Source organism: Impatiens glandulifera, chromosome 2 (genome assembly GCF_907164915.1).
Source record: "Impatiens glandulifera chromosome 2, dImpGla2.1, whole genome shotgun sequence".
Classification (NCBI taxonomy): Eukaryota; Viridiplantae; Streptophyta; class Magnoliopsida; order Ericales; family Balsaminaceae; genus Impatiens; species Impatiens glandulifera.
Genome location: NC_061863.1, coordinates 12,709,271 through 12,781,359, shown reverse-complemented (window position 1 = coordinate 12,781,359; position 72,089 = coordinate 12,709,271). Strand labels below are relative to the sequence as shown.

The 72,089-nt window shown below is 26.9% G+C and overlaps 4 protein-coding genes and 2 non-coding genes across 6 annotated transcripts in view; 4 read left to right on the top strand and 2 right to left on the bottom strand.

The window, feature by feature from the left end:
• Positions 1 to 175, top strand: part of LOC124924358 (F-box protein CPR1-like) — a 1,168-nt gene extending 993 nt beyond the window's left edge. The window contains exon 3 of the mRNA XM_047464410.1: positions 1 to 175. This exon is cut by the window's left edge and continues 212 nt beyond it. Within this exon, the coding sequence (XP_047320366.1) occupies positions 1 to 175 (175 nt within the window).
• A 20,320-nt stretch (positions 176 to 20,495) lies between these two features.
• Positions 20,496 to 22,664, bottom strand: LOC124923836 (proteoglycan 4). Its single transcript, XM_047463813.1, has 2 exons — positions 22,341 to 22,664; positions 20,496 to 22,272 (listed from the first exon to the last, which is right to left on the bottom strand). The coding sequence occupies exons 1-2, from the start codon at positions 22,599 to 22,601 to the stop codon at positions 20,617 to 20,619; spliced, it is 1,917 nt and encodes a 638-aa protein (XP_047319769.1). The 5' UTR covers positions 22,602 to 22,664; the 3' UTR covers positions 20,496 to 20,616.
• A 1,691-nt stretch (positions 22,665 to 24,355) lies between these two features.
• TRNAA-AGC lies at positions 24,356 to 24,428 on the bottom strand. Its single transcript has one exon. It is a non-coding gene; the product is annotated as a tRNA-Ala (tRNA).
• Positions 24,429 to 33,586: 9,158 nt separating this feature from the next.
• LOC124925373 (sugar transporter ERD6-like 4) lies at positions 33,587 to 37,516 on the top strand. The gene is made up of 18 exons (XM_047465356.1): positions 33,587 to 33,915; positions 34,034 to 34,096; positions 34,167 to 34,256; positions 34,335 to 34,394; positions 34,474 to 34,539; positions 34,623 to 34,688; positions 34,777 to 34,852; positions 34,943 to 35,007; positions 35,534 to 35,626; positions 35,708 to 35,788; positions 35,865 to 35,949; positions 36,103 to 36,149; positions 36,314 to 36,376; positions 36,489 to 36,548; positions 36,812 to 36,877; positions 36,956 to 37,015; positions 37,092 to 37,206; positions 37,309 to 37,516. The coding sequence occupies exons 1-18, from the start codon at positions 33,718 to 33,720 to the stop codon at positions 37,419 to 37,421; spliced, it is 1,467 nt and encodes a 488-aa protein (XP_047321312.1). The 5' UTR covers positions 33,587 to 33,717; the 3' UTR covers positions 37,422 to 37,516.
• A 3,285-nt stretch (positions 37,517 to 40,801) lies between these two features.
• TRNAA-UGC lies at positions 40,802 to 40,874 on the top strand. Its single transcript has one exon. It is a non-coding gene; the product is annotated as a tRNA-Ala (tRNA).
• A 4,692-nt stretch (positions 40,875 to 45,566) lies between these two features.
• On the top strand, positions 45,567 to 55,647 carry LOC124925862 (protein ESSENTIAL FOR POTEXVIRUS ACCUMULATION 1-like). The gene is made up of 10 exons (XM_047465980.1): positions 45,567 to 45,736; positions 46,851 to 46,939; positions 47,274 to 48,107; positions 48,211 to 48,331; positions 48,414 to 48,479; positions 48,839 to 49,564; positions 49,673 to 52,031; positions 53,583 to 53,764; positions 53,835 to 53,894; positions 54,988 to 55,647. The coding sequence occupies exons 1-10, from the start codon at positions 45,688 to 45,690 to the stop codon at positions 55,347 to 55,349; spliced, it is 4,848 nt and encodes a 1,615-aa protein (XP_047321936.1). The 5' UTR covers positions 45,567 to 45,687; the 3' UTR covers positions 55,350 to 55,647.
• Positions 55,648 to 72,089: the final 16,442 nt, after the last annotated feature.

The following is a 72,089-nucleotide window of genomic DNA, read 5'->3' as shown; positions in this document are numbered from 1 at the left end:
GAAACCAGTCTCTTACTCTAAGTGTGACAAAAAAGTCTTAATAAACATGGAAAACTGTTTAACTTGGTACAATTTACAATCCCAAATGTTGGAAAGGCCTATGAATGCTGCTATGAATGTTGAGCTTAAAGAAATGACTCTTTGTTTGGAAACTCTGGTCTCTGTGGATGGATAAAAAGAAGGTAGAATTCATGTAGTAGCTTACATTAATAAAAACATGTCATGCATAAGGAATTTTGTAATTGTAATTTTAGAAATATTTTTTTTTTTTTTTTTTCAATTTCAGCTCTCTTTTTTATTCAATTTATAATGTTGATTTATTGTAAAGTTTTAGAAATCCTTATAGACGTGCCTTGTTACCTAATAACAGTTTTGGTGAAAATAATCTCAATGTAATATTTTTTTAAATAAAATTGAGGAAAGAAATTAAAATATAAATGTTAATAAATCTACACTATTTACATTTTTTTTATAGTTTCAAATATGATATTTTACCTTGCACCACCTTCAAAAAAAAATAGTTATTTTTTAGAATAAGTTAAAAATAATAAAAAAAAATGTCAATTTATATTGTGAAAGTAATATCAAATTTGGAACAACATATATTTGAATGTTACTTTTGTTTATATGGTGTGAATATATAATTTCTTTTTCTTATTAAAATTAATTCAATTCTTATATAAATAAAAAAAAGGTTAATTTACCGTCACATACAAAAAAGAAAATATTAGAAATTTTTCAAAATCAAGTGAGGATAAAAAAATAATTCTTTAAAGAAATAAAAAAATAAAAATTATTTTCAATTCAAATATTTTAAAAAAATAAAAATAATTAATCTAAAATTAAAATAAAAATTAAAAAAAAAACAACAAAACTTTTTTTAATTGAAATTAAAAATTTATTCTTAGAGAAAATAAAAATAAAATATTAATTGATAAAACTGATTTTTTTTTAAGTTATAAAATACATTAAAAAAATTGAATTAGTGAGTCGATTTAACTTTAGAACTAATGCTAGGTTCAATTTGAACAAAGAAAAATAAGTTAGAAATTGAAATATATTGAAAATAAGTTACTAATAAACTTAATCATATATTTAAATTTTGAGAAATAATTAGACTAAGATTAATTTAAAGGAACTATATAAAATAATTAAATATTAAATATATATATATATATATATATATATAATAACTTTAATTTTTTTTAATTTTAGTAAATTAACATAGTGATAGAATACTTTCTGGTTCTTTCAAGATTGATTTGAATGCGTAAATTATTATATATTAATTAAACATAAATTTAAGTGAGGTATTTGTGAAGTGTCAAATTAGTTTTCTTTTATTTAAAAATATATGACTATAAAATATAATGCTAAATATATGACTAAAAAATATAATGTTAGTTTTCTTATATATTAATTAAACATGAAAGAATAAGTTGAAATTGAAGATGGTATAATAATTAATATATATCCAACTCGGTAAGGTAAATTAAATGGTAAATTTAAATAATAAATTACATATTTTAAGTTCGATATCTAAAAATAAATTAGGTACAGATACACAAGCACACAAAATGAGTATTTTATTGACATTGATATTATTTGTTAATTATGCAAGGAAGGAAATAATATTTAAAATATTGTTTAATTTGTATTATTGTAAGGAGTATAAATAGTTTTATTTTTTTTTCAAAATAATAATTCCTTCTAATTTACTAAAACAATTCATAATATTTTGAAAACATTATAGATACACTAAAAATAATTTGTTTTTGAAAATATAATGTTTCAAAAATAACATATTAATTAAAAAACATATTTTGGATTATTCGAAAACAAAATATTGGTTATTAATTAAATTAAAATGATAATAATAATTAACAACAATACCAATATTTTATAAATATAAATAATATTATAATATAAAAATTAATTTATTATAATAATATTAAAATTAAAATTATACATTTAATATATTATATATTTTAAAAGGTATGATTGTATATCTCATTAATATATAAAAACATCATTAGAATAATTTGTACAAGATAAATAAAACAAAATGATATGGTCAGCTTGTAACTTGGATGAATAGAACAAATTAAAATAAATCACAAATATAATAATAATAATAATAATAATAATAATAATGATCAAAATACATAGAACCACTCAAATGCTTGGTCACATCTTCATTCCTGCAAATTATAGACTAGTTTCTCCAACAAAATACCAAATGACTAGAGAAAGAAACCAAACAATCCTGTACCAAGAATATACATATCCACAATTTGCATGATTCAATTTCATCTCCATTCATTTTAGTCTTGATAGCTATACCAAAAAATGTACATATCCACAATTTGCATGATTCAATTTCATCTCCATTCAATTAGACTATTTTTTTATTATAATGATAAGTTATAGTGCAATTTTCGCAAGTGACTGAATTAATAAAATTGTTTTATCCTTAAAAATTACACAATATATATATATATATATATATATATATATATATATATATATATAACTGATTTTTATAGACAAATAAGTGATTTGTAATGATAAAATGTAATGACCAACCATAACAATGACAACTCTCTACAAATAAGAAATAGACTATTGAGACATGAGACAAAGTATTTTTCAAGAATTTATAATTTGATATGTTTATTGTGGACATGAGATTCTCTTCTCTTCTAGACAAGTTGCAAACCAATTTAAGTCAAGCAAGAACTAATGGTTCTTCGACCTGAATTTGAGTCCAACGACAGGCATATAGAGCCAATATGGTGAGGACGTCCATCGGAGGACCTATGTAGTGGCTTAGGTGGTTGAAGCCCACCTCGAAAAAACAAAAATTACGGTAAAAATGTGACATTACCCGCTAATTTATTATTTTTTTTAATTTAATTCACTATTTTTTATCTAACTATAAAAAAAATGACAAAATCTACTTTTATAAACTCGTTTTATCTATAATTTTCTCAATATTTTTTTATCCTAACCTAGATTTCTGGATTTGTCTTTGAGAATGACAAATTAATAATTGAACCAAATTTTGACATATTTTCCACAAAATAGGCTTGAAGGCGATGGGGATGATACACGCTCATGATGCACCCTATTGTGAAAATTGATTTATATGAGAATTTCTTTAAAACATGATTCAATTCAAAAGAAATGAATGATTTTAAAGATACTCAATGAACATAGGATTGACATAATAGACATTTCAGTTTATGGAGTGAGGTTATATAGTGTGCAATTTGGAGCAAATATTTTTGGATATTTGATCATTAGGCTCAAATTTTGGAATTCTCCAATTTGAGGATTCCTTCTCTAAATAATATATGACCCAAATGGGTCAAAAATATCATTAGAAGACTTGTTTTATACCAGTTATAATTTAATGTTAATTTTGGACTTATTTTCATCTTTTATGATTAAAATTATGAAACCCTAAATATAAACTGGCCTATAATTAATAGATTATTTTCTAATACTTAGTTGTCACATCCAACAAAAAGCCATTTGCTTTTTAAGATAAGTAAGACAAGTAAGACTTAAGCACATCGGATCTTGCGACACCAACACGAAAGGAGAATGATGTTGTTGGTTAATGATGACGTTATTCGGGTGAATGAGAATTTGTCTTCGTCATAACATTGTAAAGCCATTGTGTTACATTAAGTTAAATAAAGAAAAATAAGAAAATTAATTAAATTAAGATTAAACACTAAATATTTAATTAAGTTGAATTAAAAAAAAATATTTTAATTGATTAAAATGAACTAAGGATAATAAAAATCAATACGACTTAGTTTTTGATGATGCGTTGATAATTGAATAAAACAAAGTTCTACAAATGTTTAATGCGCAGATAAAATTAAAGAGGCGCGAGCAGCAGAGCTGACGCTGACGTCAGCAAAGCTGAATAGGCGCAAGCAGTAGAGATCTGAAGAGGCATTGGCAGCAAAGTTGAATTCAGCACGCTGACAGTCGTCTTGTTTCAGCAGCAGTCTAAAAAAGCGCTGACAGCAGCCTTGCTTCAGCAGCAGTGTGAAGAAGCGCTAACAACCGCCTTGCTTCAGCACTAATATGAAAAAGCGCTGGAAATAGTATTTTTTTAGAAGCAGTCTGAAAAAACGCTGACAGTAGTCTTGCTTCAGCAACAGTCTGAAGAAGCGCTAGCAGCAGTCTGAAGAAGCCAACATCAGTGTTACGTCAACAGTTCTGTTGCACTAACAGCAGACTACCACCTGGCATACAACCATCAAAAAGTTGACACGTATCTACGAATGAGATTCGGCCGTTGTTATGTTTCAATATAAAAGAACATCAGAGTACAACGGTGAATCCTCTCGGATGTGTGAAGGCACTCCTGTGAAAGTAAATCCTTCTTTGCAAAACCTTTTTAGTGGATTTGGTCAAGACTGATGGGGCGACTCTTATAAGCAATAGATTATACACAACAAAGACGGAACCATGACATTAAAAGATGCGGTTGATATATTAAGCATATGAGGGCGACTCTTATAAGCAATAGATTATACACAACAAAGACGGAACCATGACATTAAGAGATGCGGTTGATATATTGAGCATATGAAATCCGACAACTACTAAGTCCATAATCCTTCCATATGAACCTATTCAAATTGCAAGACAATTTGACGAACAAAAGACATATTGTTTTTCTTACGATATTCAGAAAGATGATTACAAGGTAGTGAGGGTTGTCGTTAATCGAGATGATTATGAGGTCAAAATTTATAGTCTCAAATCAAAATCGTGGCATAATAAAGAGAAATTTGAAAACAATTATCCATATTTGCAGGGTTTGGGAATAACGGTAGCTGAAGGAGTAATGCATTTTATCTCGTTAGGGAAAGATAATAAACGGTCAATTCTTGCGTTTAATATTGGGACTGAGACATACGAAATTATTCAACCGCCTCAGTACCGTGATCTCAATTTTTGTTCTTGATTGGCTATAGTTTAGGAGGATGTTTATCATTAACTTGTCACCACTATTCCGGGAATGTAGATGTATGGTTGATGAAGGAATATGGTGGGGTTAAAGAATCTTGGTCGAGAATTATTACAATTTCTACTGCACCTAGAAGTTTCGTGAAACCAGTCTCTTACTCTAAGTGTGATAAAAAAAAATTACTGATCAAGATGGAAAACTCTTTAATTTGGTACAATTTACAATCCCAAATGCTGGAAAGGATTGCTGCTTGGAAAGCCCGGTATCTGTTCGATGGATAAAAAACAGATGGATGTTGAAAGAGGAAGAAGAGGGAAGGGGATGATCACGATACGAATAAAGTAGAATTCATGTAGTAGCTCACATAAATAAAAACATGTCATGCATAATGAATTTTGTAATTACAATTTTAGTAATATGTTATTTTTTTTCAATTTCATCTCTCTTTTTATTCAATTTATAATGTTGATTTATCAAAAATCATCAGAAATCCTTATAGACTTGCCTTATTACTTAATAACAGTTTTGGAAAATAATCTCAATGTAAATATTTTTTAAATAAAATTGAGCATAGAAAGTAAAATAGAAATGGTAATAAATCTACACTATTTACATTTTTTTGGATAGTCTTACTTTTGTTTATATGGTGTGAATATAATTTCTTTTTCTTATTAAAATAAATTCAATTCTTATACAAATAAAAAAGAATTTACTGTCACCTACAAAGAAAATATTAGATATTTTTCAAAATCAAGTTTTTTTTTTTGTATTTGTATCCAAATCAGAAATAACCTCTCAATGATATACATAATATCCTCATTAAAAAAATATTTTTTTTTTTAAAAAAAATAATAATTAATATCAATTCAAAACCTAAAAAAAATGAAAATAATAAAAAATTAATTAATCTAAAATTAAAAACAAACAACAAAACCTTTTTTTAATTGAAATTAAAAAATAATTCTTAGAAAAAAATAAACAAAAATATTGAATGATAAAACTGATTTTATTTATGTAAGTTATAAAATGCATTAAAAATTGAATTGTTTGGCCAATTTAACTTTAGAACGAAGGCTAGGTTCAATTTGAACAAAGAAAAATAAGTTAGAAATTGAAATATATTGAAAATAAATTATTAATAAATTTAATCATATATTTAAATTTTGAGTAAAACTTAGACTAAGATTAATCTAGAGAACTATATAAAATAATAAAAAAGTTAAAAAAATATATTAAAACAGAAATTATTATTATGTGTTAACTGAGTAACAAATACGAACAAATACGACAACGTTTTAAATAAGAATTTTAAATATAAAATAATTTTAACAGAGTGTTAAATTTGAAAAAAAAAAGTTTATAAATCAGTATATTTGATATTTATATATATTCCTTTTCAATTTTAGTAAATTAACAGTCATAGTCATAGAATACTATTTGGTTCTTTCATTATTGATTTTTGTAAACCATTAAACTTGAAAGAATAAGTTGAGAAGTTGAACATGGTATAATAATTAAAATATATCCAACTCATTAAGGTAAATTAAATACTAAATATAAATAATAAATTACAAATTTTAATCTTGGTTTCTAATAAAAAAAAATATTTGATTTAAAAATAGTATAACTATGTATGATCATGTTAACAAACTGGGAGAATAAATTCGAAAAAATAGTATAGATATTGACATTATATTATTTGTTAATTATTGAGGAATGAAATAATATTTAAAATGTTGTTTAATATTGTGAGAAGTATAAATAGTTTTAATTTTTTTTTTCAAAATAATATATTTTTTATTTTAATAAAACAATTCGTAATATTTTGAAAAGCATTATAGATACACTAACAATAATTTGTTTTTCAAAAGATAATGTTTCAAAAATAACATATTAATTAAAAAACATATTTTGGATTATTCAAAAACAAAATATTGATTATTAATTAAATTAAATGATAATAATAATTAACAACAATACCAATATTTTTATAAATATAAATAATATTATAATATAAAAACTAATTTATTATAATAATTATAAAAAATATATATTTAATATAATATATATTATATTACTAAACGGTATAATTGTGTATCTCATTAATATATAAAAATATTATTAGAATAGTTTGTACTACATAAATAAAACAAAATGGTATATATGGTCCCTTATAACTTGGTTGTATTCATTCACAATTTAGTTCATTGTTTTGGGAATAGAACAAATTAAAATAAATCACAACAATATATGTCACCACAATAATAATAATAAATTATCAAAATATATAGAACCACTCAAATGCTTGGTCACATCTTCATTCCTGCAAATTATAGACCAGCAGTTTCTCCAACAAAATACCAAATGACTAGAGAAGAAACCAAACAATCCTGATAGATATACCAAGAATGTACATATCCACAATTTGCATGATTCAATTTCATCTCCATTCATTTTAGTCCTGGTAGCTATACCAAGAATGTACATATCCACAATTTGCATGATTCAACTTCATCTCCATGCATATAGCCCTGATAGCTATACCAAGAAGGTACATATCCACAATTTGCATGATTCAATTTCATCTCCATTCATTTAGACTATTTTTTTTTATTATAATGATAGGTTATAGTGCAATTTTCGCAAGTGGCTAAATTAATAAAATTGTTTTATCTTTAAAAAATTACACAATATATATATAACTGGTTTTTATAGAGAAATAAGTAACTCGTAACATAAAATGTATAGACCAAACGTAACAATATAAAAATAGACTTATTAAGACATGAGACAATTAAGTGTTTTCCAAGAATTTATAATTTGATATGGTTATTGTGGACTTGAGATTCTCTTCTAGACAAGTTGCAAACCAATTGAATGTAACCAAGAGGAGGGTTAAGCCGAGGAGGGTTCGGCTCAAGGAGAATCAATATGGTGAGTACGTCCATGGGAGAATCTATGTAGTGGCTTAAGTGGGCTGAAGCCCAATCCAAAAAAATAATTACGGTAGAAATGTGAAATTACCCACTATTTTATTTAAAAAATTAATTTAATTCATTATTTTTTAACTAACTATTAAAAATATTACAAAACTTACCTTTAAAAACTTAATTTATCTATCATTTCTCATTATTTTTTTACCATATCTCATATTTTTGAATTCGTCTTTGAGAACGTCAAAGAAGATGACAAATTGATAGTGTGAACCAAATTTTGATATGTTTTCCACAAAAATGGTCTTCAAGGCGTCAATAGCGATGATATACGTTCATGATGCACTCGAGTGTGGAAATTGATTTATACGAAAATTTCTTACAAACATGATTCAATTCAAAAGAAAATAGTGATTTTAAGGACAATCTATGAAGATAGGATTGACATAATAGACAATTGAGTTAATGGAACGAGGCTATAGTTTGCAAGTTGGAGCAAATGGAGCAAATGTTGTTGGATATTTGATCATTATGTTCAAATTTAAAATGGATTCGAATTTTGGGATTGTCCAATTTGAGGTTTCCTTCTCTAAATAATATATGACACAAATGGGCCTAAACATCATTAGAAGACTTGTTTTATAGTTATAAGTTAATATTAATTTTGAACTTATTTTTATCTTTTAGGATTAAAATTGAAACCCTAAATATAAACTAGCTTATAAATAGATTATTTTCTAATACTTAGTTGTCACATCCAACAATTTGTGAGTAAGGAAAAAAAGATAAAGTCGAGTGTATTTTAGGATAGTGAGACTTAGGCACATCGGATCTTGCGAGTTGCGACACCAACACAAGAAGAGAATGATGTTGTTGGTTGAGGACGAAGTTGTTCGGGTGGATGAGAATAGTCATCGTAATAACATTGTAAATCCATTGAAATCTTGTCCGAAAATTTATGAGGTAACTTGAAAAATAATATTAAATTCCTCCATATGTAACTTGTGTATATTGAGGATTTATATGATAATTTTTCTCTAAACTTTTACACTTAAGATTTATATGTTAATATTTATTAAAAAAAAAACTTGTAACTTCATCATTAATGTCTCTGAATCCATCTTTTTGAGAATAAATCAACCACCACTTGGGTGGTTTCTAAAGGTCGTTACACTATGAATAGATCTAAATTGTTTGGGAAAAAACTCCAACACAAACTCAAAGAAAAATAATATTTCAAAAAAAAGAAAGTAAGTATTGTTAGCTTTTTTATATTATTATATCTATAAGTAAGTTGATATAATAAACAAACTTTTTTCAATTTTATTTTACAGAAAGTTGTCTTTTTATTGAAGACTCGTTATTTAAGTTTTATAATTTATATTTGATAAAAAAAAATAAGAATTTTAAAAAGCATTAATAAAAAGATTATTTTTCAATATTTTAAAATATTTGTAGTTATTCCATTTAAGGGTCTAAGTAAAATCGAACTTATAAGTATGTTAAGTGAGATATCATCTTAACTTCATCCCAGTGTGTGAAGTTTTTGATAAAGAACATTGAATACAAAATATTTGTATGTTAATTTGACTTAAATGTGACAAGTAAAATTGAAAAGAATTGACTAATGGAATTCAATATTTTAACATTTTAATCATATCTGATAAAAATATATATATATTACCATAAAGTACAATCTTCTCAAATATTAAGAACCAAATAAAATCAAATAAAAATTATATTATTGTAGAATATAATGTATCAAAGAAAGATGATACTTTATTTTATTAATGGACGGATATAGAATTTAAAGTTTGGGTGAACTAGAATTTAATATATATATATATATATATATATATATATATATATATATATATATATATATATTAACAATATTATAATATTTAAATAAGTTAAGTTTTACACGATTTTACAACATAAAATTCATATATAATCTATATCTTTAGCTAAATCTCGTTCAATATATAGTTTCAAACCGTTGACAAAAAAATCATCTCTCATTTTATTGTGAAGTTCCCCGTCTCCACCTCCTTCATTGTTGAAAATAGTTATTCAGCAGTAACGGTTGAAACGGGAAATGTTAAAACAAAAAAAATTAATTTAGTCAACTTAACATAAATTTTTGATCGCTCACTCGGTTCATTGTTGACACAACTTAACAAGTATATAAATCTTCAAATTTGGCATCACATCAAGTTTATATTGTACCAAGTAGAGTTGGATAATGGGTTGGATAAATACGAATCGACACGATCCAACACGATATTTGTACGGAACGACACAATACAATATTATCTCACTCGGGTCTTAGGTTGATACGATACAAGCACGAGACAACACGATCACGACACGATTATGAGTTTATACGATCGTAACACGGTTACGAGTCGACACGGACACAACACGAATTTAGACACGACACAAGTATAAACACGACACAAACACGAGTATGCACACGAAACGAAATAAACACAATTAGTCACATGACTTAAACTACTCACATTAACATTCTCTAAACCTATTACAATTTTATTCAATTAATAAATTATTTAATTTCATAAATGTAATAATTATAATTAAAATTAAACATACTAAAATATAATATTAAAAATATTAACTTAAATAATATAAATTAAAATAAAATAAATAAATTATATGAATAGAAATGTGAGTCTATTAATAATTCTTTGAGATATTACTTTTATTAATTACTTATTAATTTTTTAATTATTTATAATTTCAATTATTGTTAATATATTAAATAATAAATATATGATAATAATTTTAATTTTAATAATATAATAATATATATTTATAATTGAATTAGTTGTTACCCACATTTCCCACTTTCTTTCTCATTTTCTTACTCAAACTACCCACATTTACATTAACATTATCAAATTATCACATCTCTCCCAAATCGATCATATATTTAATTTTACAAATTGATAAGAAACTTTACCTAACAAAAAAAAATTATAAAATTAAAAATTAAATTAATATTAGTAATTAAATAAAAATCTAATTTATAAAATTAATATTAATTAAAAAAAATGCAATATTGAATAGGTGTAAAAATTTGTTTTAACATAAAAAATCACAAACTACTTTTAATTATATTAAATAAATAATTAATAATATATTAAATATAATATTTGTTTCTTAAAAAGTATGTGCAATCATAATTGATTAATATTTGTATATCACTGAATCATTATTAAAAATAAAATTTAAATCACTTTAAAATTTTAAAAGTTAATAAAATATTTTAAGAAAAAAACTTTATTTTATCATAAAAAAATATCCACTACTTTTAATTATATATAATAATAAATATCATATACCTAATTAAATAATTAGGTAAAAAATTTATATAATATTTAAAAATTATAAAATTTCACATTTATCCTATTTAACCAACTTAATATATATATATATATATATATATTAAATAAATTAATAACTTTATAAAATAAATTTAACTAATTTTATTTGAATAATTAATTTATATTTTAAAACACGTTTTAAATAATTGACATTCAAATTATTATTTATAAAACTATATGTTAATATTTATATTTACACATTTTACATATTAAATAACTTTTTTAATAAATTTAATACATTTAAATTATTAAATTAATTTAAATTTTCTAAATTAAAATAAACTAATAAATTAATAATCATATTCTATCATTTTTACTAACAATATAATTTAATATATATAAATAAATAAATAATTAAATGAGTGTGTCAAGACACGATTGTTTTGACACGATGACAAAATCTAGTCGGAATAACACAAAAGACAAATTTAAACACGAGTTAGCACGACACGAATAAACTCGTAGACACGAATAACACGACACGATAGAGTCCGTGAATTCTAATATTTTGAGTGTGTCAAGACACGATACGACACAGATAAGATTGAGACAGGACACAATACGACACGATTAAGAGTCTAACACGATTTGTCCGAGTCGTTTACGAACGTTTATGCACGATGCCCAACTCTAGTACCAAGTCATATTTCTAAACAATATAATGTCTTTGTAAAATCTCCTAGGTGAAATTTTATTGCAAGCTTGCATATATCATCACTATTAAATGTGTCGAAAGATGGTCTAAAGATGTACTAATGGTCTAAAGATGTACTAAGAGATGTATTTTCGATTATAGATACCATGTTCCATATTTTTATATACATATATATAATTTTCAATATTAACTATTTTATCAACGAATATAAAGATTGAAAAAACATAAAACAATCTAAGTAAACATTTAATTGAAAAGTTATAATACAAAATATAAAAGAAAAAGAAAAATGAAGTGATTCTAACACGATAAATTCTCACAGAATTAAAAAATATATATATAAATGGATTCTACCTTTCTTGGAATTAAAAAATTATGAGAATTTTTATAAAATAATTTGATAATAGAGAATGAATGAAATAAAATCTATGTTATGTATTTGTTTGTAAGCAGCTTGAGGAATATTTTGAAGAAAAAAAATCAACAGTGAAACTAGGAAATTACAAATTAGGGTATAGGAAAAGATTAGGGTATACATAATATATTTAGAAAGGTTATATATTTTTAATTTAATTATATATATATTATTATATATATTTTAAAAAATATATATATTATAGATTATGGAAGATTTTTATTTATTTAATATTTTTTCAGTGTGTCCTTCAGCGCATCTTAGCCTTTCCTAATTCTTCCCTGTTTTGAGACCTTTAGGAAATGTGAATTAGACTCTCGGTCCCTTTTCGACAAGGAACGATCGAAGACATGGTTTGTACTAGAATTGGATATCGTACATAAACGTTTGTATTCTATTCAGGTAAGTCGTGTTAGACTATTAATCGTGTCGTGTCGTGTTGTGTTGTGTTGTGTCGTGTCTCAATCTTATCTGTGTCGTATCGTGTTTTGACCCACTCAAAATATTATGATTTATGAACTCTTTCGTGTAATGTTATTTGTGTCTACGGGTTTATCTGTGTCGTGTTAACTCGTATTTAAATTCGTGTTTCATATTATTCTAATTATATTTTGTTATCGTGTCAACAAAATCGTGTCTTGACAAAGTCATGTTAATTATTTATTTATATATATATATTAAATTATATTGTTAGTAAAATTATAAAATATTATTATTAATTTTTTAATTTATTTTAATTTAAAAATCTTAAATTAATTTAATAAGTTAAATGTATTAAATTTATTTAAAAAATTATTTAATGTGTAAAATGTATAAATATATATTTTAACATATAGTTCATAAATAATAATTTAATTTTAATTATTTAAAATATATTTTAAAACCTACAAATAATTATCCAAATAAAATTAGTTAAATTTGTTATTATAAAGCTATTAATTTATTTAAAAATATATATTGATTTAGTTAAATATGATAAATGTGAAATTTTATAATTTTTAAAATATTATATAAGAATTTATACCTAGTTATTTAATTAGGTATATGATATTTATTATTTGTGATAAAATAAAGTTTCTTTTTTAAAATATTTTATCAGTTTTAAAATTTTTAAAGTGATTTAAGAATTTTTTTAAATGATTTAGTGATATACAAATATTAATAAATTATTAATGCAAGTGGTGAATACTTTATTAGAAAAACATTATTAGAATTGATATATTATTAACTTTTTATTTAATATAAGTAAAAGTATTTTGAGATTTTTTAGGTTGAAATATATTTTTATAACTATTTACAATTTTTTTGAATTCATATTAATTTTATAAATTAAATTTTTATTTAATTAATAAAATTTATTTAATCTATTTATTTTATAAAAAAAAAATTGTTAACTAAAGTTTCTTATTATCTTGTAAAAAGTTTTGGAATGATTTAAGATTTTCTAAAATGATCTGATAATAAACAGTTAAATATTTGATCTAGGAGAGACGTAGAAGTTTGATAATGTTAATGTAAATGTGGATAGTTTGAGTAAGAAAGTGGGAAAGGTGGGCAAAACTATAAATATATATTATTATATTATTAAAATTAAAATTATTATCATATATTTATTATTTAATGTATTAACAATAAATGAAATTATAAATAATTAATAAATGAATAAATTATCTATAAGTAATATCGAAGAGAATTATTAATAGTCTCACATTTTTATTCATATAATTTATTTTTGTTTTTATTTTTATATATATTATTTAAGTTAATATTTTTAATATTGTATTTTAGTTTGTTTAATTTTAATTATAAATATTATATTTATAAAATTAAATAATTTATTCATTGAATATGTAATAAGTTTAGAGAAGGTTAAATGTGAGTAGCTTAGGTCATGAGTCGTGCATATACTTGTGTCGTGTCTATACTCGTGTTGTGTTCGTGTCGAATCGTAACCGTGTTACGATCTTATAAACTTATAATTGTGTCGTGATCGTATCGTCTCGTGCTTGTATCGTGCCAACACAAGACACGAGCGAGATAATATTGTATCGTGTCGTTCTGTACAAATATCGTGTTGGATCGTATATATCCAACCCATTGCCCAGCTCTAGTTTGGACATTACTATTCATTAAAGTTCTCATAATTGGCCCTTCAACTTCATGATCATCTCTTCTTTTGTCATTGTCCCTTTCACATGTTTTACTTTGGATTCGTTTACGGTATGATTCTCTTATCTTTGTTTGATCTCGTAACCCCTATGAATATGGATGGCTTCTTCGCAGAACAGGAACCATGTAGCATTGTTTTTCCGGCTAAGGTTACAACAGTTACTTGTTTTCCTTCTATTGGATACTTTGGATTGTTAAGACCAGATTTCTTTACGAGGCTAGAATTGTTAAACTCTTTTACTTCGTTTTTCATGGGAATTATTCGATTTTCATCACTGTTGGAACTTCGATGAATTTATCTTATGAACTGATTCCCCCGAGATCTTGATTATATCATATGTTGCAGCTACTCATGTTTTCTCAGATTCTTGTGGCAACTTTTCCGTTATTGTTATTGTCTTTGGCTCGGGTTAGAGGCTGGACAATGGGTTGAATAAATACGAATCGACACGATCCAACACGATATTTGTACAGAACGACACGGTACGATATTATCTCACTCGTGTCTTGTGTTGACACGAGACGACACGATCACGACACGATTATGAGTTTATACGATCGTAACACGGTTACGATTCGACACGAACACAACACGAGTATAGACACGGCACAAGTATATGCACGACACGAGCATGAGTATACACACGAAACGACATAAACACAATTAATCACATGACCTAAGCTACTCACATTTAACATTCTCTAAACTTATTAGATATTCAATGAATAAATTATTTAATTTCATAAATATAATATTTATAATTAAAATTAAACAAACTAAAATACGATATTAAAAATATTAACTTAAATAATATTAATAAAAATAAAAACCAAAATAAATTATATGAATAAAAATATGAGTATGTTAATAATTCTCTTCGATATTAGTTATATTAATAATTTATTAATTATTTATAATTTCAGTTATTGTTAATACATTAAATAGTAAATATATGATAATAATTTTAATTTTAATAATATAATAATATATATTTATAGTTTTATCCACTTTACACACTTTCTTTCCCATTTTCTTACTCAAACTATTCACATTTACATTCACATTATCAAACTTCCACGTCTGTCACTCTCCTACTAATTGATCACATATTTAAATGTTTATTATCAAAGTTAACAAATTTTTTTATGTAATAAATAAATTAAATTAATTTTATTAATTAAATAAAAATATAATTTATAAAATTAATATTAATTCAAGAAAATTGTAAATAGCTATAAAAATATATTTTAACCTAAAAAATCTCAAAAGTACTTTTACTTATATTAAATAAAAAATTAATAATATATCAATTCTAATTATTTGTAGGTTTTAAAACACATTTTAAATAATTGAGATTCATATTATTATTTATGAAACTATATGTTAAAATATATATTTACACATTTTACACCTTAAATAATGTTTTAAATAAATTTAATACATTTAACTTATTAAATTAATTTAAAATTTTTAAATTAAAATAAATTAAAAAATTAATAATCATATTTTATAATTTTTACTAACAATATAATTTAATATATATATATATATATAATTAACATGACTGTGTCAAGACACTATAATAAAATTTAGTCGGAATAATATGAAACATGAATTTAAATACGAGTTAGCACGAAATGGATAAACTCATAGACACGAATAACATGACACGAAAGAATTGGTAAATTACTATTTGTTTATTTCATTGTTTATTTCATTATTGATTTGAATGTGTAAACCATTAGACATGAAAGAATAAGTTGAGAAATTGAAGATGGTATAATAACTAACATATATCCTTATTTGTTTGGTTCTTTCTTTTTTTTTAACTTATTTATCTTATAATATTATTTATGGAATCATTATTTCTTTCTTGATACATCAACATTTTAGTTTTGGTACACACAAATAATAAATATACAACTCATTAAGGTAAATTAAATGTTAAATACAAATAAGAAATCATAATTTTAAGTTCGGTTTCTAATAAAAAAAACTTAATTTAAAAATTAACAAAATTGCAAGAATAAATTTGGAAAACTTTTTTTTTAGAATTAGCCTGACCCCTAATGCCATGACCCTACTTAAATTCAAAACGCTTCCGAATAATAAATTTGAAAAACTATTATAGATATTCAAGCACACCAAAATAAGCTAGTATTCCATAAATGTGACATTGATATTATTGGTTAATTATCTGAGGAAGAAAATAATATTTAAAATATTGCTTAATTTTGTATTAATGTGAGAAGTATAAATAGTTTTTTTTTAAATAATAATTTTTTATTTTAAAACAATTCATAATATTTTGAAAACATTAAAGATACACTAAAAATAATTTGTTTTTCAAAATATAATATTTCAAAAATAACATATTAATTAAGAAAAAACATATTTTGGATTATTCAAAAACAAAAATGTTTAATATTAATTAAATTAAAATGATAATAATAATTAACAACAATACCAATATTTTTATAAATATAAATAATATTATAATTTAAAATTTAATTTATTATAATATTATTAAAAATATACATTTGATATTATATATATTACTAAACGGAATGTCATTAATATATAAAATCATTATTAGAGTAATTTGTACTAGAAAAATAAAACAAAATGTTATACCCCTTGTAACTTGATATATTCATTCACAATTTAGTTCATTTTTTTTTGGTAATAGAACAAATTAAAATAAATCACAACAATATATATATGTCACTAACATCACAATAATAATAATAATGAAATATCAAAATACATAGAACCACCTTGGTCACATCTTCATTCCTGCAATTTTCAGACTAGTTTCTCCAACAAAATACCAAATGACTTAATTTAGAGAAAAAACCAAACAATCCTATATCATATCTATCTATATACCAATTACCAAGAATGTGCATATCCACAATTTGCATGATTCAATTTATCTCCATTCATTTAGACAATTTTTTTTATTATTATGATAGGTTATAGTGCAATTTTTGCAAGTGTCTGAATTAATGAAATTTTTTATCCTTAAAAAGTTGCATAATATATATAACCGATTTTATAGAAAAGTAAGTAACTCGTAACGATAAAATGTAAGGACCAAACGTAACAATAACAATTCTCCATAAATGAGAAATAGACGTATTGAGACAATGTGTTTTCCAATTATTTATAATTTGATATGTTTATTGTGGACATGAATTCTCTTCTAGACAAGTTGCAAACCAATTGAATGTAACCTAGAAGAGGGTTCGGCTCAAGGAGGAGGAGAAGCAATATGGGGTTTATGGTCAATATGGTGAGGATTTGGGAGGATCTATGTAAAATTAGAGTAAAAATATGACACAATCCTATAATTTCTTTAAAAAATTCAATTTAATTTATTATTTTTTATTTATTTATTAAAATGAAATGACAAACTTACATTTATACGCTCTTTTTATTCATTATTTTCTCATTATTTTTTTAAGTCCACCCCAACTAAGATTTTTAGATTGTTTCTGAGAACATAAAAAAATATGACAAATTGACAGTGTGAACCAAATTTTGATATGTTTTCCACAAAAATGGGCTTGAAGTCAGGCAGTGGCCGCGTCGAGAGATTCTTTAACCATTCAAGCATCAACCTAAAGGAAGCTAACTGGGTTGGTTTGGCCGAACCTAGCCGCACCGCAAGACAGACAAGACTGAGATAGAAGTGGTATCTTAAACCGACCGACGGGGAAGGAGATATTAGGAGAAAGCTACTTACTAGCCACTTGCCTTAAGACGCTTTAATTCCTCCTTTGTTTCATAAATATATCTTTCATTCTTATCGATTATACACATACATGATGCACCCGACTGTTGTTGAAATTGATTTATATGGGAATTTCTTAAAAACATGATTCAATTCAAAAGAAAAGAGACAATCAACTAACATAGGTCTGTTCTGTTATTCTCTCATTGTGATTTCTGAATTAACCGGGATTGACATTATATTGAGTTTATAGAATGAGGCTATAGTGTGCAATTTGAAGCAAATGTTTTTGGATATTTTATCATTAGGCTCAAATTTGAAATGGATTCAAATTTTGGGAATGTCCAATTTGACGTTTCCTTCTCTAAATAATATATGACCCAAATGGGCCCAAAATATCATTTGAAGACCTGTTTTATACCAATTATAAGTTAATATTAATTTTGGACTTATTTTTATCTTTTTATGATTAAAATAATGAAACCCTAACTATAAACTAGTTTATAAATATATTATTTTGTAATACTTAGTCATCACATCTAACAATTTGTGAGTAAGGGATAGAGATAAAGTTAGATGGATTTTATGATAAGTAAGACTTAGGCACATCAGATCTTGCGACACCAACACAAGAAGAAAATGATGTTGGTTGATGATGAAGTTGTTCGAGTGAATAAGAATATTGTATAGCCATTGAAATCTTGTCCGAAAATATATGATGTAACTTAGAATAATAATATTAAATTCCTCCATAGATTGAATCAATTGAAAGCTAACTGAATACCTATGAATCACAAACATTAAAAAAATGAAGGTCGGACCAAACTGAAAATAAATTCAAATGAGAAATATCGATTCAAACCCTAAATGAGATTTACCCACATTTTTGTGTTCCTTGTTTGAAAATGTAAAACTTTTTGTTAACCACTCAATTGCAAAGATCACAACTTTATGGGTAAAAGAAAACCAAGTGCAAGGCCAAGAAAAACAAATGATGCAATAAGAACAACATCAATAAGAAAATAAACTTCAAATAAAAATCAAAGCTAGTAGACCAAATAACTCGACAAGTTTATATTCCTCTGATTTTTTTAAATGCTGAGTATATTCCACAAATTAGTCTGCTTGTCCCTGTTTGAAAACACCAAGAGGTTGAGCTGCATTTTGCGAAAAAAACATTAATAAATTTACTTGAAATCATTTCTTTTGTTAAGAATCTCTTTGATTTTGATTTAAATCTTATAGTTTTGGATTATAAGTAACTAGAAGGATTCTGCATGAGCTGGGGACTGATTTCAATTATGATCACATTTTCTCAACCAACTTCTAATGAACAAAAAAATTGTATGCAAGAAACAAAATTATTCATTCCAATCAATAAGGCATCATTCCAAAATCATCATCCCTAGAAACAATTCTTCGTGTTAGCATTCATCCATATCATTCAAACCATGAGCTTCATTCCAGTTCAATTTTAATGTTATATTTTCAAATTCAAACCATCATTTGAAACCTTATTTTCTCTTTATTTAAATCGTTGCTCAACTTTGAAACCGGTACTGTTTATTCCCCGGGGAGGCTATCCTTAGACCTTTGAGCTACTCTAGTGTGTTGGCATCATTTCATATAAAAAAAATCAAGTTCCTGCAAGAAAATATGTCTTTTGTCCAACTTTGCAATTCATTTTGTTTAATTTGGCGTTAACAAATGACCCTTGTTTTTTACACAACCTTTCATTGATGTTTTAACTAAACATGAAAGATTTTCAGCTTCAAATGGGAAAAGCTTACAAGAATGGAATTTCAGCAGGGACAGCTTACTGGTTTTTACAAATTTGAATTTGATTTTCATTCCAAATACAAACCAAACCTTCACCATTTGAATCTAGATATATAAAATCAGTTTATCAATTTCGAATTACAAACAATGAACCATTTGCTTGTCCAGTTTATGTTTCAGCCTTGCAGCAGTTCAGAAAACAGGGGATTTGAGCTTCCAAATGATGTCAAATGCAAAAACATAAAATCATGAAGCATGTTCATAACATTTTTTCCTTAAAAACTCTTTAATACTATCTCAAATTTTCAGCTCATTTGAGAGAAAATCTTATATATATTTTTTAATTTGTATGTTTCGGTTAAATCAAACAAAACATAATCACTTGCAATAAAAGAACATTCAGATGGGAAAACAAATTAAATTATTTTATTGAAATGTATCAAATATCAATCATTTGTCAATTTATTCATATCATAGTACTTGCATTCATCTTATTTTTATTATAGTTATATTTATGTAATGCCATTAGTTTATTTGAATGTTCATGTCACTCTTCTCTCCACGAACATATCGACAGCCATGCCGACTATTCTTTTCAGGATTATCTGAATCCGAATCGCTCGATTCCATGAGAAGCCCTTTCAAACACCTTCTTCTTACTCGAGGCTCATAAGCAACCTGTTTGGAAGGTGTAACTTCAAACTGCATCTTCTTTGCATCAAAAGTTTCTTTTTTTTCGCGCAATTTTGACGATTCTTCTTCTTTGAGACCTTTAGGAAACGTGAATTGGACGCCCGGGTCCCTTTTCGACACGGAACTGTTGAAGACAATCGAGTTGTTGATGCTTTGTACATTACTATTGATTAAAGTTCTCATAATTGGCCCTTCATGATCATCTTCTTTTGCCTTTGTCTCTTTCACATGTTGTGCTTTGGATTTGTTTTCGGTATGATTCTCTTCTCTTTGGTAACCCCTATGAATGTGCATGGCTTCTTTCGCAGAATCCGAACCGAGTTGCATTGATGCACCTCTGTTTTCCCCGGCTAAGGTTATGACGGTTACTTGTTTTCCTTCTATTGGATACTTTGGATTGTCTAGACCAGATTTCTTGACGAGGCTAGAATTGTTATCCTCTTTTATTTCGTTTTTCATGGGATGTATTCGATCTCCACCGCCGTTGGTTGAAGTTATCTTATGATTTGATTCCCGCACGATCTTGATTATATCATGTGTTGCAGCTACTAATGTTTTGTCGGCTTCTTGTGGCAACTTTTCCGTTTTTGTTATTGTCTCTGGCTCGGGTTTTGGTTGTGTTGTTTTTGTCTCCGACTTTGGTGAAGAAGTTTTCGGGTTTGTAGTTTCTTGTGGGACAAGTAACATGGGTTCTTTGGTTGTAGAAGATGTGGAGATTGAAGACTTAGGGTTTATGGTATCCGGTGAAGAAGTTGGTGGGTTTCTGGTTTCTTGTGGAACAAGTAACGCAGGTTCTTTGGTTGTAGAAGATTCCGATTTTTGTGCAACGTCCGATGTGGAGATTGAAGACTTAGGGTTTAGGGTATCCGGTGAAGAATTAGTTGACGGGTTTGTGGTTTCTTGTGGAACAAGTAAGGCAGGTTCTTTGGTTGTAGAAGATTCCGGTTTTTGTGCAATGTTGGATGTGGAGATTGAAGACTTAGGGTTTAGTGTCTCCTGTGAAGAATTTGTCGGGTTTTTGGTTTCTTGTGGAACAAGTAATGCGGGTTCTTTGGTTGTAAAAGATTTTGTTTTTTGTGCGAGATCGGATACGGAGATCGAAGACTCATCCGACGTCGGGGTAGGGTTTAGGATATCCGGTGAAGAAATTGCTGGCTTTGTAGTTTCTTGTGGGACAAGTAACGTGGATTCTTTGGCTGCGGAAGATTCAGAGTCTTGGGTTGTTTGTTTGGATGTCTTTTCTTCCTCTAGCGGATGCTTTGGCGATGTCTTTATCTCAAACGTCGCTGATTTAGGTCCCGAAAGATCAGGTTTCATCGATGAAGGCTCGGGCTGAGAAGTTGACGTAGGCTTTGAACTTTCTTGTGAGGCAAGTTTCGAGGTTTCTTTGGAATTGTTTGTTGTTTTTGAGCCTTTTTCATCGTTGGTTGTAGAAGGTTCGGGTTTTTTGATTGAATCCAATTCTTGTGGGAGCTTTTTCGGTTCCACCTATGATGTCATTGTTAAAGAACAAAGTGTATAAAAAACAATAATAATATTGAATTTCAATGTATTACCTCGTTCTTGGTTTCCTTGGGAATATTCAAACCAGAAGCTGATCTAACGGGAGTTCGAGTGGTTGGGGGTTGAACCGATGGGCGAGACTGTGAAGGCGGTGGCGGTTGAGTTTGTCGGGTGGATTGACGCCTTATAGGAGGATTTGTTGTTTGATCCAAACCGGAAGTTGATCTAATGGGAGTTCGGGTGGTTGGGGGAGTCGAACCGGCTCCTCCCCATATGAACTTAAACCGTGATGGTTGTTGTCTTTGGTCTGCCATGAATGTGACTTGTGAGTAATAAATTGATGAATTTAGATGATTCGGTTATGGATCATAATATAACAAACATGTTGTACTATATGATGAATTAAGAAAGATAGATGGAGTAAAAGTAGGGTTTTTCTTGATACCTTTTGGAGAATATGTATTTACCTTCTTCTCTAAACCAATCGATTGACTAGATTAGATAGCTTAAGAAAAGAATATCTCTAACTTATTCAAGCAAACAAATTAAAGAGTAAGGGTGATCTCATATTATTTGAAATCAAATACTAATAGATAACAAATAATTTAAATTAAATCTATATATATATATAATGATGCTTAATTTTTAAAGTGTCCGGATTACCGGGTCGAAAGCTGTGGTTAATTTGGATATTTATGTTAGAGTAAATGGATACTTGGGTCGGATTGTGGGTTAACCCGCCCATTAACTTAAAACGGTTAAAAATAATTTTAAAAATGTTATTTGTAGGTTTTAAACTTGCAACCTAACAAAACAAGTACAACCCTTTAACCAACTATACTAACAACACTTTATATTTAAGATTCAACACCAAATTTGATAAACGCGAGACATTTTATCAATAAAAGTTCAAATTTTTAACTAACTAATCTATATATATATAATGATGCTTAATTTTTAAAGTGTCCAGATTGCCGAGTCGAGAGTTGTGATTAATTTGGATATTTATGTGAGAGTAAATGGATATTTGGGTCGAATTGTGAGTTGACCCGCCCATAAATTTAAAACGGTTAAAAATAAATTTAAAAATGTTATTTGTAGGTTTCAAATTTGCAATCTAACAAAACAAATACAACTCTTAACCAACTAGGCTAACAACACTTTATATTTAAGATTTAACACTAAATTTGATGAACGCGAGACATTTTAACAATAAAAGTTCAAATTTTTAACTAACTAATCTATATATATATATAATGATGCTTAATTTTTAAAGTGTTCGGATTGCCGGGTCGAGAGCTGTGGTTAATTTGGATATTTATGTTAGAGTAAATGGATACTTGGGTCGGATTGTGGGTTGACCCGCCCATAAACTTAAAATGGTTAAAAATAAATTTAAAAATGTTATTTGTAGGTTTCAAACTTACAACCTAACAAAACAAGTACAACCTTTAACCAACTAGGCTAACAACACTTTATAATTAAGATTCAACACCAAATTTGATGAACGCGAGACATTTTAACAATAAAAGTTCAAATTTTTAACTAACTCATCTATATATATATAATAATGCTTAATTTTTAAAGTTTTCGGATTGCTGGGTCGAGAACAGTGGTTAATTTGAATATTTATGTGAGAGTAAATGGATACTTTGGTCGAATTGTAAGTTGACCCGCCTATAAACTTAAAACGGTTAAAAATAAATTTAAAAATGTTTTTTTTTTTGTAGGTTTCGAACTTGCAATCTAACAAAACAAGTACAACTTTTAACCAAATTTGATTGAGACGTGGTTTGTCCAAGGATAATAGACCGGTATCATTTGAAAGTGGTTAAAGAAATATGAATCAAATATTTAATTGACCAAAGTGTGAGGTCACAATACTAATTATTAAAAAATATGAATCAAATATTTGATTAACAAAGTGAAGGTGTAAAGTCACGAAATGAGATTCATTCGGAAAAAATATGTGATGAAACATGTGAGAAAATAAGTTGTGTTTATCGAAGTGAATAAAATATGGAATAAGAGCATTATATTTTTTATTTTAATAATTTTAAAATATTAATGGAGATGCGGGGTATCGATCCCCGTACCTCTCGCATGCTAAGCGAGCGCTCTACCATCTGAGCTACATCCCCAATTTGTAATCTAAACAATTCCTTATATATATATTTTTCTAGTTTATAAAATAATATGATTTTCTTTTTAAATAATAATAAAATGTCAATGTATTAACCTTTCAATTCTTATTATTTATGAGTTAATAGCGATGTTTGAACTTAAGCAAGTTATTTGAGAAGAATAATTCTAAAATAATTATGTATTTTTAAAAGAAACATTTTTTTATTTAAATTATTGCAAAACATTATAAAGAAAAAAATAGATAGCTCTTCTCGCTAAACATTCTCAATTATATGTTTTAAGAAACAATATCATTTTAGTTCGAACAAATTCTTTCAAATTTGAAATTATTGATGAATGGATGAATTATATTACTTATTTAGCATTGGAGATTAAGTTTATTAAGATATGGTATTACAAACAAATTAATAAGTTGTCATCGAATATTTTCTAAGTACATCGATTTTCAATTTTCTAAATCCTAACTTGTCATGTGTGTTTTGTAATCTCAAAGTTGTAAGTGTTTTGATTCTGGTGATCATATGTATTAATGATCTTTATTAATATTTGGATAAGATTAGGATAAATTATTACATCTAATTATGTCTAAACTGAACTTTAAAAAAGATTATGAAATTTTTTTCATTTTGTTCGAATTTTACAATTAATTAGATGAATTAATTTTATCCATTTAAAAAATATTAAGGAAGTGGATTAAAATCTCTGCTATTCAATCATTGGTATTTTTTTATTTATTTTTTCTGTAAAGAACGTAATTTTTCTCCAATTATTTATCAAAATGAAATGAAACAATAAATTTCCAAATATCTAACCTGTAAAAATAATTAATTTATTAAATAAATAAAAAAAATAGTTTTAGATTTCACCGTAGATAGACTTTCACAACTAATTCATTTGAATTAAATTGAAAACTATTACTTTAAGATTTTACTGTAGATAATTTCATAGTATTCTATTCTACATGGATGATTTTTATTATTATTATATTACAAATAGTTTTAATGTTATCCAAAATAAAATTAATTTTAACTAATATAAATAGTCTCTTATTAAAATTAATAGTAATATATTTCTTCAAAACATAATAATAATAACTATGAAATACACAAGTATAATATATATATATAATAAATATATATATATATATATATATATATTTGTTTATATAATTGGCTCATTGAAAACGGCCAGCTGGGACGTTTTTGTTTTTTTTAATCTATTTAAAAATTATATTTTTACTATATCTTATTAAAGCGTTGATTTAGATGATATATATACTTTAATTATATATATTTATAAATTTAATATAATTTGTTATTCAGCTTCACTCCACCCCAACTCTGGGTGTTTCCAAACATGGTCAATTCTTCAAAATGATGTTTTAGTCAATTATCGATCAAATAAAAAAATCGCTTATTTCGACTTGATTCAACTCCTTTAACATCTAGTCAAATTAAAATTTACCTTCTTAATATGTCATTACAAGAAATGTGTCAATAACTACATATATTTTAACCAAATGAACTTATATAATGAATATTTTGTCTATTGAGAAATTTTAGGCGATTTTTTTATATTGCCTTTTCCTACTTATATTCCAACATTTCATTTGTAAAAAAAATTATTGACCAAAGATATTTCGGTGAGATTCAACTTAGGTTACTGCTACTATTTAAAAAAAAAAAAAAAAAAAAAAAAAAAAAAAAAAAAAGATAGTTTGTTTGTCATGTTACAATTAAAATTAGGATTTATCTAGTTTTAATTATTAACACTATCACTTTTTAAATTTTTTAATAAAACGGTGTTACACCGCTTTCCTAAAAAAAAACTTATATTTTACTGAGAATTTTCCACCTCAAAATTTAAGGAATTTTCATTTCATAATTTGTGATATGTCTTTCATAGTGTACAATAATATTATTTCTTATGAACATAAATATTTAACTCTTTTTAAAAAAAACTTAATATTAATAATTTAAATTTAAATTAGAATTGAAATTAAATTCAAATCATGTTATTTTATCGTTTTAATTCCACTCTTTTTAGTTTTGAATTATAATTTTCAATATTTTCTTATGTTCAGACAAAATATATTATTATTTTATCATTTAACCTGATTAAATTGTATAAATGTTGAACCAATATCTTTTTTATTTATTTACTAAGTTAATATTTGAACCAAATTTTTTTTTAATTTATGAAGTTCACGTGTAACCGATATTTTATTTTCTTGAATTTAGAAATTTAACATGTGAAATCGGTATTCTATTTTTGAATTTAGAAAGTTAGCGGGTTGAATCGAGATTTTTTTTGCTTAACAAGAATCGAACCATAAACAAAAAATTTGACAATTAGTTATTCTAAGTCAAATCAATATTTTAATAATATTAAAACCCTAAGAAATACCTTTTGTATCGGATTTTGGGAAAAAGCTCGAGGTTCCTAAAATTTTAACATCGATTTGCGTGTCAGGAATTTTCTTATAATATTAAAACGATTTTTAAATTTTCCTTCACTGCTTTTGAAATTAATTAAAATAATTAATTCCGGGGTTCAATTTTAAATAACCTGGGAATTCGCAATAATCAAATCACAATTTAATTTTTAGAAATCCGTTGGTTTAAATTAATTAAACATATTTAATTTAAAAGATTATTTATTTTGAAACAGAGTCGCCGATTGATTTTTAAAAATCAATAAAAGTTGGCATATATGTATAAACGTATTGGTCAGAGCTTCTTTTAGTTCGTAGTTTGGTGATACTCGAGAAAGAGCTTTCGCGCTTCATCCTCTGTACCCGTTTTAAAACGGTCTTTACTTATAAAATTGGCTTTTGAAAATTGGTTATATCATGTTTTATTTTTACCGATTATTCTTTGTACGTTATTTAAAATATTGTAATAACAATATTTAAATGTTGGTACATGTTGCTGATGTCGTTGACTTAGGGGAAAGACCTAAAGAACATCAGTCATTTTTAAATGCATTAGGATTTAAACATAAATCCCAAACAAGCCTTTATCGAAATATTTTGTAGAAATATCTCAAAAATATTTTATAATTATTTTCTAACTTTCTAGGATTTTTAAAAAATAATTTGAAGTCCCAAAATTACAAAAATAATTTTGGATTTTGAAATTGGAACCAAACAGGCCTTAGGACCGGAGTCCTAGGCCTTGGGTTTATTTTTGTGGGTCGGGGTCTAAAAACCCTTAGTCCAAGTTGAGGAGCCTCTCGTTCGAGGCTCGGGATCTTCGTTCGGAGTGTCGTAGTCTCTTGGTCTAGGTGCTAAGGACTCTCGGTCCTAGGCTAAGATCCTCGGTCTCGGTATACAAACCCACCAGTCTTGGGTTAGCTTTGAGCTAAGTTCTTTGGTCTCGGGTTTAGGGAGTTTTGGTCCTGAGTTTGGACCTCTCGGTTCTGAATGTAAGAATCATCGGTGGCACCTCTTGGTCCTAGATTAAGAACATCGGTCAGACCTCTCGGTCGTAGGTCAAGAACATCGGTCGAACCTTTTGGTCTTGTTGATATTCTCGGTCATAGGTCTCGGTCATAGATTCGAATTTCTCGGTCAAGGCTAACAAGCATCGGTGCTCAAGAACACAAAAGTGCAGTTTTTACAAAGTTTATTTAAGCTCGGATTCTTTGATCCAAGAGCTTAGGTAGCTTCACAAGGCTCTTAAGAACATGTTGATCATCATCTTAAGGTATCAATCAATTTGGATGATGATTCAATCATTCAAAACAGTTTGTGATCAAAATTTTGATTTTTGATTTTAAAGTTGTTTTGAGGAGAAAAGAGTTATCCAATAACTCTCATATCTCATATATTTAATTGGTACCAAAACAAGAACACTAACTATTCGTTTTGACCAAATCAAAAACTCAAAATTTCAATTATTATAAAAAATTTGATTTTGATCAAACATGATCGAGATGGATCAAACATGATCCAAAAAGTTGCCGAACATGATTACAATCATGTTGAGAAGCTTTCTGAGCTGTGATTCAAGAGAATTAACTTAAGAAAATCAAATATGTTTTTTTATTTTTAAATTCAAATTTGGGTTTTTCTGTTTTAGGTTGATTGATTGTTTCTAATTTATCCAGAAAGTTCATAAATAATCTCAAGAATGATTTCCAACCATAAAACACCATAAACGACAAGCATACAAACTTATGCAATTTAAAATAAAAAGAAAATCAAATTCAAATTGTAAATATGAATTAGAGAGTGATTGGAACATTACCAAGGATTGGAGAAGACTCATTGATCCTTAAGGAAAATTTTTGGATGCTCAAATCCAAGTTTTAAGGCCTTGATTAAAAAATTGAAAAATCCGAAAGTTTGAAGCATTAATAGCGGATTTTTGATTTTCTTCGATTTGAAGGTGGATAGTGGATTTCTTGGTTTCGGGATGACTTCAGGGATGTATTTATAGTATCCATGAGTCGGTGGAAGCTTTAAGTGGACTAAATCAGCCAAAATTCATTAATGACATTTTGATTGTTCTTTCGACCAATTGATGATATAGGGATGAATCACCCCTATGGAAATAATAGAAATAATCACTGAAGTAGGGTGATCATTTCAGCTTTTATATCAGCCGAAAATGTAGACTATTGACTGAGTTCCAAGTTTGTAAAATCAAAGACGGATTTTCATCCTTATCCTCACGGTGTCACGATGAGAAAGACGATCGGAGGCTAAAACGGCGTCATTTTGCACGCGTTTGGCGTTCCGTCAGTGATTCGTCCAAGCAACGTTGCGTCTAGACGTTTTGTTAACGACCTGGCTAACGGGCGTTAACTGATTAGGTGAGACGCGTGCGCGCTCTTCCTTGATTACAACCGACTACGCGAAGTGTTCTAAGGCGTTGGATGAGGCTTTGATGCTCATCCAGCGGACGCGATTTTAACTGTAGTCATCTCACAGGATTTCAGCTAAACTTTATTATAGATTTAATTCTTATTTTAAAACCTTAAAGATTTGTATGAAATTGGTTTTTCTTTCAACTTTTTACTTCAATTTTGATTTTTTTTAAATACATAAAATATTAAAATAAATATGGCATATATTTTACTAATTTATTTTTTTTTATTTTTTTTTATATTTTTAGGGTTAAATAAATAATTATGAAAATGAAATGAGGTACCTCATTTCATCCTAAATTATTTATTTTAATTTTTAAATTTTTTAAAATTATTTTATGTTAAATGTGTACAACATTTGTCCCAAATATAAATTTTTTTTTTTTTGACTATTTTCCTTAATGAATTAGGCTTTAATTATTACAACAATTAGTATAATTAATTATTTTAATTGAGTTTTGGCCTTAAGTTAATTATTTTGATTTTATTTATTCATAAATAAATTAAAATAATTATTTTAATTTTATAAATTGATATATAAATTTTAGTGCTTACAAATATAGATAATATATATTTAAAATAATTTTATTATAATTTTTTCAAACATAAAAATTAGAATTGAATTACCGTTTTACAATTTTTCAAACATAATATTGGAATTGCAATTTATAAAATTAAAATTCTAATATCAAATCCAATTACAATTTCACATATCCAAACAGACCTTAAATATTTTTTTCATCAATTTATCTCATAATCTTTTTTTCTTTACTATCAATATCATTTCTTTCTTGCAATTTAAAAATTATTTATATACATCAAGTATTCTTACATGTCAATGTAAACTCAAAATAAATAAAGTATTTTCTTAAACATATTTTTGGACAACCTTATTATTTTAATTATATAGTTATGATTGATGACAGGCTTTGGAAAAATTAAAGCTAATTATTTTATTATGTACGTGCAAACCACACATTACTTGTGATGCTTAAAGAATATTAAAAAAGATTTACCTAGAAAATAATAATTATAGTAATAATAATTGAATGACTATTAAATCATACTTTATTTTATAAACTGAGTACATTCTTTAATTTTCATGTCAATATAAATATAAGAATTTTATTTTCATTGATGAAAACAATCATATATTTTGATAAAATAAAAATTAAGTTGTCTTATTTTTTAATATGGCGATTATATTTCTTTATGATTCTTTTACTAATAAAACAAAATTAACTTGTAAGATTAGCCATATTTAATTATAATGTAATCAATAATGATTTTTTATTAAAAAAACTGATAAGTTATTAGTCGAAAAGATTTAAGTGGAAATTTGGTAGTGTATCGTATGACCAATTATTGATGCATTAATTATAGGTCTCAATATGATAATCTCAATTTAAAACATTTAGATTTTTTTTACTTATTTTTTCTTTTTTTGAGAAAAATACTTATTTTTTCTTTGATATTATTTTGTAAAATTGATTAATTTAGAGATAATTGGCATTTTTTTCTTAAACTTTATTTCAATTCTTCTATTGTTCTTTAATTAAATAATATCTAATTGTATTACATATTTTAGCAAAAACAAATTGAAATACATTTGTCACTAATTTAAAAGTTAATACAGTTAATAAATATATTTAATTTTCTTTTCTAATTTAAATATTTTTTAGCTTTTCTTTCCAATTTTATTTATTTTATTAAACCTTTTCATTTCATTGTTTTTTATTTTAGTCTTTTATTTAGTCATATATATTTTTTAAATAATATAATTGTTTTTTTCTATTAAACAATAAAATTAATTATTATTTTAATCTAATGATAATATCATAATATTATAATATTTTGTATAAAAAAAAAAAGGTATAACTATAATAATATTATAAATTAAAATAATAAATATTTACCAATTATTTAAATGTATCAAAATATAGTGTTGAATAAAAAAAAATTGTTTTTATTTTAAAATCTTAATATATATGTGGATATATATTTACTTATTTGTTATATGTTATGAATTTATTATATATATATATATATATATATATATATATATTCATAAATATATATAATTAATAATTTTAAAGCATCAATATTTCTTCTTAAAATTTTGATTTAAATGTTTCATAATTTAGACCAATTTTGAGTGTATCATTCAATAATAATAAAAATGAGGGGAGGGATGACAAATGAGGGCCTCGGCCAAGTAAGATGATATAAAGTTTCATTATTGAAAGAATACATTATCTTATAATTTAAAAAAGTAATTCAAATAAGAACTAAGTCTTAACAAAATATTCAAAGAAGGCCTAAGCTTAATGTTTTGAATTGACAATTAAAATATTTTTTTATAGTTTATTAATTTTGATGACACTACATTTATGTATGTTCTCAATTTTAATAATTTTATGGCATGACATTTTTTATTATATATAAAAAAAGAAATTCATTTTATTAAATTGATACAAATAAATGTTTCTAGAACATTAAAAAAATATATATTATTATTAGTTAGGTGTCTTTGGCACATGATAGCTATAGACCAGATCATCCTAAGTAGTAGCGATTAAATTAATTTTTAAAAGGAATTACATTATATTTTTTTTCTTTCTAATAGAGGTATGATGGGGTGGATATATTCCAAAATATATTTTAGAAATGAAATTGAATTTGTAGAAGAAAGAATGGTTGATAAATTATTTTGGAAACAATTTCTTTCATCAAATATTTGATTCAAATATTTATTTAAATAAAATAATATTTTAAAACTCAAAATAGTTTGATAAAACGTTCTTTAGAATGATTACAAATAAATAAATATATTAAATTAATATAACTTAATTAAACATATAATTTACTAATAATTTTCCGTCTAAACTTAACTTTAGTTCCAGAATTTGTTTTAAACATTTAATTTTAAGTCTCATTTTAAATAGTAATACAAATTTATCTATTACTTATGAGAATATGTTTGTATTATTATTAAAAAATAATAATTTAAAAATGAGAATATAAATTAATAATACTCACTCCAACTTAAATAATATTTTAATTTTTGATATATTAGATATTAACTCTTTATCACTTAAACTTTCCTAAATTATTGTTATAACTGATTTAATTTATATTATTTAGAATTAATTTAAAATAAAATATGACTTAATCAACTATCATTCTTCAATTTATATTACAAATTAATGCTAAAGTATCAAACTATTCTTTATTTATTTTTATTATATGAAATTAAATTATATTATTCAAATAATTATTTTTACATTAAACTAACTTTTAAAAAAAATCACATAAAAATCAAATTCATTGATCAAAAACTTAATTTATTTTAAATAAAAGTATTCAAATAATTTTAGTATTTAACATCTTAAAATATTATTAAAAATAAAATAATAAAAGTTTAGAATTTTAATTGATAATATTTTTACATAAACTTGTTGGGATAAATTATTTAGAAGTAAATCAGAATTTTAAAAAGATCTCTCACCTTCTGCCCATACATTCAATAGAATAATTAAATATAGAACTATTTAAAATAATTAAGTTGAACAATAATTTGAGTTATTTAAAATTAATTAATATCCTCTTATCTTTTCATAAAATATATATATAATCTAAAAAGTTATTAAAAATTATATATTTTCATCCTTTAATATATAATCACATTGTTATATAAATAAAAATAAAAATAAAATTACTTTTAACTTTTTTAACTTTACAGTTTTTAAAAGTAAATATAATCATAATGATTGTAATTTTGATTTATATTTGTTCTACTTTTTTAATATAAGTATATTTTATATTAAATATAAATAAAATTAATAAATTAATTTAATAATGAATAATTTAAACTAATTAAATTCCAACAATAGTTTGAGTGATTTGAAATTAATTAATATCCTCTTATCTTCTCATGAAAACAAAATTTTAAATCTTAAATTTTTATTTTGACAAAAAAAAAAATTGTTTCTTTTTTTTTATCCTTTAATATAATCACACTTTAATATAAATAAAAATCAAATTACTTTAATTTTGTAACTTTACAGTTTTCAAAAGTGAATAAATTTTGTAACTTTACAGTTTTCAAAAGTGAAATATGATTATATGATGATTGTAATTTTAAATTATTTTTTAATGTAATTAAACTTTTTCACTTTAAAATTTGGAAAGTAATAAATATGGGTTTCAAAAAATAAAGTTTATCCCTCCCTTATCTATACACATCATTATTAACAGGTGGATTGAGAAGGGAATTAGGAGAGACTAATGACAGAGTGTATTTAGTCTATAGAGAGAAGGAGAGAAATTCTTAAGCTTTCAAAAAAACCCATCAAAAATAATCTCAATTTCTTCAAGTTTGGATCATAGAGCTCAACATAGAGTTGAGCTAATATGAGTTTCAGAGATGAGAGTAGTGATGATGGAAGAGGAGACCTCAAGAAGCCATTTCTTCATACAGGAAGTTGGTATCGAATGGGTTCAAGGCAATCAAGCATGATGGGATCGGGTAACTCGATTCGAGACGGTGCAATCTCTGTCGTTGCCTGTGTTATGATCGTCGCTTTGGGTCCAATCCAGTTTGGCTTCACCGTGAGTTACATTTCTAAATTTCCTTTCTTTTATCATTCATAAACGAGAAAGTCAAATTGTGTTCTGGGTTTTTGAATTTCACTAGGGTTTTGCTTAATTCATGTTTTGGGTATTATAGGCTGGTTATTCATCGCCTACACAATCTGCCATCATAAAGGATCTCAAACTTTCGGTTTCTGAGGTTTGAAATTCTAAAAAATTTGAATCCATTAATCTTTCCATGCCTAAATGACTAAACTTTATTGTCTTAGTTCTCATGGTTTGGTTCTTTATGCAACGTGGGAGCAATGGTTGGTGCAATCGCCAGCGGTCAGATTTCTGAATACATAGGGCGAAAAGGGGTATACTATATACTACATATATACTTTAGGATAAACAATATGATTTCTGTTCATATTCTTATTAAATGATTGTTGCAGTCTTTGATGATTGCAGCCATTCCAAACATCATTGGTTGGCTTTCCATTTCATTTGCTAAAGTGAGTGTTTCTTACTTAATCAATTTCATCAGCCAGTCCAAACATATCATCTACTCACGATTATAGTTTTTTCGGTTAGGACTCTTCCTTTTTGTACATGGGACGGTTGTTGGAGGGATTTGGCGTTGGAATAATCTCTTATACGGTAAATAAAACACAATTCAATGCATAGAAGATATCATTTTGCAATGAAGAAAAGAATGTAAATTAAAGTTTTATATTTGTTAGGTGCCGGTTTACATAGCTGAAATAGCTCCACAGAGCATGAGAGGGGCTCTCGGTTCAGTTAATCAGGTTAGCTTCTTTCTTCTCACGACTTTTGATTGTCTGTCTGTTGTATGTGTGTTCTTCAATCTTTATACCCATTGATGTTGTCTTTTAGCTGTCTGTCACAATCGGGATAATGCTTGCTTATTTGCTGGGCCTTTTTCTTCATTGGAGGGTACTAGCAGTTCTTGGTAAAGTGTTTGTCCTTGAAAAATAAACTATGCGAGTTAACAATGGATAAGAGAGGATGTTTAATTTTCTTTTTTGTTTATTTTTCGCAGGAACTTTGCCATGTTTAATACTCATACCTGCGCTATTCTTCATTCCAGAATCTCCTCGGTGGCTGGTGAGATTTGAAAAGCAATTTTGTGTGGTTTATTTATCCATTTTATGCTTTCCGGATTTGTAATGAAAAATTTGACATAAACATGCTAAGATGTTAATGACTGGTGATTTTGACGGGTTATTTATCCCTTTTATGCCTTTCTGGATTTTTAATGAAAACAAGTTGACAATAAACAGGCTAAGGTGGGAATGATGGAGGGTTTACTTTCATTATATGCTTTTGGGGATTTTTAAGGATTTTTATTTTTGTACATAAACAGGCTAAGATGAGAATGACTGATGATTTTAAAGGTTTAATTATGTATCTTAAGATTTTTAATGAATTTGTTTTTCGCATAAACAGGCTAAGATAAGGATAACTGATGATTTTGACTGTTTATTTATCCATCTTATGCTTTTGGGGATTTTTAATGAAAAATAATTGACATAAAAAAGCCTAAGATGAGAATGACCATTGATTTTGGCGATTTATTTTTCCAATTTTACACTTTTTAGGATATTTAATGAAAACAATTGGACATTAACAGGCTAAGATGGGAATGACTGATGATTTTGAAGCTTCTTTGCAAGTTCTTCGGGGATTTGATACTGATATCTCTGTCGAAGTAAATGAAATAAAGGTAAAGCATTTTCTTCAAAGCTATAATTTATTTGGACTTTTAATGCTGGTTTTTTCACATAGTATCATTTTAATTGGGCAGAGATCGGTTGCATCAACCAGCAGAAGGAGCACAGTTCGTTTCAGAGATCTCAAACAGAGAAGATATTGGTTTCCTCTCATGGTATTTTTTTCTTTCAAAATGTTTCATTAAGAAAAATAGGAAAAAATATGATCCGATATATATGTGGCATTTTTAGGTTGGAATCGGTTTGCTCATGCTACAACAGCTATCGGGTGTTAATGGTGTTCTGTTTTATTCCAGTACCATTTTCGCAGCTGCTGGTATGCACAAATTCCTTTACGTGACAGAATATTGTGGCCAACATCTAGTTTACTTTTGTTTTTTTCAAAAATATCAACTGCAAAACCATAATCCCAATAATCATTTTTCTCGTTCATATATAAGAACACCATTAAACATGTAAAATTTTACAGGAATTTCTTCAAGCAATGCTGCTACGTTTGGACTTGGTGCTGTCCAGGTAACTAACTATAGTCTATAAAGTTTGAATAACCCGGAAAAAAAAATCATTTTTTACTGTAGAAGTAGGTTTTAATGGTAGGTATGGATGAAATGGAAGTTTGATAGAAAAAATTTGGTTAATTTTCTGCTTGAAATGACAAATAAAATCTTATGCAAAAATAGGTTATCGCAACTGCAGTTTCTACTTGGTTGGTTGATAAGGCTGGTCGAAGAGTACTGCTTATAGTGAGTACAATTTCATACAAAAACGCATTCATTTTTTTATCATTTCATTTATTATGCTTAAAGTTGAAAACAAATAAAAGAAGATAATTTATGGATTTTATTTGTATTGTAGATCTCCTCCTCTATAATGATTTGCAGCCTCCTCCTTGTTTCAATTTCATTCTTTGTGAAGGTGAGCTTTCTAAACATTGGCTTCATTTTAATGATATTTCTTTCTTTTGCAAAAAACATATTTTTTGATGTAAAAGGTGGTTTATTTGGGTAAAATGATCAATATATCCTTAGTATTTGAGATTTTAAAGTATTATAAAAATAAAGTTTGATCGATGAGAATTGAGAACCACGCCAAAGAAGACCCTTAGTGTTACTTAATTAATGGGATTTTGATTTTAATGATCTTTTCTAATACCTTGATTCTTACTAATTACTTTCTAGGATCAAACTTCAAGTGGTACAACCCTGTATAACGTATTGAGCATTTTGTCAGTTGTTGGAGTAGTGGTATGCTGCATTCTTGTTGAATTTCTTTTGCTGAATTTTTTACATTTTTTTAGATTAAAACTTACTTTCTATCCACAGTGCATGATCATTGGTTTCTCTCTTGGAATGGGTCCTATCCCATGGGTTATTATGTCTGAGGTAAAAACTAACTTCTTCTTCTTCTTGTCTGGTTATTTTTTTCATTTTACGAGAGCGCGATAATTTTGTATTTCAGATCCTGCCTATCAATATTAAAGGCTTGGCTGGAAGTGTTGCTACATTAGGAAACTGGTTATTTGCTTGGGTGATAACAATGACAGCCAACTTGCTTTTACAATCAAGCAGTGGAGGTTAGTTACACTCTTTCTTTTTCTTTTTAACCTTTTTACTGATTTATGTCAATGGTTACGACGAGCTACTAAAACCCGTAAAAAAATCACTAATAATAACAGGAACGTTTCTTATATATGCGGTTATGAGCATTGGGGCATTGGTATTTACTGTTCTTTGGGTGCCTGAGACAAAAGGAAGGACTTTGGAAGAAATTCAGTGGTCTTTCAGATGATTTACTACATTTGTTGTAAATTTCAGTCTTTTGTTTGTCCATTTTTTTGGAAATTTTATTATATATACAATTAATTGATGAGAATATGGGTTTTGTGTGATTTGTTTGTAAAACAAATAAAAACTATTCTTGTAATTTTATTTAATTTATTGGATTCTTTTTTTGAATTTTAGAAAGTTATCACAATCTTACACTAATGTCCCCACTCACTTCAGCTTAGGGTGTCCCATACTTTTATTTAGTAAAAAGTATATATATATATATATATATATATATATATATATATATATATATATATATATATATATATATATATATATATATATATATATATATATATATATATATATATATATATATATATATATATATATATATTATTAGTAATATATTTATATATTTAAATACAACATATTTTTCCATATGATTTGGAAAGCCTAAGATAGTTTGGTAAGGTTTAATATATATATAGTTTTTTTTTTCTAGAAAATGGTCTTTCATATATTTATATGTTTTAATTTAGTTTAGATAATTAATTTTGATATTTATTGTAATTTAGATTTAAAACTTGAGAAATAAAAATAATGTATTATGGTCATTATTGTGTGACAAGTATAACTATTCTAGATATAATTTAAATAATGACTTCTTTATTAGGGTAGTACAATATTTTAACTTTTATTTTTTGTTTTTTTATCCAGTTTTAAATCATTTTGAATACAATCTTTTATTTAATTTTCAAGTTGAACAACTTGAATTAATTTTTTTATTATATAATTTATTAAATATTAAATCATGTCTAACCCATCTCACTTGACAATTTGACATATCTTTCTTGGACTCTTGTCCACCTTTAACTTATCTCTACTCTAATGTCTAAATCTCTACTTTTTCTCCAACATCATTAACCCTTAATATATCTCTATTTTAAATCTTTAATCTCCATCCTCTCTTTCTCGCCTAAAATCACTCACCAGACACCTCTTCGTCGCCAACTTTGTAAGCACCGCTTCACATCGGTCATTCAATTACATGTCGAAGAGAGTTTTCTCAAATTAGCCTCATTTTCAACTTAACTTCCCAAACTAGCCTCATTCGTTGAATCTTTCTCAAACTAATATCTTTCACGGTTCAAACTTGAGTTAACTCGGTATAGCTTCTTTTAAGTTGTTATATTTATTTCACTCATTTTATATTGTTTTATTATTATCTTAAATGACTTTTATTTTTATAATTTGTATGAATCATTTATAAAAAAAAAATCGTTATATTGAAATAATTAAAATAATTATATATTAATTATTTATGAAGGTGTTGATAATATTTATTATCGATGTTGTAAAAAACGGGATTAATCCGCGATTAATCGAAAAAAATGTCCCGTTTTTTTGCTAATCGGTATAAAAAAATCGGTCAACGGTAAACTGGGTATGGTCAACGGTCAACCCGGGTCGAACCCGGTTAACTCGGGTCAAACTCGGTCTAATTTATTTTATTAACATGTATAAATTATATTCTAAAGAATATAAATAATTTTCTCCCAATTTCATTTTCTCACTTATGCTCTTATTACTCTCTCTCTTACTCAAGACGTTGATCATCTCGTCTAGGGAGCCTGAAACCATTATTGATCTTCCATTCTAAATCGTGTTCTCACTGGTAATATTTCTCTCTTAATTAGTCTTTCATGCCTACTCTTGACACAGTTTTCTCCTTTACCGCTTTATTTTTTTAGATTATGTTAATACATCAATCGTAGATATCAAGGTTTCAGACAGATATGTTTAACGAAACATCTCTGTGGTTGCTTCTTTATGCTTGTGCAAAAGTTCACACAAAAATATCACAAGTTTGGTGTTATTCTAGGTTAATTCAACATTTTTGTATAATCTATAATTCTCTATGCTATTCTGGTTGATGAGGAAATTGATCCCATTATCGGAGCGACACATATGGAGCTTGGTGACACACTTGCAAGATGAAATAATTCAACCTAGAAGGAGCGCAAGATATGTAGATGTCAATGATGTCCAATTGAGAGAAACTTGCGAAGAAGAAGATTTTGTATCAGAACAAGAAGACATTGATGAAAATAATAATGATGAGTGTAGATGAGATGAAGATTGATGTGTTTGTGGATGTGTTTTAGACTTTTAGACTTTAGTTTATAACTTTATATGCTTTTGGACGATAATTTTAGTATCCAATGCGACTCTGCATGAATTTGAGTGTGTTTTTAACTTTTTATGAATGAAATTTAGTATTATTCTTCAAAATTAATGTGTTTAGGCTAGAAATTTAGTATTATTATAACTTTATATTTAATAATAAGTTATTATATTAAATAAATAAATATATATATATATATATAGTTTGAATAGTAAAAGAGGCTAGTTTGAGAAAGATGGAACGAATGAGGCTAGTTTGGAAAGTTGTATTTGAAAATGAGTCTACTCTGGTAAAGCTCTCCACGTTTGAATCACCCTCTGTTACTAAGCAAGCGTAATTTTGAGTGATTTTTACTGTTTTTAGAGTTAAGATATTTAACATCTTTTCTATTTTTACTAACTTTTCTAAAAAAAATCATTTTCAAGTTATAGGTTAAGTAACAATTTATTATACATAGAAAAATATTAAGAACTATTTAAAATAAATTAATTTGAACCGATAAAATCAAATTCGGTTCAGTTTTTGAATTGGCTCAAAAATATAAAATTCGACGAACCCGAACAAAGTAACTCTAATAACTCGAAAAATGAATTGATGGAGAGCCCTTACTCTAAATATATGTATTAGAACAGTATAGAATTGAACTTATTAGTGTATTTGGAGTTATAAAAAATACTACTAACTTTTTTTTTAACTAATATTGTTCAAGTTGAAGTGAATCTAGTTGGCTTCCTAAAAACCAAAAAATGAAGAATTAGTACTGCTTAATTTTGTCAAATATTCAGTTTATTGAACATTAAATTTCAGCTATCTATGTGAGTGTGTGTGTGTCTCTCTCTTTAAAGTTTACCTAAATCTACCTTGTTTTATTAAATATAATCATAAAATTTTACTAGTTTTGAGATTTTAAATGACACCGAGAATAATAAAAATGCAACCCAACTGAAAAAAAAAGTTTAAAGAATATATATAAAAGTTGAATTATAATTTGGATTTGAAGTTAGATAATAAATAAAATAAAATTTGGATAAAGTAACCTATCATATTTGTCCATTCATACTACTAAAACAGAATTCACCGAGGAGATAAAGAAAAAAAGTTTTAATATTAATTATAATATTGTATAATTACAAATATCGAAAATTAGATCAAACTATCTCAATTCAATTATAATTAAACTTAGTAAAATAAATATATCATAAAAATCAAATGGGGATGTAGCTCAAATGGTAGAGCGCTCGCTTTGCATGCGAGAGGCACGGGGTTCGATCCCCCGCATCTCCAATTATTTTACTTTTTTTTTTGGTTAAAGTTGAATGTTTAAATGAGAATAAAACACAACACATGAAAAAGTATATACAAGATTGAAAATGAGACACAACACATGAAAAAGTATATACAAGATTGAAAATGAGAAGAGAGTTATGATAAGCTTTTGCAAGGTGTGTATGCAACACATATAATCACTTGTTTTGCAGAAAATGTTAATGCTTGCATGATGATTAGTGGGGCATTGTTTGAATGGAAAGAAATCAAAGGATGAGTAGTTGAGAAAAAGAAAGTCTGTAATTCTTTCTTTTTCAAATGTTATTTTAGAGTCATGATATGAAATTTAGAGATAAAGAAACAATTTTTTTGGTATGAATGAGAAGAGGTGTAGAGGAACTTTGTTCTAAATGGGCTTAATTAGCTTGTACTTATATGGATGAATGTTCCAAACACCTTTGAGAATTGTTTCATTTGCAAGCAATGGGTTGTGGAAAGTGACATGTGATTATAACAAGAGTAATCATGTGAGGAGATAGTTGAAGAAATGAATTATATCTTTAGTTTTGGTTTTATTTTGTTTGTGTGAAAAACAAAATGTGTTTTTACTCTCTTTATATATAAGATTTTATGTAAAGATATTTAAGTTTATTTTTAATCTTTTTAATACAATGGGTTTTAAAAAATAAAACACAATATGTTATATAATTAAAAGCAGTGTTCTAAATTTCGGCATAGGCTTCGCCGCACCGAAAAGCCTCTATTTGTTTGAAAAAATCGCCCGGCCGCCTTTTCGGCGCACATGGGTACCTAGGCGGTCAATTCGGGCACCCAACCAATTTTTGTTTTCATTTTTTTAGTTTTTAATTAAAATAACCTTTCAATCTCTACCTAGACTCTACCCACTATGTACCATGACATTACACACTCTACCCACTGTCATCTTCATCTAAAACCCGAACTTTGGGTGATCAAGTTGTCTAACTCATCACTTTCTTAGTCTACCTCATGTCTATTATTATTATGTTATTTTATATTATGCTTATTGTGATGTTTGGACATTAGAATTTGAAATTTTATAATTTTGCTGTATTGTTGTAAACTTGTAGTTTTGTTTTGAAGTTTGTCATGGCTGGAATTATTTAAATTGTTTGGTGTTGCCTTTACTTAATTTTTTACTTGATTTTTATAACTGTTTAAAAAATTATTGTTGAATTGAAGTACACCGCCTAGGCCCTACTTAGACCCCGGTTAAACGCCTATGCGTTATGCTCCAGTCAGACGCCCAACTGGTGCCTAACAAAATTTAGAACATTGATTAAAAGAAAAACAAGCTATCACAAAAATGAGATATTTATTTAAAGTCATAACCTTGAACAAAAGGTGATCTAGTTGAAAGGAGGAAACTATAAAATCTCAATATTTAGAGAGATTAAACTTCTAAGAAATGAAAATGATGGAGGAGATGAAAATACTTGAAAAGATGCATTTGAATTTCAAAACAATAGAAAGTTAAATATACAAAGGTACTATATATATGAGTAATGATAAAGAGCGGGAAATATATTGACAAAAAAATGTAGGTAATGATGTGTCATCCTTTTAATTAAAATTTTAATATAATTTTTTGAAAAAGTAAATTGTCATAACTAGCGTCCTAAATCTATATAATACAAATGTAATACAAATGTAAGATAATTCAACTATGTTAATAACATAACACAACTTTCATTAATTTGAAGTGTATTTACATTTCAAGTACATTTTTATAAATTTGAGAAAATTACATTCATACAATTCTATAGGCTAATAAGAGTGATTTACTAATAAAGTAATGATTGATACTCAAATTTAGGTGAGAAAAGAACCTATCAGCATTTTTAAAAGATAACAATTGTTTTCCCTCAATTTGTGAATAAATTAAAGAGAAATGATTTGTTAAAGAAATTTGAGAGAGAAAATTTGAAAGGAAATTATGTGTCCTACAATTTAATTTGCCGAAAAATAATAGTTTTTCTCTTTTTTCACTTTCTTCTCACCGTTAAAGAAAATATTAAAGATTAAACAACACTCTAATGTTTATTTGATGCCACAACATCATGAACAAATTGTAATTTTATTAAAAATAAAATGAATTATAGAAACAACATTGCTGTAAACAAGTAAAATTCTAAAAAAAACCTAACATAAAGAAAAAAAATTCACAGTCAATTTGTCCATTTATATCTCAACATTATTCTTTATATTGCTTCTATTTTTTATTACTTTTAAGAATATATATTAAATTATCTATTGATTATTAATTTAAATACAATTTTAAATTTGTCCATTTATATCTCAACATTATTCTTTATATTGCTTCTATTTATAATTATCAACACTAAATTTAATTCACTTATATATATAGTTAATAATTAAATTTTAATTAGGGCCAAATTGACTCGTAATATATACTCTTTTCTTTTTTATTTGTATTTAAATCTTGTCAGACTAACTATCCACTCCCACAGTAACCATCCACAATAATAATCAGATAGTAACGTTATAATAAATCTACATAAATATTAATATTGCCGTAGCTCTTCTTCTGATAGGTCATTAATTTTGTAACATTGCCGTGGTTTAAACTTGTTGATTTATTTGAAATTTAAATAATTTTATTTTTCATTTAATTTTTCTTCTATTGTGGTCTTATAGTATTATATATTTTTATAAAAAAATATTATTTAATTTAAAAAATATATATTAATATATTTTAATTAAAATTAATCATTATTACTTTTAAAAACATATATTAAATTACCTATTAATTATTAATTTAAATACAATTTTGAATTTGTCCATTTATATCTCAACATTATTCTTTATATTGCTTGTATTTATAATTACCAAGACTAAATTTAATTCACTTATATATAGTTAATAATTAAATTTTAATTAGTGCCAAATTGACTCGTAACATATATATATATATATATTTTTAATAAAAAAACATTACATATATACTCCATACACCATTCAATTGAATAAAATTATTTATTAATAAAATTAACTTTATTTGTATTTAAATCTTGTCAGACTAATCACCCACACCAACCGTAACCAATCCACAATAATAACCAGATAGTAACGTTACAATAAATCTACCTAAATATTAGGTCCATATTTCTTCTGATAGGTCATTAATTTTGTAACATTGCCCGTGGTTTAAACTTGTTCATTTATTTAAAATTTAAATAATTTTATTTTTTATTTAATTTTCCTTCTATTATGGTCTTGTAGTATTATATATTTTTATAAAAAAATATTATTTAATTTAAAAAATATATATTAATATATTTTTTAAAATGAAATTCAAATTGTAATATATTTTATTTATCATATCTTTATTATTAACACAATATTTTTATTATTTTATAAAATTAAATATTTATAATCTCGATATACAATATTGACAACGGTAATATTATAATAAATACATCTTAAAAGTATCGCCCTTCTCAAGGGTCTTGTCAATTCTATGATAAATAAATTAAATGATGTAATTAATTTAAAAATAAATAAAAAAATATTAATTTATTTAAAATTCTTAGATTTAAATAATCTCATTCTAATAAGATATTATTAACATTTTTTTGAGTATATATCTCTTAATTATAATATTTAGTAATAATATTTTACTAATGAAATGAAAGAATTAATCTTCTAACCAATAAATAAATTGAAACCAACTGTTCAAATGTATGTTTTGAATTTACAACTTAACAAAAATAAGTACAACTCTTTAACCATCTAACTAATTTGAAAACTAAATTTGATGAACGTTAAACATTTTTAACAATATAAATTCAACTTTTTAACTGGATTGTCGGGTCAAGAGGTATAGTTAATTTAAATATATATGTAAAAGTAAATGAATACTTGGGTCGGATTTTAGTTGACCCGCCTATAAATTTACGGTTAAAAATGAAATTAAAAATACTATATGTATGTTTCGAACTTGTAACCTAACTAACAAAACAAATACACCCCTTTAACCAAGTGTGATTGGGATAATATGTCGGTAACAATTAAAAGTGGTCAAAAAATATAAATCAAATATTTGATTACAAAAATGTGAGATCACGTTCCTAAATATTAAAAAATATGAATTAGATATTTTATAGACCAAAATGAAAGTGTAATGTCACAATATGAGAGGTTAATTAGAAGAAATTTTTTTTGATGAAATATGTGAATTTTTTTATCGAAATAAATAAAATGTGAAATGAGAGTGTTATATTTTTTTTTTTATTTTAGTATATTATTAGTGATTTATTAAAAAATTTAAATATTAAATAAATATTATTATAATTATTTATTTATATTTTTATCTATATGATGAATGAATTTTCCTAATTTTATTAATTGGAGTTGATTCTTTTAATTTTATTTGATTCTTGCTCAACAATTGCATATAATGTTGATTTTGACTAATATGAAAACACTTTAAAATTTGTATATAATTTGTCAATATGAAAACACTTTGAAAATTGTATATATATTGATTTTCAACCAATTTTTTATTAAAAAAAATTGTCTTAATAGTTTTTTATAATCAGAAATTGTGTATACTTTGTTTAAAAAAAATAAAAAAACATTTGTGTTTTTTTTTTTTACCATGTTTATATTCATCACATTCTCTTCTCCTCTTCTTCTCCACCTCTTCGCCTCCTTTTAAGTAGTCAGTCGGAACACCAGTTGAGGTTTTCTTTGGCGTTTCTCTCTCTCTTTCTCTCTGCTCAACTTCCCTTTTCATCCTTTTCTGAAACTCTAACTCTCTCAATCATCCATGGCTGGAAAGATCGATTTTTCGTCTCTGAACTCTCCGATCTCCAAAGGTATTTTCACTCTTCTTTCAGGTCAAGCCGTCTAATACGTCTATTTACTGTAATCTTCACATACCCTTTATTGATTCATGGAATTTGGTACTGGGATTTCGATTTTTTTTAGAGAGGATACTCATTCTTGCAAAACCCTAGTTTTTTTTTTTGCAGTCTGGGGTTTGGTCTTTTGTATCGTACTTGTCACTCAAGTGTCTGAGAGTGGACGCCAGTTTACCTTTTTTTTCCATAGATTATGAACTCATGCTTGTTTTTCCTTTTATTCCTTCATTCTCTAGTGAAATAACTTACCACCTGTATACCATTTGCTTTGGTCTTACAAGACAGCTTATTGTTCTTTAATCCGGTGGTCCATCATGAAAAAAAGTTTGCATTACTATGAATTTCTTTCACCAGTTAAGCTGAAAAAGGGACGGTATATGGGACTATCAAACTCGCATGGAAGTTGAATATTTCAAGCATTGAAAAAGATCATATCTTTTTTGAACTTTTCTGTTTCAAGTGGATGCGAATGAAATATAACTTGTAATGGGTTCGACAGCCATGCAAAGGCGTTATGGATTTTCTGTCCTGAAACTGGATTTCCATGTTGATTTGGTTAACTTTACAATTGAGTTATGATATAAGAATCTTTATTTGAGAACTGAGCTCATAAGTTTGGTCAAGGAAAAGTAAATTTGCATGAGAATATAGCTAGTGCTAGTAATTTAGATGAATATGATGCAATGTTTGTAGAACCTTATTTGATATAAAGGTGAAGATAAGACAAGACGGGTTGATTGGATCTCCATGTCAAATTAAATGTGCCTTTTCTGTACAAACATTTCCACTGTTAAAAGGTAGATCTTTGAGAACTGAGCTCAGAAATTCGTGGGAATAGGATATAGGTGCTGCAATTTGCACATTAGCTCCATATTTTGTTTCATTTTCTGTTATAAAAGTAAATATCTCAGAAAGTACATTACTAGGATGAATTTTGAACTTCCTATTTTTTCCTGATGAATTGGTTTCACTTCTTTCAATCTTGACTGCATAAATTGGTATATATGTTAAGTCATTACAAGACTTTTAGTGCGGTGTTTATAACCTGTGGATTTTTCTGTGTGTGTAGATGTGCTTGGTGTTGACAATAAGATGCCACTTTCACCACAGTGGCTTCTTCCTAAGCCAGGGGAGAACAAGGCTGCAAATGCTACTGCGGTCTGTTATTTATGTGCTATTTTCTATGCTTACCATTTTATCTTGAAAAATAAATCTAGTGGAGTAACATTTAGTAATTTCTTCAACAATTACCATCATAATCACTTTTGAAAATTGCCAAAGCAAAAAGTGAAAGTAACTGTCTTTGCATTTGGTATGAAACATATGGTTGAATTTTTCGGTATAGAAATTGTGAAAAGTTGTAAAAGATATAACATTTTGTTAGATTACACAAGTTTAGCCAGATGTATTTTTTTCTTTGGATTTTTGTCAATGTAACAAATCACTTACCAAAAAGGCTCAATATGACTTGTCTTGGTTAATATCTTTATAGGAGAATCATGCAGACCAGTTTCAAGATCATGTAGATGTCAAAACGTCATCTCAGAATGGTGAAGAAGGGCTTGAAACTCTCAAGAAAAAGAATGTTTTCAGGCCAACTGTGTTTGAGTCGGGATCTGGCAATCGTGACCGCTGGCGTGATGAGGAAAGAGACACCCGTAAGGTGGATCGTTGGGTGGATAATCCTTCTCTAAAACACTTTGGGGAAGCACGCCGTAACCCTTCAGACCGATGGGTTGATCACTCAAGTAACAAAGAAACTAACTATGACCATCGCCGGGACAGCAAATGGAACTCACGCTGGGGGCCTGGTGATAAGGAAACAGACAATTCAACTGAAAAGTGGTCAGACGCTGGCAAAGAGACTGACAAAGGATTTTCTCATATCACTCCTCGTATAGATGATGAGAAGGATGGGAACCATTATCGTCCATGGAGATCTAGCATTCACAATCAAGGGAAAATGGAGCATCCTCCCCAGAACTTAACGCCAAACAAACAAGGAACTACTTATAATCGGGCACGTGGTGATAATGCAATTTCAACCTTTTCTCATGGAAGAGGAAGGGTTGGGTCTGGTGGAAGTACTATGAACATGAACAGTAGTACTTTGTATCCTCATGGAACGATGTTGGGAAAGGCTGAACTTGGTGAAGAAGACCCTTCAATGGTTCGATATAGCCGAACCAAATTGCTTGATGTGTATCGGATAACTGACATGAAGTATTGGAATAATCAGTTAGAGGGTGTTGTTTCAGTTCCTTCTCTTTTTCAGGAAGATCCTTTAGGACCCCTTGCCTTTTGTACACCTACATCTGACGAATTGGTATGCTAAAAAGTTCCTATTTAGTTGGTTCTTAACTATACTATTTTTGACATTTTTTTAATAACTTAACAAGCATAATGTATTCTCCATTGCCTTTTGATAGGATATTCTGAAGGGGATTGACAATGGTGATATATTAAGTAGTGGTGCACCACAAATATCTAAAGATGGGTCCATCGGGAGAAACTCTAATGATTCTGTGCAAGCAAGACAAGTGAAATTTGGTACTGATCGCAAAAGAGTTATTTAATTTGATGGTTCTTGTTGGAATGTTCTTAATTTTCATGTGTATGGTCTCGTGTGCAGGTAGCAGAGAAGATTTGTCCCTTCCTAGCGATGATAACAAGGGTGACATTGTTGATTCTACCAATGGTATTTATTTAACTAAATCAGGAAGTTTTGTTGTCCTAAATGAAATGAATGTTTTTTATGTGCTGAAAGCTAAAGGAAATATCTATGGAATCTTAAATTTCTACGACTTATAACAATGAGTGAATGTTGCATGGGGGCATTATGGTTTATCTTTGACCCAACCGACATTTCTAACTAAGTTTGAAGGGTATGGACCCTATGGGGGGAGATGTATGGTGCATATTTTAAGTGTCCTTACTGAAGATCTTGGTTTTCTTTTCATTTGATTTCAGAATTTTCATGGAATTTATTCTATTTGCTGTTTTTTTCTTGGATGTTCATTTACATGGGTTTCCTAATTAACTTATTATCATGTTCAGCGTTTCGAGATGATGATGCTCGTTATAAAACTAATGAAGTGGTGTTCAATGGGGGTTCCTTTGGACGGGGAGTTTCTGTTCGCCCTAGCACTATGTGGCGATCACCATCAATCGGGGAACATTCTAATTCAATTTCAAATGACAGGGCGGAGAATCCAACTGATATTAGGTCTAGAACGTCTGATATTGGTTGGTCACAGCCACAGAAAGACCTAAGCAATGAGTGGACAACCAGTATTGGAAGGCAGACATCTTCTATATTGGATAGGGAGCAGGAATCTCGTAGAATTCCACAGACTTCTCCAGATGACCTTATACTCTATTACAAAGATCCTCGAGGTGAAATTCAAGGCCCATTTACTGGAGGTGACATAATTGGCTGGTTTGAGCTTGGATATTTTGGTGTTGATTTGCTAGTTCGACTTGCAAGTGCACCACCTGACTCACCATTTTTATTGCTTGGGGATGTTATGCCACATTTAAGATCTAAGGCTCGACCTCCTCCTGGATTTACTGCACCAAAACAGAATGAGGCAAATGATGTACAAGGTAGGTTGAACTTGAGCAGTTTTGAGAAACTTCAGGTAAGTGCAGCTGATATAATGAAGAATGAACAAAGATACAGGCACGGCACTGCAACAGAAGCTGAAAATAGATTTTTGGAGTCCCTGATGTCTGGTAATATTAGTGCATCATCTCACGAGAAGTTTGCTTTCCCTCCTGAAGGTATGTTTTTTACCTTTTAGAATATATTTTCAAAAAGTAGTGATGTTGCCCATTATTACATTCTTCTGAGATTTTTTTTTCTTACCCGGATGAATTCAATCATACCAGGTATGCAGTCCTTAGGAATGGAAGGTGGAGATGATCTATATCTCTTGGCTAAGAGAATGAATTTTGAACGACAAATGCCTTTGCCTAATTCTCACCCGTATTGGCCTGGGAGAGATGCATCTTCTCTGCCCCACAATTCTGATCTTCATCACATGAATCCACATCCGATTTCTCAGAACTTGCAAGGCTTGGGAGATAGGGCTGCCTCTAGTATCAATAATGGAGTCAATGGGTGGTCAACTCTCCCTGTTCAGACTGGGTTGGATCCTATTCAAAATACCCTGGATTTGCATCACAATCAAAATTTTGCATCCCAGACTGCATTTGGTATCCAGCAACAAAGGTTGCAGCTTCAGAACCAGCCACCTTTAACAAGCTTACTAGCTCCTAATATTGATAATCCTTCTTCCCTAGTGAATGCTGAAAATTTATTGTCTTCTGGTATAACACAAGATCCGCAAATGCTGAATCTATTGCTGCAGTTACATTCTCAGCAACCCCTTGCTTCTCCGCAGATATCACTGTTGGATAAGCTCCTGCTTCTTAAGCAGCAGCAGAAGCAGGAGGAGCAACAACAACTCTTAAGACAACAACAACAGCTGCTTTCTCAGATATTAGCAGATCGTGTTAACCAACATTATACTGAGCAACAACAACCTTATGGACAATTGCAAGTTTCTGCTCCATCTGATGGGAATGCTCCTCTAGATCATCTTAGGTTTCAGAATCTTCAATTTGGTTCACAGATTCCAGTTGCAAACTCAGAAGTACAACCTCCTAACTTTGGAAGTGGTGTTGGCTACAATGTTTCCCAGCAAATCAACCATAGTGTTTCCTCTGACTCTTCGATAAATTTGCCTCATCAATTGTTTGAGAACACTGTAACAGAGAAAAACTGGGATTCTGCCGCACCTAATGATATTCCACTAAAGGAGTCGTATGAGCTTCCACCACAAATCTCATCCAGTATTGGAGAACCTGTCATCACTGCAACCTCTGAGGTTAGACCAACTGATATCGTGCCTGTAGAAAATTTTGAAAATTCAGTTGGTGGACTGGATTACATGGATGATAATGATGAAGCTTTAATTTCTGATAGAGTAATTGAGTTGGTTATTCCTCCAATTGACGCTTCTGAGGAAACCCAGTTCACGAAAGAACAGCTATATGACCTGGGCTCCTCTGTTAATGAACTGAAAATTTCTGAAGCAAGTGATGCTAAAAAAGCTTCTGAGAAAAAGTCCAGAAAACAGAAGTCTTCCAAGGCACAAACCTCTAGTAACCAGACTAAAGGAATTTCAAAAGCAACTGTGCAGCTATCAAAGTCATTGGACAGTGATGCTGTTTCCAGTGTTGCTGTAGAAAATAATTCTCAAGGTACTCCAGGAGAAAATTTGGAGGCCAAGGGTGATCAGGAACTGCTTCAATCTGATGTACAGACTGATGTTCAATCAGTAATCAAGGCTTGGAAACCTGCTCCAGGTTTCAGACCTAAATCTTTATTAGAAATTCAAGAAGAAGAAGAGCAATGGAAGGCACAAATGTCTATTGCTACTATGGATGCTTCTGCACCTGCCACCTCTCTTGCTTTTTCTACTCCTTGGGCTGGGATACTTGCAAATGCAGATATCAAAACTGATGGGGTTAGTACAGACATTCATTTGGATAAAGGAATTTCTGAGAATCAAAAAGGCCGGAAGAGCCAACTGCATGATCTTTTGTTGGGAGTAGGAGATAAGGAAGCTCCACGCAACACTTCCCTACCAGCAATGGTTATCCAGTCTGATATTGTTAATGATGGTGACTTTATTGAGGCTAAGGATACTAAAAAGAACAGAAAGAAATCTACAAAAGCAAAGACTGGAACTAAAGGTTTTGTGTCTACTGCATCTGCAGATGTTTCTATTGGTTCGAGTCCAAGTGATAGAACAAAGACCACTCGTCAAACAGAGCTAGAGAAGGAAGTGTTACCCGCAGTTCCTTCTGGACATTCTTTTGGAGACTTTGTTCTTTGGAAAGGGGATTCTGCAACAAACACAAACACAACCCCAGCTCCTGCTTGGTCGACTGATGGTGGAAAACTTGCTAAGCCCACTTCTTTAAGGGATATCCTAAGGGAACAAGAGAAAAAAGGATCTTCTTCTGCTCAACACCAGATGCCAATTCTGACTCCACAGAAATCATTACCAGCTCAGGTCAATCGAGGAAGTGGCTCTTCATGGTCTGTATCTGCAACTTCTCCAGCTAAAGCTGCATCTCCTATCCAAATTATTTCCCGTTCATCTGCTATAACAAAGCATAAAGGAGATGATGATTTATTCTGGGGTCCTGTAGATCAAGCCAAGCAAGAATCAAAGCAGTATGATATTTGTTCTCTTTCACACTTATTGCTATTTTCTCCTCATTTTAATTTTCATACTAGGCTGATATTTCTTCATCTTGTTTGTGTTGTTCTGGTTAGATTGTTATGCATGATATTGGATGTTTTGTTACAAACTTCTATTTTCATGTTAGATCATTATCTTCAAAATCTACATTTGTATACCAAATGTAACAACAAAAAGTACACTATAATCTGAATAATGGTCCTAAAAACAAGAAAATCTTATACCCAATAGAAAAAGATTTTCAATTTTAAGTTTATTATTTTTATTTTCGAATGAGACCTTGATTATGACAATGATCGTGACAAAATAGTAGTTTTCATATAGGCTCTTTATTTAACAATCCTTCATTGTTTCTGAAGATATGAACCATCTAGTTTTTGTAGTCTCAAGCTAATCATGTGTTATGTGTTAGATAAGATGCATGCAATGATGTTGTGTTGATGCTATGGTTCACTCTCATTTAACCAGAGCCTCAGATATTCCAGGCAGTTGGTGACCAATAATACTTAGTCCAGTGGTTAGATATATTGTTTTCAAGTATGAGGTTAAAAGTTTAAACTGTTATTACCTAGAAAAACTAGATAATAGATAGTACACAAAGTTGGTGTCAGCACAGTGATCCTTTTGTTACTGTATCAGCTTCCTAGACTTGCTATTTTGTGTTTCTTCTGGGTTTATTTAGGGAGACAGCTTGTTATCATTTTAATTGTCATCTTTGTGTCACGTACAGTACAACATAGTAAATTAAACCCTTAAATACTACATTATTTACATTTTGTTTAGTTAGCTATGCAATTGTCTGTCTTTATGTTGCAAATAAGACAAGCCTCTATATTCTTTATAAACGAGGCAACTGTTGAGTGAATCAAATCATTGAAAGAAAGTTAAATTCTCTCTCAAGTCTCACACCAAATTCTTCTAAGTCTCACTACCACCTGCTACAATTTGTTTAATGTTCTCTTTTGCTAATAATGCTCAGTGAATTTTCATATACCAGTCCATTGTATTACTGTTATTCTGTGATTGCACCATATGGTATTTTTATTTGAACCATTCATTTTTTTCCAAATAAAGCTACTTATGCAACGCAGTTTACTGAAATGATTAACATAGTTTCAGAGGAATACAATGATATTTTTTCTTTTAACACATTCCAATTGTTTGTTACAATGGTTTTAAAGTTTTGTTTTTGCTGAAGAACGATTTCATGTTTTTTAACCATGAAATTACATGTTTGTGTCTTTTTTAACCATCAAGATTGTTTAAAAATAACCACTTGTTTATTCAAATAACCCTAGATCAAACAAGGCCTTTATTTATTTCAGATAGCCTTCTGTCATCTTTTTCAACTATAGTCTGCTTTTCATCCATTTTGATCCAGTAAAGATGGTTTGTCTAGGAAGTTGTCAGTTGTCACCATGTTGATTATTATTTTATTTAAATAAGAATGTCTTCTCCAGTTTTACTGATTTTTTTAAAGGAAATTGAAGAGGTGGAACTAATATCTTCTTTCCTCCTACCAGTGTGGATTTCCCTCAGCTTGCAAATCAAGATAGTTTTGGAGCCAAAAATGTTCCTGGAAAAGGTGCATCATTGAGCAGACAGAAAAGTGGCAGCAACCGACCCTCTGATAGTCGTCTCTCATCGTCACCTTCTTTTGCTCCATCACTGAAAGGGAAAACAGACACCGCAAGTAAATATTCAGGTAAGAAATTGGATTGGCCATTTTATAACTGAGGGGAATGTGATTCATGATTCAACCTTGTTCCTTACAGAAGCCATGGACTTCAGGGATTGGTGCGAGAAGGAATCTATCAGGCTGCTTGGCTCAAAAGGTATCTATCAGTTATTTTACAATGTCCTCAGTTCACCTTATCTTTTTTGTCTTTAGTTAATAGACTGGGCTGTTTTGGTATCAAAATTTCTCATGATCTTGAAAAATATACATTTGTTGTGTATTCTGAATATCACAATGATCTAAACAAATAAACTCTGATCCTTTTCTCTATACCAATTGAAGCAAAATATTACACTACAATGTAGATCATGATATAGAAAATAGAAAATGATTTTTATACCAAATGAATTAACAAAAATCACACTATAATATGAATCACGATCCAAACAATAATATTATCTCCATCTAGACAAAATCATAGGATAACTTTGGCAATGTTCCAATGAGTGTGATTGTGACAAAATACTAGTTTTGCAAATAGGCCAACTTATTTTCCTTCACTTCTTACTTTCATGTATTTCTTTTCTTTCCCCTTTTTGTCGAGGGTAAATTGATTTTATTTCCATTTTAGTGGGTTTGTGTTGGCTGAGTTCTTCGTTTGGTGCTCAAAATGAACCATTCTTTATTCTTTCCCAAGACATCTGATCTGGAAATAACAACCTGTCACTAAATTTCCAATGGTAAAATTCATTTGACTGTAGCTTGATATATAATGGGTCAACAAGCTTGATTTATAGGCTTGTGAGAATGTAATATCATATTTAACAAGCATATATATTAGTTGAATTTTATGTTGATAAAATATATATAACGCCTATTTGAACTTTCCTTTATGTCATTTTTCTCCCTAAAGTAGGCCCTGTCGGGTATTGTGCCCATATGGCATTGACATGACAGAATCTACTCTTATATACTGAAATAGGCATTATCTCAAATTATATTATAAGTAGATAAGAGTCTTTAACTAAGAAGATGAGGTCTCAATTTTGATACCCAGTAAGAACACCTTGGCTGAAGTGGTGGGTCATGACACGGTAGGATGCCCTGCCACTGCTAGGCTTCCTTCATGAAAAAAACCCATGATCTAAATATAAAGAATTAATGTCCAATTTGGAACCGGGAAACCTCAAATGAACAAGTTTATTTTATTTATTTTACTCTTTATTTATATATTTGCGTGTTGTCATCAGATACAAGTTTTCTGGAATTCTGCTTAAAGCAGTCGAGATCAGAGGCTAAGATGTTCCTGGTAGAAAATCTTGGCTCGTTCGACAGAGACCATAAGTTCATCGACAGGTTTCTCGATTACATGGAGCTTCTCCCAGCGGATGTCCTTGAAATTGCCTTCCAAAGTCAGAATAATAATCGCAAGGCAGTGAGTTCTGGCAATGGAGATTTTGATTCGATTGGGGGGATTGATGGGTCGAATAAAGGAGGTGGAGGGAAGAAGAAAGGAGGGAAGAAGGGAAAGAAGGTGAACCTGTCGTCCTTGGGATTCAACGTGGTTAGCAATCGGATTATGATGGGAGAGATTCAGAATGTCGAGGATTGATTAGGGTTTAATTTAAATTATTATGCATTTTGTTGTAAATACAATTGTCTTAAAATGCTCTTTTTTTGTTGTAAATGGTGGGTATGATTTAAAGTATCACCTCTTTTTAGGGTTTCTTTTTGGAGGTTGAATCTATCAGTGTCCTATAGAGGAGGATAGGCAGTTGGCAGCAGCACTGTTTTGAATTTGCTTAGGCAATTTTGTGTTGTTGATACTTTTGTTTTAAGGTTATTTTGTTGTTTTTTTGGTTCATCAAATGACAGTTTTCAAGTTAAGAATGATTTTGATATTGTCAGAAGATGATGGAATTACTTTTTGAATTCTTAGTAAAAAATTTCTGTCTTATATTTTCTATCAGTTCTAGGTTATTTTGTGTCTTAAAAATTATATTCTATTCTGATTCAGCATTTTACTTCAACAAGAAAATGTTTGTCCATTTCAATTATATGTTTTGATATTCTATTTCAAATGTTACAACTTCTCACAGATTTAAAATATATTTCATTAAAATTATAATAGTAATGAATTTAATGAATGCATTTATAATGACTTTCATAACATTTTGAAACTAGTATCTTGTTATTCATTTAATATTAATCATTTTATTTTTTTTAATAAAGGGAGAAAATTCATCTAATAAATTAAATACATTTTTTTTGTGGAACTAATGTCCTTAGAATAATGAATTGGAGTCTCATCACAAATCATTTTAAAAAAAGTATTCATCATTTTTTCAAACTTTATTTTAGTTTTTTTTTATAATTAAAAAAAAATTAATATTAATTTTTTAACCACTCTTTTAAATATAGTTTTTTCTATTGATTCTTTTTTTCTTTCTTTTCTTTTTATTTTTAACAATTTTTTTTTTGTTTTTAATAATTAATAATTAGTATTTCTACTTAATAATAATGACTATTTTTTAAGGAAAAAACTCAACAATTACGATGAAATTTTAAATTAATATAATAAATATTTAATAATGATTCAAAACATAAAAACCCAAATATTAATCTATTTGAACACTGTATTCTTATCTTGTTATATTATGAATTACTAGTTAAGCCATATATATATATATATATATATATATATATATATATATATATATATATATATATATATATATATATATATATATATATATATATATATATATATATATATATATATATATATATATATATATATATATATATATATATATATATATATATATATATATATATATATATGTATTCATATTAAATTTAATATATTTAACTTGATATTTTTTTAATTTTTAAATGTTTTTTTTTATTTAAAGAAAAAATATTATAACACCCTCACCATCCTTGCATCTATTTTAATTTCGGTCAATTTAATATGTTACTTTTGATCTCTTAGATATCATCTTTACTATTTGAACTACCTGAATGATTTTATGTACAAGGGTAATCTATTTGTTGATTTTTCTAAAAAAATAATTAAAGTATAATTATTGGTAAAAAAATAATATTATTGTTTAGTAAAATAACAGTTAAATTTTTGTTCATCTTCCTTGAGAGTTAACCTATAATAACAATATATTGGTCAAAAATTTGAAATTAAAATAATTATAAAACAAAATTATATGTTAACAAATAAAAATTGAGAAAAAGATATTTAAAATGTTATATGCACAAGAAAATATATGTTTATGATTATATATATATATATATATAAATAATAAATTAATTTATTTAACACTATATTTTACAGTTACCAAATATTTATTAAAGTAATTTATAATGTTATAATATTATCGTAGATGTTAATTTTTTTTATCAAAAAAGAATTATGGTTAAAATAAATAAATAATGTTATTATTTAAAAAAATGACTTAAATTATTATTTTTAATGAATTTAACATAGATTAAAATATTCAAAATAATTAAATTATAAAATATTGTAAATTAAAAGACAATAAAAACTTTAGAAAGATTTTATTTAAAAACTGAAACTTTTAAAAAAATAGGTCCCAAAGTTTGGAGGTCAATGCAAATTCTAATTTTGTGGCATCGTAACACAAAATTAAAAAATATATATATTATAAAATAACCAATTTAATAAAAAATAGTTTAAGAAAAACGATTAAAAACATAACGTGGAAAAAATGTTATGTACAACTTAAATACTTTAGAATAATTAATTGACTCAAAAATGTTTAATAGGAGCAATAAGATCTCCACACTAAAATCTACAAGTTTTTTTAGAGATCTAATCAATTACATTGTCATGATAATGACATTGAATAATCTTTAACTGCTTATTTTTTTTTTTTTGTTAAATATATAATAATATTAACCAGTAAAAAAAAAATATTTCAAAAAATATATAAAAAATATCAATATAAAAATATCAATATAATAAAGTGTAAACATAATTATATATATAATAACACTTAACATAATTATTTGAAATGACATTCATCAATCAAGGTTTCTTTCTCTTGTCATTTATATTAATTATTTTTTTTAATTAATACATATAAATATAATAAATGATTTTTTTTATAAGATAAAAAAATTTATATCTTCTAACATATAAGGGTGTTCATCGGTTCGGTTTTCGGGTTATTCGAGTTTTCGGTTCAGGTTTTTCGAATTTTTATTTTTTTTAAGCAAATTCGAAAACCAAACCGATTTGAATAAATTCGAATTCGGTTTATTCGAATTCAATTCGGTCGGATATTCGGTTTAGACAAAATAAAGAACATCAAATACCTTTACATTTTTTTAAAAGAGTTAACAAAATAAATAAGTTGTTAAAGAAATCTTATCTACTTCAATTATAAAAAAATATAAATCACGCAAACTTAGCTTAGTGACTAACGCCAATATATATTAAAATAGTGTCGACGACGACAATATATGGCGGTTGAGAGGTGTGGACAGCTGAGAAAGGGGAAAATGAATGAAGGATTATGGATTTAATTTAGGGATCTAGTAGGAGGCCCATGATAATTTAATATATAATATGTAATAAATTATATAACATATAATAAAAATAAATAATAAAAATGAATTTGGTTTGGTTTTCGAGTTGAAACTTAAACTCGAAAACCAAACCGAAAACCATATTTGAATTCGAATCGGTTTAAAATTCGATTCGAAAACCGAAAATGTAATTCGAATTTGATTTATTCGAATTCGGTGAATTCGAATTCGGTCGGATATTCGGTTCAGACCAAATATTGAACACCCTTACTAATATATATATATATATATATAATATAATTTTTTATTTACTCTATTATATAATTATCATATATAATTTTATTTTTATTTTTATTTTTAATATATACAGCGAAATAAAAAAAAATCTCTTTAATTATTAATTTTATAAAAAATATAATCCCCTCAAATCTATAATCTATTATTTGAAAGAATCAATCAATGTTTCTCCCTCTCATAATTTATATTATTTTTCCTAATTAATTTATATAAATATAATAAATTAGTTTTTTTTTTTTAAAGTCAAAGATATTCAAGACTATTACCATTGTAAATGTACATGATCCATATTAGTTTCTATAATTGAGTTGAATAAAAAATTAAAATATAAAAGGAGATGCTACAATATAATTAGAGTTAGCAATATAAAATAGTTTAATAAATAGATAAAAAAATGTATAAAAGATGTAAAGAGAGTATTTTTTTCTCTCCCTAATCATTTCTCATAATAAAATTACTAGTAATTAATATAAGAATAACAAAAGAATGAAGACAAAAATATGATAAATGTTATCCTTTTATAATATTTAACCACCAATAAGTGTTCATACCTATCATCATTAATTAAAAAATATATAAATAAATTAATTATTAAATTAATTATGAGATAAATTATTTCAAACAAATATAATATATTATGTAAAATAAAATAAATCAAACATTCTTTTTATAGATCGTCTACTATAAATTTTTTCACAATTCTTTAACCACATATTGCTTTCTTTTTCACAATTCTTTAACCACATATTGCTTTCTCTTTGTGAGTGGATTCCTCGAACTAGTACCTTTAATGGAGGAGTGTATTGTTTTTTACTGGATGTAGACACTTCTTTCAACTTCTCATCATTTTTAGGTATCAACGACAAATTGCAATTATTTTCAGCCATTGAATGCTCAAGATTAATATAAATTAGTTTGTCATTCACGTCATTCAAAACTTCAACCATTAGAGAACAACATTCAACAGTTTTTTCTCCAAGTTGTTGAACCTCATTCATCAACGGAGTGAGAGTTTTGTGTCGATGTCTTTCCTCAATAAAACTATGATCATCATAACTGTTAGTGATGTTTTGATACCCATGTTTCACATTTTTTCGCCATCGGTCCTCAATCACCCCATTCATTATCAACACAAATATCGCATGTCTACATAAATACCCTAAAACTCAAACATTCGGCAAAAACAACTAACTTATAATCTAACATAATATAACACACTACAAAACAAACTTTTCATAGTGGTTCTTTATTTATTACCAAAATAGTCTTAATACTACTTCAAATATCATAGTTTCCATTCTTTCTTCACTATTGAGGCATTACAAAACATCAAACCTCTTAATTCATTTTAGAACAATTTAAATACTTTGTTAGTATATGCATTTTCAAATTGTCTATCAATAGGATAACCGGTTATTACGGGGATCACATAAATGAAAGAAGCAAAATCCAAAACTTTTTCATTTTCAATCTTCCTCTTTAAAACATGATCATACTTCTCAACAAACTGTTTCAATGGAGTTTTAGAATGCACATACTCATAAAAAAAAACATTCATACTTTCACTTATCTGAGATGTAGAAGTACCTACCCAAAATTTATTTTTGACATATATATACATGCATCCATGTATTACATTCTTCATTTAAAGAATTCAACCATACATTATTCTCTAAGTTAAACTCTTCAATCATACTGTGCCAATTCTCATCACACTCATGAGTTATATACAATGTTCTTCATTTGTTTCTTTATCACTTTATATCACGCAAGACCACCTAATTTAGCTGGTATTTTTTTTTATTATATTCCAAAAATATAAATGGTGATGATATTTTGGAAATACCTCTGCAATTGCAATTGCCATTAAACAACATTGATCTGTGACTATTGCTTTTGGAGCACGTCCAAACATACATACCAACAAAGATTTGAACAATCATATGAATAATTATGTATCTCACTATATAATAGTCCACAACCAAGTAAAATAGATCGACCATGATGATTCACTCTAACAAATGGAGCGAAAAACATGTAATAACTATTAGTCAAATATGTTGTATCAAAAGTAATAACATCGGAAAAATAATTATATACAACTCTTGATCTTGCCAAAAAAATAATTCTAATCCAAGATTCACCATCAAAATCATACGCGTAGAAAATTTTAAGTTCCTACTTTGTATGCGACAAAAATAAACACTCAAAGCTTCAACATCTCCATTCCCTAATCTCAACCTTCTAACATTTGAAATATAATTTTTAAAGCTTCTTTCATTGAATGACAAATTATCATAATCTACTGCCTCTACTACAAATGATTGAAACTTTTACTTAATGTTATTTCAGCTTCATCATTTAGTTCCAATCTTCTATTTGTAGCTAAATCCAATAATTTATTAGATCTAAAATATCGTGATTTTCCTGGACTCAATATATGGTTATGTTCAAGGTGTACACCATTTATTACAAAGTTTTTATCACCTTGAATAACTACATTAATCTTAGCTTTACAATTTGTCTTAATCGAAGGTTTAGGATTTAGTATATTTATTTACCTAAATACTTTGTTACGACTCTTAACGCATCCAATAGAAAAATATTTTTTTTTTCTAATATTCTCCGAATAAGATTTATAAAAATCACGCACTTTATCTTTGGATAAAAATGTCATTCCAATTTCAAGAGGATTTATCTCTTTTAAACTTGACGATGAGATAAGTCTTGACGTGCATTATTGTTGTTCTGAATCACCTCTCATTTTTATCATTTTTTCCCTTTTCCTTAGTAACTTCTTTACCTAATTTTTAAAAAAAAAATATACACGTAATTATTAAAAAATACATGTAATTATTGATATAGGCTTCGGATCTGCTGTCCCAAAATAATGTTCCACTTGCTGTCTCATAGGAGAGAGAAGAGTGTGGAAAGAGGAAAAAGAAAATTAAATAATAAAATAAAATGTCATATGTATATAATTTTTTAGGGTTTAGAATTTAGGATTTAAGATTTAGGGTTTAGGATTTAGAATTTAGGGTTTAGAGTTTACGATTTAGGGTTTATTTCATATATATAATTTTTTATTCGTCTAATTTATCAAAATTATGTTGTTTTGATGAATGAGACAGCAAGTGGAACATATTTTGGGACAACAGATCCTTACCCGTAATTATTAACCATATTATTGACCAAAAAAAAGGTACCTCAATATTTATAATAATTTAGGATTAAAAGATGATGAGAAATAGAAAATGAGAAATATTAGATAAACATTTATAAGTAAAAAAAATTAAAAAAATATTAATAAGTAAAAAAAAAATAATAATTAGAAAAAGAAAAAAGAGGGCAAAATAAATAGATGAGAAATATTTGATAAATAAAGTTATAGAAAAATTATAAAAGTATGAAAAATAAAAGAGATAAATTCAGAATTCGAAGAAGAGAAATATTAATTAATTGGAGCGGAAAAAAATTTAATTAGTAAATACAACCCATTATTTTTTATTCAAATATATTATTAAGATAGTTAATGTGAGATTGTTGTAAAAAAGTTTGACTAAATTAATTAGTAAATACAACATATTATTTTTTATTCAAACATATTATTAAGATAGTTAATGTGAGATTGTTGTAAAAAAGTTTGACTAAATTAATTAGTAAATACAACCTATTATTTTTTATTCAAACATACTATTAAGATAGTTAATGTGGGAGATTGTTGTAAAAAAGTTTGAATTATTTTAATTGATAAGTTAAATGAGAGATAATAAATATGAAAAAAATAAGGAGGAGAGATGAGTGAAAAATAATTCATTTATTAATAATAAGAGAAGAGAAATTAATTAGTTATATAGAAATGAGAGAATGTAATTAGTGGTGAGCAAGAAAAATTAATTAGTCAGAAAGAGAAATTAATTAGTAAGAGGAGAATATTCAAGTTTATCAAAAAAATTTGGTGTTCTTGAATTTAAAATATAAAGTTTTATTAGTATAATTTGTTAAATAATTGTATTTGTTTTATTAAGTTGTAAACTCAAAACATATATAACATTTTTATTTTTACTTTTAATCGTTTTAAGTTTATGGGTGAGTCAACCATAATCCGACTTAAATATTCATTTACTCTAACAATATGTATTTAAATTAACGGCATGATTATATATATGGATAGATATGGAGCTAGAAAAAATAAAATATAAAGAATAAAGGTAAAATATATATTTTATAATATATAATATAAAATTAATAATATTATATTCTAATAATTTGTTGTCCTAAAATGTTTGGGCCATATGTTACATTACCCTTTTGGTTGGAAGGTGGAAAATTGGGCCGTACCATATACATAGTATTTAATTCACGTTATTAATTTTAAAGTTGATAACTGATGTAATTTAAATTATAATATAAAATAAAATTAGATATTAGTTATTTTTAAAAGTAATCTAAAAATTGAATTAAATTTTAAAATCACCCTCAATCATCATAAGAACAAGATTTATATTATATATGGTCTTCTGGGTAAGTATTTTTCATAGATTTTACAATTTCTTGAGTTTTTTTTTTTATATATATATATATATTTTAAGAGATATAAGATATTTTAGTATTTTGATTAATATATTAAATAATAGAATTGATTAGAGTAGATGAATATATATAATAATAATAATTGTAATCCTGGAAAATACACTTTTTGTAGTCGGTCTTTCCGACGAAAAGTTCGAGATTCGAGAAGTTTAACCTCGGTTTGCGAGTTAGAAAATTTTCTTTTAAAATAAAACATTATTTTTAAAAGATGACGCAGATTCATAACAGCCTTTTGAAATTAATTTCGGGGGGGGTTAAATTTTAAATAATTCGAAAATTTTATGATAATCAAATCATAATTTGATTTTTTTTAGAAAATTCTCTAGTATAAATTCATTAGACATAATTAATTCGAAAGATTATTTATTTTAAAAAAAAGTCACCAATTGATTTTTTTTAAATCAATAAAAGTTGGCATACGTATACAAACGTATTAACCAAAATTTATTTTTTAGTTCGTAGTTTGGTGATATTCGGTAAAGAGATTTCGTATTTCATCCTCCGTACCCGTTTTAAAAATGGTCTCTACTTATAAAGTTGAAAATCGATTGTATAACATTTGAGTTTTAACCGATTATTCTTCCGGTCTTAATCATGTTTCTAGGTTTTATCGTTATTTAAAATATTGAAACAACAATATTTAAAATGCTAGTACCTGTTGTAAATGATAACTATGGTGAAAATACCTGAAGAATATCAGTGATTTTTAAAGGTATTAGAGTTTAAAAATAAACACTAAACGAGCCTTTGTCTATATATTTTTGTGGAAATATCCCAAAATATTTCAAATGCATTTTCTAATTTTTCGGATTTTTTTGAAAATGATTTGGAGTCCTAAAATTATAAAAAAAAATTTGAATTTTTAAAAGTGGAACCAAACAGGATTTAGGACCAGAGTCCTAAGGCTGTGGTTTGTTTTTGTCGGCCAGGGTTCAGAGACCATTGATTTGGGCTTGGGAGCTCTAGGTCTGAGTACCGGAATCTCTCAGTTGAGAGAGTCCTTAACTGATCTTACCGGTTTAGGTGTAAAAGCCTACCGGTCCTAGACTAGCCCAGGGCTTGATTTCTCAGTTGAGGTGTAAAAACCTCTCGGTCCGGAGCTAGCTTTATGCTAAGTCCCTCGGTCTTAAGCTTGGGATACTCGTCCGAGGTTAGGCCTCTCAGTCATAGGTCCCAAGATTCTCGATCCCAAGTCAGAACTCTCGGTCCTAGGTTAGAACTTTATCGGTCCTAGGGAGGACCTCTCGGTCATATGTGAGAATCCTTAGTCGAATCTCTTGGTCCGAACTGAAGAACACCGGTCCTAGGTCTTGGTCCTAACTCAAGAACACCGGTCCTAGGTCTCGGTCCTAGCTTATCTTTCTCGGTCCTTGGTCTCGGTCTAGACCGAGGATCCTCAGTTGGATCTCTCGGTCCTAGGCTCATAAGCCCGGGTCCTCAAGAACACAATTGCAACTTTTTTAAAATTAGATTTTTTAGCTCTGATTCATTGATCTAAGTGCTTGGGTAGCTTCACTAAGCTCACAAGAACATCTTAATCATCATCTCAAGGTATGTATCGACATGGATGATGATCAATTTGTTCAAAACAGTTTGTGATAAAAAAATCAGGTTTTTGATTTTAAAAATGTTTTAAAGTGTAAGGAGTTATCCAATAGTTTCCTTATACTACATATGCTTGATTGGTACCAATACAAGACACTAGCGGTTCGTTTTGATTAAATCAAGAACTCAAAATTTCCACAAAAATATACTTTTTGAATTCTTAGTAAAAAATTTCTGTCTTATATTTTGTATCAGCTCTAGGTTATTTTGTGTCTTAAAAGTTATATTCTATTCTGATTCAGCATTTTACTTCAACAAGAAAATGTTTGTCCATTTCAATTATATGTTTTGTATTCTATTTCGAATGTTACAACTTCTCACAGATTTAAAATATATTTCATTAAAATTGTAATAGTAATGAATTTAATGAATGCATTTATAATGACTTTCATAACATTTTGAAACTAGTAACTTGTTATTCATTTAATATTAATCATTTTATTTTTTTTAATAAAGGGAGAAAATTCATCTAATAAATTAAATACATTTTTTTTTGTGGAACTAATGTCCTTAGAATAATGAATTGGAGTCTCATCACAAATCATTTTAAAAAAAGTATTCATCATTTTTTCAAACTTTATTTTAGTTTTTTTTTATAATTAAAAAAAAATTAATATTAATTTTTTAACCACTCTTTTAAATATAGTTTTTTCTATTGATTCTTTTTTTCTTTCTATTTTTAACAATTTTTTTTTTTGTTTTTAATAATTAATATTTCTACTTAATAATAATGACTATTTTTTAAGGAAAAAACTCAACAATTACGATGAAATTTTAAATTAATATAATAAATATTTAATAATGATTCAAAACATAAAAACCCAAATATTAATCTATTTGAACACTGTATTCTTATCTTGTTATATTATGAATTACTAGTTAAGCCATATATATATATATATATATATATATATATATATATATATATATATTCATATTAAATTTAATATATTTAACTTGATATTTTTTTAATTTTTAAATGTTTTTTTTTATTTAAAGAAAAAATATTATAACACCCTCACCATCCTTGCATCTATTTTAATTTCGGTCAATTTAATATGTTACTTTTGATCTCTTGGATATCATCTTTACTATTTGAACTACCTGAATGATTTTATGTACAAGGGTAATCTATTTGTTGATTTTTCTAAAAAAATAATTAAAGTATAATTATTGGTAAAAAAATAATATTATTGTTTAGTAAAATAACAGTTAAATTTTTGTTCATCTTCCTTGAGAGTTAACCTATAATAACAATATATTGGTCAAAAATCTGAAATTAAAATAATTATAAAACAAAATTATATGTTAACAAATAAAAATTGAGAAAAAGATATTTAAAATGTTATATGCACAAGAAAATATATGTTTATGATTATATATATATATATATATATATATATAAATAATAAATTAATTTATTTAACACTATATTTTACAGTTACCAAATATTTATTAAAGTAATTTATAATGTTATAATATTATCGTAGATGTTAATTTTTTTTATCAAAAAAGAATTATGGTTAAAATAAATAAATAATGTTATTATTTAAAAAAAGGACTTAAATTATTATTTTTAATGAATTTAACATAGATTAAAATATTCAAAATAATTAAATTATAAAATATTGTAAATTAAAAGACAATAAAAACTTTAGAAAGATTTTATTTAAAAACTGAAACTTTTAAAAAAATAGGTCCCAAAGTTTGGAGGTCAATGCAAATTCTAATTTTGTGGCATTGTAACACAAAATTAAAAAATATATATATTATAAAATAACCAATTTAATAAAAAATAGTTTAAGAAAAACGATTAAAAACATAACGTGGAAAAAATGTTATGTACAACTTAAATACTTTAGAATAATTAATTGACTCAAAAATGTTTAATAGGAGCAATAAGATCTCCACACTAAAATCTACAAGTTTTTTTAGAGATCTAATCAATTACATTGTCATGATAATGACATTGAATAATCTTTAACTGCTTATTTTTTTTTTTTTGTTAAATATATAATAATATTAACCAGTACAAAAAAAATATTTCAAAAAATATATAAAAAATATCAATATAAAAATATCAATATAATAAAGTGTAAACATAATTATATATATAATAACACTTAACATAATTATTTGAAATGACATTCATCAATCAAGGTTTCTTTCTCTTGTCATTTATATTAATTATTTTTTTTAATTAATACATATAAATATAATAAATGAGTTTTTTTTATAAGATAAAAAAAATTATATCTTCTAACATATAAGGGTGTTCATCGGTTCGGTTTTCGGGTTATTCGAGTTTTCGGTTCAGGTTTTTCGAATTTTTATTTTTTTTAAGCAAATTCGAAAACCAAACCGATTTGAATAAATTCGAATTCGGTTTATTCGAATTCAATTCGGTCGGATATTCGGTTTAGACAAAATAAAGAACATCAAATACCTTTACATTTTTTTAAAAGAGTTAACAAAATAAATAAGTTGTTAAAGAAATCTTATCTACTTCAATTATAAAAAAATATAAATCACGCAAACTTAGCTTAGTGACTAACGCCAATATATATTAAAATAGTGTCGACGACGACAATATATGGCGGTTGAGAGGTGTGGACAGCTGAGAAAGGGGAAAATGAATGAAGGATTATGGATTTAATTTAGGGATCTAGTAGGAGGCCCATGATAATTTAATATATAATATGTAATAAATTATATAACATATAATAAAAATAAATAATAAAAATGAATTTGGTTTGGTTTTCGAGTTGAAACTTAAACTCGAAAACCAAACCGAAAACCATATTTGAATTCGAATCGGTTTAAAATTCGATTCGAAAACCGAAAATGTAATTCGAATTTGATTTATTCGAATTCGGTGAATTCGAATTCGGTCGGATATTCGGTTCAGACCAAATATTGAACACCCTTACTAATATATATATATATATATATATATATATATAATATAATTTTTTATTTACTCTATTATATAATTATCATATATAATTTTATTTTTATTTTTATTTTTAATATATACAGCGAAATAAAAAAAAATCTCTTTAATTATTAATTTTATAAAAAATATAATCCCCTCAAATCTATAATCTATTATTTGAAAGAATCAATCAATGTTTCTCCCTCTCATAATTTATATTATTTTTCCTAATTAATTTATATAAATATAATAAATTAGTTTTTTTTTGTAAAGTCAAAGATATTCAAGACTATTACCATTGTAAATGTACATGATCCATATTAGTTTCTATAATTGAGTTGAATAAAAAATTAAAATATAAAAGGAGATGCTACAATATAATTAGAGTTAGCAATATAAAATAGTTTAATAAATAGATAAAAAAATGTATAAAAGATGTAAAGAGAGTATTTTTTTCTCTCCCTAATCATTTCTCATAATAAAATTACTAGTAATTAATATAAGAATAACAAAAGAATGAAGACAAAAATATGATAAATGTTATCCTTTTATAATATTTAACCACCAATAAGTGTTCATACCTATCATCATTAATTAAAAAATATATAAATAAATTAATTATTAAATTAATTATGAGATAAATTATTTCAAACAAATATAATATATTATGTAAAATAAAATAAATCAAACATTCTTTTTATAGATCGTCTACTATAAATTTTTTCACAATTCTTTAACCACATATTGCTTTCTTTTTCACAATTCTTTAACCACATATTGCTTTCTCTTTGTGAGTGGATTCCTCGAACTAGTACCTTTAATGGAGGAGTGTATTGTTTTTTACTGGATGTAGACACTTCTTTCAACTTTTCATCATTTTTAGGTATCAACGACAAATTGCAATTATTTTCAGCCATTGAATGCTCAAGATTAATATAAATTAGTTTGTCATTCACGTCATTCAAAACTTCAACCATTAGAGAACAACATTCAACAGTTTTTTCTCCAAGTTGTTGAACCTCATTCATCAACGGAGTGAGAGTTTTGTGTCGATGTCTTTCCTCAATAAAACTATGATCATCATAACTGTTAGTGATGTTTTGATACCCATGTTTCACATTTTTTCGCCATCGGTCCTCAATCACCCCATTCATTATCAACACAAATATCGCATGTCTACATAAATACCCTAAAACTCAAACATTCGGCAAAAACAACTAACTTATAATCTAACATAATATAACACACTACAAAACAAACTTTTCATAGTGGTTCTTTATTTATTACCAAAATAGTCTTAATACTACTTCAAATATCATAGTTTCCATTCTTTCTTCACTATTGAGGCATTACAAAACATCAAACCTCTTAATTCATTTTAGAACAATTTAAATACTTTGTTAGTATATGCATTTTCAAATTGTCTATCAATAGGATAACCGGTTATTACGGGGATCACATAAATGAAAGAAGCAAAATCCAAAACTTTTTCATTTTCAATCTTCCTCTTTAAAACATGATCATACTTCTCAACAAACTGTTTCAATGGTGTTTTAGAATGCACATACTCATAAAAAAAAACATTCATACTTTCACTTATCTGAGATGTAGAAGTACCTACCCAAAATTTATTTTTGACATATATATACATGCATCCATGTATTACATTCTTCATTTAAAGAATTCAACCATACATTATTCTCTAAGTTAAACTCTTCAATCATACTGTGCCAATTCTCATCACACTCATGAGTTATATACAATGTTCTTCATTTGTTTCTTTATCACTTTATATCACGCAAGACCACCTAATTTAGCTGGTATTTTTTTTTATTATATTCCAAAAATATAAATGGTGATGATATTTTGGAAATACCTCTGCAATTGCAATTGCCATTAAACAACATTGATCTGTGACTATTGCTTTTGGAGCACGTCCAAACATACATACCAACAAAGATTTGAACAATCATATGAATAATTATGTATCTCACTATATAATAGTCCACAACCAAGTAAAATAGATCGACCATGATGATTCACTCTAACAAATGGAGCGAAAGACATGTAATAACTATTAGTCAAATATGTTGTATCAAAAGTAATAACATCGGAAAAATAATTATATACAACTCTTGATCTTGCCAAAAAAATAATTCTAATCCAAGATTCACCATCAAAATCATACGCGTAGAAAATTTTAAGTTCCTACTTTGTATGCGACAAAAATAAACACTCAAAGCTTCAACATCTCCATTCCCTAATCTCAACCTTCTAACATTTGAAATATAATTTTTAAAGCTTCTTTCATTGAATGACAAATTATCATAATCTACTGCCTCTACTACAAATGATTGAAACTTTTACTTAATGTTATTTCAGCTTCATCATTTAGTTCCAATCTTCTATTTGTAGCTAAATCCAATAATTTATTAGATCTAAAATATCGTGATTTTCCTGGACTCAATATATGGTTATGTTCAAGGTGTACACCATTTATTACAAAGTTTTTATCACCTTGAATAACTACATTAATCTTAGCTTTACAATTTGTCTTAATCGAAGGTTTAGGATTTAGTATATTTATTTACCTAAATACTTTGTTACGACTCTTAACGCATCCAATAGAAAAATATTTTTTTTTTCTAATATTCTCCGAATAAGATTTATAAAAATCACGCACTTTATCTTTGGATAAAAATGTCATTCCAATTTCAAGAGGATTTATCTCTTTTAAACTTGACGATGAGATAAGTCTTGACGTGCATTATTGTTGTTCTGAATCACCTCTCATTTTTATCATTTTTTCCCTTTTCCTTAGTAACTTCTTTACCTAATTTTTTAAAAAAAAATATACACGCAGCAATTATTAAAAAATACATGTAATTATTGATATAGGCTTCGGATTTGCTGTCCCAAAATAATGTTCCACTTGCTGTCTCATAGGAGAGAGAAGAGTGTGGAAAGAGGAAAAAGAAAATTAAATATTAAAATAAAATGTCATATGTATATAATTTTTTAGGGTTTAGAATTTAGGATTTAAGATTTAGGGTTTAGGATTTAGAATTTAGGGTTTAGAGTTTACGATTTAGGGTTTATTTCATATATATAATTTTTTATTCGTCTAATTTATCAAAATTATGTTGTTTTGATGAATGAGACAGCAAGTGGAACATATTTTGGGACAGCAAATCCTTACTCGTAATTATTAACCATATTATTGACCAAAAAAAAAGGTACCTCAATATTTATAATAATTTATGATTAAAAGATGATGAGAAATAGAAAATGAGAAATATTAGATAAACATTTATAAGTAAAAAAAATTAAAAAAAATATTAATAAGTAAAAAAAAATAATAATAAGAAAAAGAAAAAAGAGGGCAAAATAAATAGATGAGAAATATTTGATAAATAAAGTTATAGAAAAATTATAAAAGTATGAAAAATAAAAGAGATAAATTCAGAATTCGAAGAAGAGAAATATTAATTAATTGGAGCGGAAAAAAATTTAATTAGTAAATACAACCCATTATTTTTTATTCAAATATATTATTAAGATAGTTAATGTGAGATTGTTGTAAAAAAGTTTGACTAAATTAATTAGTAAATACAACATATTATTTTTTATTCAAACATATTATTAAGATAGTTAATGTGAGATTGTTGTAAAAAAGTTTGACTAAATTAATTAGTAAATACAACCTATTATTTTTTATTCAAACATACTATTAAGATAAAGATAGTTAATGTGGGAGATTGTTGTAAAAAAGTTTGAATTATTTTAATTGATAAGTTAAATGAGAGATAATAAATATGAAAAAAATAAGGAGGAGAGATGAGTGAAAAATAATTCATTTATTAATAATAAGAGAAGAGAAATTAATTAGTTATATAGAAATGAGAGAATGTAATTAGTGGTGAGCAAGAAAAATTAATTAGTCAGAAAGAGAAATTAATTAGTAAGAGAAGAATATTCAAGTTTATCAAAAAAATTTGGTGTTCTTGAATTTAAAATATAAAGTTTTATTAGTATAATTTGTTAAATAATTGTATTTGTTTTATTAAGTTGTAAACTCAAAACATATATAACATTTTTATTTTTACTTTTAATCGTTTTAAGTTTATGGGTGAGTCAACCATAATCCGACTTAAATATTCATTTACTCTCACAATATGTATTTAAATTAACGGCATGATTATATATATGGATAGATATGGAGCTAGAAAAAATAAAATATAAAGAATAAAGGTAAAATATATATTTTATAATATATAATATAAAATTAATAATATTATATTCTAATAATTTGTTGTCCTAAAATGTTTGGGCCATATGTTACATTACCCTTTTGGT

Bases quoted from the DNA above. Each gene is read 5' to 3' on its own strand.
- LOC124923836 (XM_047463813.1), bottom strand. From the start codon at position 22,601: ATGGCAGACCAAAGACAACAACCATCACGGTTTAAGTTCATATGGGGA. The intron at 22,273-22,340 runs GTAATACATTGA...ATGACATCATAG, and splicing joins CCAAGGAAACCAAGAACGAG to GTGGAACCGAAAAAGCTCCC.
- LOC124925373 (XM_047465356.1), top strand. From the start codon at position 33,718: ATGAGTTTCAGAGATGAGAGTAGTGATGATGGAAGAGGAGACCTCAAG. The intron at 36,549-36,811 runs GTGAGCTTTCTA...ATTACTTTCTAG, and splicing joins CAATTTCATTCTTTGTGAAG to GATCAAACTTCAAGTGGTAC. The intron at 37,016-37,091 runs GTAAAAACTAAC...TTTGTATTTCAG, and splicing joins CATGGGTTATTATGTCTGAG to ATCCTGCCTATCAATATTAA.
- LOC124925862 (XM_047465980.1), top strand. From the start codon at position 45,688: ATGGCTGGAAAGATCGATTTTTCGTCTCTGAACTCTCCGATCTCCAAA. The intron at 48,480-48,838 runs GTATTTATTTAA...TATCATGTTCAG, and splicing joins CATTGTTGATTCTACCAATG to CGTTTCGAGATGATGATGCT. The intron at 53,895-54,987 runs GTATCTATCAGT...TGTTGTCATCAG, and splicing joins CAGGCTGCTTGGCTCAAAAG to ATACAAGTTTTCTGGAATTC.